Genomic DNA, 72,089 nt, shown 5'->3' with positions numbered 1-72,089 from the left:
TGAGTTCCTCCAGCACTGTTTGTGTGCTGCTCCAGATTTCCAACACCTGCAGCCTCTCTTTTGTCTTCAGGCAGATGCAGAAACTTTACCGACATGTGTGGCATGTGTCTGATCTTCTGAATTGCCAGAAACCCCAGCAGCTGGGGGCCATGAGGCAGATCATGGAGGTGACCGGAGCAGGAAGAGGAAGGATAAAGAAGGCTGTTGTGGAGTATTACCATCTCTCCATGTAATGGAGCTGAGGTGACTGCAGGGGTGTAAAAGGCTCCCTAACATAGATTTAACTTCCATCAGCAGACTAGAAAATAAAGCTCGCTGAGGCTGATTCGTGACCCTTTCCACACTAACCTGTTCATGATGCACAAATAATTATCTGGGAAGGTGCAGGTGAGGTATGATTTTGAGTGGTAAACTACCCCACTTGCTCCCCTGCCCACCCTCCACTTAGTCTGCCCTTCTTCAAAGTACATTTCAGATTCTTGAAGTCCTAACCACTTAACTCAGAAACAAGACAGAAAGCAATAAAGTTCAATAGGCATTTTTCAATCAAACACTTTATTTAGAGATTTTGGATTAAGTCAGTGTCACCATTTGAATGTAATTCCTTTGAAGGTCTGTGCAGTTAACAGAGCCCAAGGGGTGGGACTGTCATGGTCCCAACTGAACAGCAGCAGGATCCAAGTTTCGGGCCTGCTGTTCCCCGGACTATGGTTAGATGCCTCCAGTCTAAGACTCAGACTGCCGATTGTTGCCTGGCACATTCCTTCATGGAAAATCTGTACTTCAAGGCCTCATGCTGAGCACTCAGTGCTCAATCATAGGAGTTCCATTTCTGGTACCACTGTTTGTGATTTCACCTTTGGATTTTGTATGTGTTGTCTTGTTCATTTTGAGTCTGAGTTAATTCTAGACCTTATTCTGCACATGGGCTCACCACCATCCACAGCTCTCTTGTTACAGGGACACTACACAATGAATGGTGGTGTCTTTGCAGGACTGAGGAACACAGAAACCTTGGCATAAAAAACCCCAATGGCAACAAATAAGGCAGACTGAATGTAGGATCAGAGAATACCACAGGACAGAAACAGGAACTCTGGCCAATCTAGTCAATGCCGATCTGATCTTCTGCCTTGTCCCATCAACCTGCACCCGACTATATTCCACCCACACCCCTTCCATCCATGTGTCTATTCAACTTCTCTTAAATGTTACAATTGAATCCACACCATCCACTCAGCTTATTTCCACACTGCTCCACCCTCTGAATGAAGTTTCCACACAGATACACTTTAAATATTTGGGCTTTCACACTAAACCTGTGACCTCTAGTTCTAGTCTCACCCAACCTGAGGGGAAAAAGCCTGCATGCGTTCACCCTATCTGTATCCCTCGGGATTTTGTAGATTTCAGCCAAGTCTCTGTAATGGCCACAACATCACAGTTCCATGCATTAAGTTCATCACTTTTCCCCATAATACTCCCAGCATTAGACTATCCATCCCATTGTATCTATTACTTTGCTCCTGCTTGTTTCTACTGGCCCTGACATTGACCACCTTCTCCATCCCTCTGCTTTCTGACCTGGTGCTCTGGTTTGCACTTTATGGTTGGCATGGACGTGGGGGGCTGAAGTAACATAGCTGAAAAGTGGATGGGTGGATGGTGTGAATTATCAAACATTGTCATATATATATATACACATATATTGCACCAGGCATTACTCTGCAGTATTCCTGTTGTTTGCGATTAAATAATTATGATGCTTAAATATTATTAACTAAGGAATTATGCAAAAAGATATATTTGAAAATTTAATTTTAATATTAAAAGTTATCACTACTTTGCTCTGTAGGGAAAAATAACTGCCAAGCTTAATCATAACTGGCTTTAATTTAATCAGTCCTGCTTAATGGGTTGCCGTGGTAATTAAGAAGGGCTTTGCATACAACCGCCTTGACTTCTGTTCAAGCAGATTTTCACAGGAGCTGGGAATCAGCACATTTAATAGATCACAGGCACACAGTGCCACAGAGAGGGAGGGAGGCAGCCACACAGTTTGAAAAGAGACAACATAATTGATTCAGTAATTCATCAGACAACCTGCTGCACGCTCGGCCCTTATAATCTGCACTTCCACTGTGTGCGGCTGATAGCATACAGGTAAACACCAGCCTCCGACTGTGTCTTCTTTCTTTTCAAATCTTTTTATTGTTATATTATACAAAAGAAATAACATGAGTACATTGAAGTAACAACATTTACAATGAATCAAAAAAGACATTATCTTAAAGATTGGAAAAAAATTTGTGATAACAAAAAAAACCTATCAAGCAGAAAAAGTGAGAAAAAAAACCATTAGGTGTACAACCCCGGAGCCATGCGTCATACAAAAAGCTTCTAAGAATAAACATCAAACCGCCAGCAAGAAAAGAAAATATACCAAAAAAATTTACAATCACATCATGGAAAAAATCTATCAATTAGCTCAAATGATAATAATGAGCAAATGAACCCACCTTTTCTCAAAATCAAATAAAGGTTCAAAGGTTCGACTTCTAATTTTCTCCAAACTAAGACAGAGCATCACTTCGGAGAACCATTGTGACAAAGTGGGAGCTGATGTATCCTTCCACTTCAACAAAATGGCCCTCCTAGCTATCAATGTAACAAATGCAATAACATGTTGGTCAGACACACAGACACCATGAATATTTTGAGGAATTATTCCAAAAAGCACAGTTAATTTATCAGTTTGTAGATTAATTTTAAGTGCTTTAGAAATTGTTGAAAAAACTGACTTCCAGAACTGTTCCAATATAGAACAAGACCAAAACATATGTGTCAGTGTAGCTATCTCAGTTTTACATCTATCACAATAACTATGAACATTAGTAAAGATTTTAGAAAGTCCTTCGTCAAATGATAATGATGTACAATTTTAAATTGAATCAATGAATGGCTAGCACAAATTGAAGAAGAGTTAACCAACTTCAAAATCCACATCCAATCCTCCGTCATAAAAGTCAAATTGAGTTCCTTTTCCCAATCCTGTTTAATCTTAGATAAAGGACGCTTACCCCATTGTAATAATAAATTATAAATTCTTCCAATAGAACTCCTGATCGAAGGATTCATACTTATAATAGTATCTAACAGGTCAGCCTCCAATATGTAAGGAAAATTACTTAAATAGTTTTGTAAAAAAATGTTTAACTTGAAGGTATTGCAGAAAGTGTGAGTATGAAAGAGAATATTTATCAACTAATTGTTCAAAAGACATCAATCTATCTTCTTTAAATAAATCCAAAAAAGAATTAATACCTTTATTTTTCCAAAGTAAAAAAAAATGGATCACTTAAAGAAGGCTTAAAAAAGTAATTTCGATAAATTAAACTACAAAGTTTAAATTTTTTAAGATTAAAAAATTTGCGGAACTGGAGCCAAATTTGTAGGGAATACTTAATCTCAGGATATAGATTTAAATTAGCAACTTTAGCTAATTGTATAGATAAAGCAGCTCCCAATAACGAGGTTAAATAAAACTGTTTTACAACTTTCAGTTCCAGGTCTACTCAAATTGGCCGATCACTCTTTTCAATCCAATATAAACAAAAAGGCATGTATTGCCCACTAACAGCTCAATAATACATTCTTAGATTAGGCAAAGCAAGACCTCCATCCTTTTACAATTTTTGTAAGTGACATTTACTAATTCTTGGTCTTTTATTATTCTAAATAAAAGATAAAATAATAGAATCAATCCGATCAAGAAACTTCCCAGTCAAAAAACAGGGATATTCTGAAATAAATGTAAAAATTTTGGTAAAATCATCATTTTAACTATATGAATACGACCAACAAGTGAAAATGTAAGTGGATTCCACCTACTAAATGAATACTTCATAGAGTCTACTAAAGGAACAAAGTTGGCTTTATAAAGATCCTTATATTTTTCAGTAATTACCTAAATATCTAAAAGAATCCGTGACTTTAAAAGGAGTATTATCATATATGTAGACAGAATCATTTAAAGGAAACAATTCACTTTTACTGACATTTACTTTATATCCTGAAAAATCTCCAAATTCATTAAATAATTTTAGCAAGGCAGGAATAGATTCGTCAGGATTAGATATATAAACCAATAAATCGTCAGCATAAAGAGAGATCTTATGCATGGTCTCATTCACAAAAATCCCATGGATATTTCAGCCTCACAAAGAGCAATAGCAAGGGATTCTAATATTAAATTAAACAACAAAGGACTTAATGGACAATCTTGCCTTGTCCCCCATGAAAGCTGAAAAAAAGGAGACCTACAATTGTTAGAGACAACAGTAGTAATAGGGGCTTTATATATCATTTTAATCCAATTATTAAAATTAGCACCAAAGCCAAATTTCTCTAAAACATTAAATAAGTATTTCCATTCGACTCGATCGAACGCTTTTTCAGCATCCAAAGATACAACACATTGTGGAGTTTTAAAAGAGGACGAATATATAATGTTAAATAGTCTCCGAACATTTGAAAAAGAATAGTGACCCTTTATAACGCCTGTTTGATCTTTAAAAATAATTTTACCCAAAATATTCTCCAACCGATTGGCCATTATCTTTGACAGAATCTTATCGTCGATATTCAGTAATGAAATAGGTCTATATGAAGCACAGTCTTTATCTTTTTTAAGAATTAAAGAAATAGAAGCCTCATAAAAAGTAGAGGGTAAGTCACCTTTCACAAAAGAATCCTTAAACATTTCCAACATATACAGAGAAAACAACTTTCCAAATTTTTTATAAAATTGTACAGGATAACCATCAAGTCCTGGGGGACTTACCAGATTGCATTGAAAAAATAGCTTTATGAATTTCGGCTTCAGTGATTTGAGCATCAAGAGTTTTTTGATCCTCAGCCGAGATTTTAGGAAAAACAATCTTTTGTAAAAACACATTCATTTCAGAGGAATCTAACGGACATTGAAATTTATAAAGTTCAGCATAAAAATCTTACTAATTTCTTCATATTCCTGAGTCAAGGTACCATCTTTCCTACAAATTTTCATTATTTGCCTTTTGGCTGAGCAATTTTTTTATTTTTATCTCCAAACATATAAAATTGGCTCTTTAACTTAAGCAAATAGCCTCCAACGGGATGAGTTAATAACAGGTTATATTGTGATTGAAGTTCCACCCTTTGTTTAAATAAATCAATATTGGGGGAAATTGAATAGGGGAACGTCAACTCAGACCATGAGAAGCCAATGTCGGGCATTTTCATGCCTTACAAGGCGCAGATTGGAAGTCTATGTAGGGCACCACTCCTCGCACACACTAGAGCAATGTGTGATTAAGTGCCTTGCTCAAGGTCACAAACACGCTGCCACAGCTGAGGCTCGAACCAGCGACCTTGAGCTAACTAGATAAATGCCTTAACCACTTGGCCACGTGCCCAACACAAATTGCATATATTGCAATAAATATTATCTAAATCTTTAATTTGTTTTGAAATTCTATCTAATTCTGCTTTAGTCTGTTTTTTAAGTTTAGCTGAATAAGAAATAATCTGACCACGTAAACATGCTTTATATGTATCCCATATAATTAATTTAGACATACTCCCTATATCATTAAAAAGAAAAAATCTTTTATCTGGGTTTCAATGAAACTGACAAAGTCACAGTTTTGCAATAATGTCTGAGGCATCGCCATGGTGGCCGAGCAAGAATGACATCATCAAATTCAAAAGACAAACTCAAAGGCGCATGATCAGATATAGCAATAGCATCATATTCACAATTTTTAACACCAAGCAAGAAGCGGGAATCGATTGTAATATGATCAATCCTCGAATATTTTTTATAAACATATGAGAAGAAAGAATATTCTCTGTTATCCGGATGGAGATACCTCCACAAATCAATCAACCCAAAATCAATCAGAAAGGAATTAATAAATGATGCGGAACGATTTTGAAGTTGCTGATTGGTTGAGCTCTTATCAATCATAGGATTTAAGCAGCAGTTAAAATCCCCACCCATTATCAGCATATATTCATTTAAATTAGGCAGTAAAGCAAATACCTTTTTGAAAAAAGGATCATATAAGTTAGGACCATACAAATTAACCAAAACAACTTTTCTGATACAGATCATTCCTTTAACAATTAAAAATCTACCATTAGAATCTGATTCAATATCCTCAGGAATAAATATATTAGATTTAATAAAAATAGACACACCTTTTGTTTTACTCTGAGAGGTAGAGTGGAATTGCAAACCATTCCACCATCCAAAAAATCTATTTTGATCTCCCAACCTGATATGTGTCTCTTGAGCAAAAATTATATCAGGTTTGAATCGGTTAATAATTTTAAAAGTCTTTTTACATTTAATAGGATGATTCCAACCATGTACATTCCAACTTATTATATTAATCCGTTTAAATACCATACTATAATTTTATTCTACTTTATACATGCGCAGAGCATATACCAATACGGGATGATCAAAAATGGCGGCGATAAAGAATACAACCAGATAGAAAATACACATGCTCCAGAACCACCCAATGGGAAAAAGCCCCTAACTCTAATCCCGCCCCCCTTCCTGAAAACCCAAGAAAAAGGTGAGCAATCTATGATAGAGTTCACTGACTGCTCTGTCTGTATTTTCTTTCCCTCCCCCCAGTTAGTAAAAAGAGTAAAGTGATCTTGTTAAAAAGACAATAAAGTCTCAGCAAAGCATTTATATTCCATCATCTAATAAACAAGAACCAAAATAATGTTATCCCTTAGAGAGAAAAACCAGCGCCATCTTTAAGTTTAACATTAACTCCCTAAAAAAACTTCAAATTCAATTATAAAATGTTATAATAAAACAGAAAAAATTAATAGTATATTAGACCCAGCTGAATTTTAAAAAATACTAATTAATAAGTAATTAAACCCTCCCAAATATATATATAAAGCCCTATTAGTAGGAAAAAACTATCAATTAGCTGATTAAAAAAAAGAAAAAAAACTCAAATCAAGTATTAAATTAAAGGAACAAATCCCCTTATCTTCTTTTCTCAGTCGAATGTTCAGATGATCATTTAGACACTTGAGCCATAAATCTTCTTTCCAAATGAAAACCAACAATATGCAATAATGAACAACTCTCCTTGTCTTCTTTAATTAGTCTCTCAATGAAATATACAAATGACCTTCATAAATCTTCTTTACAAAATGCGAATAATATACAGATAGCCAAACAGCCTTTCAGATAGTTCATTCAGCAGCGGCGTCAGTAACAGCGGCGGGTATAGCCTGAACAAAGTCCAGTGCAGCTTTTGGATCAAAAAAAGTACGAGGAGGAGAATTAGCAGGAAAAACTTTAATTCTTGTCGGATACTGCAGAGAGGGAAACAGTTTTTTATCATGTGCCTGTTTCATTACCTGGGCAAATTTTGATCTTTGTTCCATTACCTCTCTCGGGTAATCTTCGTAAAAGTGGAACTGAGACTCCATAAATCTAAAAACTCTCTGTTTTCTTGCCTGTCACATAATTTGATCTTCAATTTTAAAGTGATGAAAGCAAACCAGAACAGATCTTAGTTTACTAGAATCCTTCAATTTTGAAGTAAACGCCCTGTGTGCCCTTTCTATAGCAGGCAGCTTTAATAAGATGGTAGGAAATAAAGTGTGGAAAAGCTTACCAAAGTAAGCAATTAAATCTCCACCTTCAGCTCCTTCTTGCAGCCAACAATTCGTATATTCTTTCGGCAAGACCCAGTTTCCAGGCCTATAATCTTATTTTGATATTTCCAAACGAGTTGTAGCTTCAGACAACTTTTGTTTCGTTACCTTCAATTCCTCTTCATGTGTATTAACCTGAGTTTCCAGGTCTTTAGGTTTTCTCAGAAATGACTTCATTTCATTACTATTCTTTTCTAGTTGGTCTTTAATTGATCCATTCTAATCCTTAATTGAATTCAGTGTCCGAACGATATCTTCGGCCCACGATCTTTCCTTTTGCACCTTTCCTTTCCCATTACCTATATTACTAGGTTCAGGTAAATTCTTCCCACTTCTTGTAGACAAATTTTAAATTCAAAGTTTAAACTAGGGGGAGAGAAAGAAAACTAAGAGCAGCACAAAATTGCTGCTACTCCATTTGCAGACAGGGCGGTCCTCCCGACTGTGTCTTCAAAGTTGAATACTCTTCTCTCCTCTTGCTGGTATGTTAACTCACGTGATCCCCTCAATCCACTCTGCCTTCTCTTCTCCAACCATCATGCTATCCACACCTTTCTGTGAAGAAAGAAAGAAGGTGTAAATTGCTTGTGTTCCTATGGTCATTGGCTTTCACAGCACCGACTGTTCTGTATTCAATATTTCAGAAATATTTGAGTAAACTTGTATATGTATATTGTTTGATTAAGCATTCTTGTTTATAAATGTAAAAATATGTTATATACAAGTTATACAAGTTAAGTGCACACCTCACTTAAAGCAGGGATAAAGTTACACCCGCATTCTTGCACTCCTGTCTTTCTTTGAATTAATTTAATGTTTTGAAGTTACAAGACGAAACACTGACCATCCCAATGTGCTTTAGAGCCTGTGAAGTACATGCTCACCAATCTGCTGGAGGACCTCAGCACCCTCCCCTGATCTAGCAAAGCCTCTGTCCCTCACCTATCATGCTCTCTCTGTTCCCCTCCCACTAGCTTCTGGTCCCTGGCTCCTCTACAAATGATATTCCCTGGACCAATCACCCTCTCTACATCTTCGGTCCCTCTCTCCAACTCTCCCAGTAACTGATCCCCCGAGTCTCTCAACAGGGTCCACTCTCAGCCCTTTACTCCCACATTAGATGAAAACATGGGCTCAGATACCATGGTCCATTACAACCAGCCACTGGTATAATTCACTACATGGATCAGGGAGACATCTGTGCTATTCCTCCTAACTATACCCAATGCTGTGAGCTCCACATTCGCACCACTTTCTGGGAAATGTTCCCATTGGCCTTATCAGTGACTATTTTCTATTTATAGGCTCTTTCCAGCAAGTGGAAGCAACCCCATCTTCAAACACTTTCAGGATCGGCCCTACCTTCACCATGCTCATGCCTTTCTCACATCCTAGTTACAGGGTTAGAGTGAGACCAGCTGACTCTCCTCTCTCCATTCTCCCTTGGGTCTTCGCTTTCATCTTCTACACCACTCCACATTCTTCTCCTCTCCTGATGCATCTTACTTTCTACCTGGGCCCTGGTGCTCCATTAGCAGGTATCATACTTCCACACGCATGTGACTAAAGTAAATAACGTCTCACTATTGAACTGAGGAGAAGGGGAGACCAGACCTGGTTCCAGTCTGGCACCTCAGTTGGCAGTGGTTTAATCTCCTTGCTATACTGTAGATCGTAACATTCGCAAGGCTGACCTTGTTCCAGCTGAAGTATTCGCCATTCAGCAGTAGTGAGAGGAGTAGAGGAAAAGATTGGCATCAGGGAACTTCAATTGTTCTTAAAGATGAGAGCAGTAAATAGGATCAAGCCTGACTCCTGAGTGAATGTGAAAAACCTCTTCCCAAAAGCCTCTGGCAGAGCGAGAGGCCTGGGCTGCTCTGGAATTGGAATTGGTTTATTGTTATTGTTACATATACAGCGTGAAAAGCTAGTCTTGCAGACAGTTCACCCAGGTCAAATCACAACACAGTGCATTAAGATACAACAAGGTAAAACCACAACAGAATGCAGAATGACGTATTACGGCTAACAGCTGCAGAGAGGAGTAATGTAGTGCCAGTCCCGTGAGAAGGTTTAAAAGGAGATTAGTAATTCTGAGAGACAGGGAATTGAGATTTATAAAAGTAAAATGGTTGTAATAGAAATAATGAGTGAATCTGCAGGCAGCAGCTTGCAATCAGTTGCAACCCTCTAGCGCCATCTTACCTGTAAATCCTCCTCTTGCATATTCCTGGACTCTCCTTTATACTGAGAGAGTGTGGGTAAATTGTGTACACTTTGCTGATAAATGTCCCCGACGGATGGTAGGGAAATCCCCTGGCCCCACGATCCTCTCAGCTGTTCTCTCAGTCCTTTGCAGAGGTTTCCGGTCCGATGCTCGGCTGCGCTCATAGCAGATAGAGATGTAGCTTCTCAGGATGCTCTCAGTGGTGTTCCCATAAAAGGCAGTTAAGATGGGGAGTGTGGAGTCTCCCTCGCCTCAATCTCCTCAGGAAGTGGAGGCGCCGCTGTGCCTTCTTATTCAGAGGGACCAGCTGAGGTCATCTTTGATGTGAATTTCCAGCAACTTAGTGCACTTAACTCTCTCTACGGAGAAGCCCTGTAAGTGCGCGGAGGGATGGTTCGTCTGGACCTTCCTAAAGTCCACAGTCTTCTCCACGTTCAGACTCAGGTTGTTGTTCTCACACCAGTCCGCTGGCCGCTCCACTCCTCTCTGTACTCCGAGTCCTCACCGTTGTTAACGAGGCCAACCACCGTTGTTTCATCAGCAAACTTATGACACGGTTTGAGCTGAATCCTGCGACACCGTCATGTGTCAGCAGGGTGAACCGCACCGTCGGAGCACGCAGCCCCGGGGTGCGCTAGTGCTCCGCCGAATGAAAATTGAAACATTGATGTCCACACGGCCTTTCTGTTAAAAAGCCCCGGATCCCGTTACAGAGGGAGGCGTTGGGACCCAACGAGCTCAGTTTCCCCACCAGTTTCTAGGGTATGATGGTGTTAAACACCGAACCCAAGTCTACAAACAGCAACCTGATATATGAGACCCCATTTTCCAGGTGAACAGGACAGACAAGGTGGAGGACTGCGGGTCGACTCGAGCGATAAGCGAACTGGAAAGGGCCCAATGTAGCCGGACAAAGGCTTTAATACGCTCCATGACCAGCCGCTCAAAGCATTTCTTAATGGTTGATGTTAATGCCACAGGACGATAGTTTACTGTCGACACAGCTAAACTAGTTTACAGGTTACTGTCGGCTTCTTTGGCACTGAGATGAGGGTTGCTGCCGTGAAAGCCAAGGGGACAATGGGCTGTCCCAGGGAGATGCTGGGCCGCACGGTCTTTCAGCACGGTCTTTCAGCCCGGCCCCGCAGCTTTGCGAGAGTTGACCCTGGCCGGGGTCGTCAGCACCTCAGCTTCAGCTTGTAACTTGCGTTGTGTCTGAGCTGTGGGTTCAGTCTGAATGCGGAGAACCAGCTGGAATTCAGCGGCGACAAAGCTGCACTCCCTGCTTCCAAGCTAAGAACACCGAGGCAGGTCCCGCGCTTTCACAGCCGGGGAGCTGCTGAGAATGGTTCGTGCCGGCGGTCCGGCGCTTCTGAAGGAGATTCCAATACTGTATATCGCGTAGGGAGCTGCAGTCTGGGGTTTAACAGCAAGGCTAGGGGGAGAGATCAGACAGCAGTTTCCGCTGTGTGAATACAGCAAATGAAAATGCATCTGCAGCGAAACAAGTGTTCAAGTGGAAGCGGATTAATGACTGGAAGAATATGCGCAGTAAGTAACTCGGACTTACGCAGGCACAAGAACTATCCTTTAATTAACTAACACACAGAAACCACGGACGGTGCGGTACTGTGTGGAGACAAGCTCTTTGACCTACTGAGGCACTTGGACAGCTACACCGCTCCAAAGAATACAACAGTTGGGAAACAAGAGTTGGGAAAGACCGCCGGCCCCGGAGCCTAGTCCGCCAGGTAATAGCCTCATATCCGAATTTCACCTGTTTCACTCTGCCACCTGTTCCCAATATCTCCTTGCTGACCCGAGAGAACCAAAATCTTCCCCAGCCCTGAATATATCCAATGAATTCTCAGCTCCCTGGGGATGAGATTTTTAAAGAATTATGCCGACCAGAGAGAGAAAACTCTGTTCATCGCTGATTTAAACATTTGATTCCTTATTCTGAAATACTTGGAGACTGCCCCGCAAGAGGAATTGTTCCCTCATGCTCCAGCACCAAGTCTGCCCTTTGGGATCTGTGTGCTCAAGTCACACGGACTCCAACACCGAGTTATAAACATACATAGAATATAGAAACGTACAGCACAGTACAGGCTCTTCGGCCCACAATGTTGTGCCGACCCTCAAGCCCTGCCTCCCATATAAGCCCCCACCTTAAATTCCTCCATATACCTGTCCAGTCTCTTAAACTTCACTAGTGTATCTGCCTCCACCACTGACTCAGGCAGCGCATTCCACGCGCCAACCACTCTCTGAGTGAAAAACCTTCCTCTAATATCCCCCTTGAACTTCCCACCCCTTACCTTAAAGCCATGCCCTCTTGTATTGAGCAGTGGTGCCCTGGGGAAGAGGCGCTGGCTATCCACTCTATCTATTCCTCTTAATATGTTGTACACCTCTATCATGTCTCCTCTCATCCTCCTTCTCTCCAAAGAGTAAAGCCCTAGCTCCCTTAATCTCTGATCATAATGCATACTCTCTAAACCAGGCAGCATCCTGGTAAATCTCCTCTGTACCCTTTCCAATGTTCCACATCCTTCCTATAGTGAGGCGACCAGAACTGGACACAGTACTCCAAGTGTGGCCTAACCAGAGTTTTATAGAGCTGCATCATTACATTGCGACTCTTAAACTCTATCCCTTGACTTATGAAAGCTAACACATGAGGCGGTCCTTCTCACATCCATAAAATCTCCTGTTTGCTCCCCTGACTATAGAGTCTCCAATGACGACAGCTCTCCTCTTCTCCGTCCCATGCTTCTGCACCACCGGGTCAGACTCAGTGCTGGAGGCCCTGCCACCGTGGCTCACACCTGGTTGGTTGTCCCCCGCCAACAGTATCCAGGATGGTAAACTTATTATTCAGGGGAATGGCTACAGGGGTGCTCTGCACTACCTGTCTGCTCACCTTCAGAAAGGGGTCACCGAGCCCACCGGCTTGAGGCAGATGAGCACAAGTTACTCTGTGCAATCCCACCCTCCAGCACTCGGTCTGTAGCCCCGTAGGTCATGGCTCTTCAATGCCACTTCAAGTGCTATTTAAACACGATGAGGATCTCTGCCTCCAGTTACTGTCTCTGTACAGCTCTTCCACCCTTTTCCCCCTCAGCAAAGTCAACAGTTTTCCAATCCTCTGGCTCTGCTCCCATAGCCAGATTTAGTTCTGGGCTCAGACACTGAACTCATACCATAAGAGATAGGAGTAGAATTAGGCCATTTTGCCCATTCGAGTCAGCTCCACCATTTCATGAAGGCCCCTCCACCCTATTCTCCTGCCCTCTTCCCATAACCTTTCACACCCAGACTAACCAATAATCTCTCAACCACTACCTTCAATACACCCAATGACTTGGCCTCCACAGCTGCCTGTGGCAAAGAATTCCCCAGATTCACTCCCCTCTGGCTAAAGGAATTCCTCCTTATCTTTGTTCTGTACCACCTATGAATTTGCTGACGATACAAACATTGTTGGTAGAATCTCAGGTGGTGACAAGAGGGCGTACAGGAGTGAGATATGCCAACTAGTGGAGTGGTGTCACAGCAACAACCTGGCACTCAATGTCAGTAAGATGAAAGAGCTGACTGTGAACTTCAGGAAGGGTAAGATGAAGGAACACATAACAATCCTCACAGAGGGATCAAAAGTGGATATAGTGAACAGTTTCAGGTTCCTGGGTGTCAAGATATCTGAGGACCTAACCTGGTCCCAACGTATCAATGCAGTTATAAAGGCGGCAAGACAGCGGCTATACTTCATTAGGAGTTTAAAGAGATTTAGTATGTCAACAAATACACTCAAAAACTTCTATAGTTGTACCGTGGAGAGCATTCTGACAGGCTGCATCACTGTCTGGCATGGGGGGCGGGGGCTACTGCACAAGACCGAAAGAAGCTGCAGAAAGTTGTAAGCTAGTCAGGTCCATCTTGGGCACTAGCCTACAAAGTACCCAGGACATCTTCAAGGAGCGGTGTCTTAGAAAGGCAGCGTCCATTATTAAGGATCCCCAGCACCCAGGGCATGCCCTTTTCTCACCGTTACCATCAGGAAGGAGGTACAGAGGCCTGAAGGCACACACTCAGCGATTCAGGAACAGCTTCTTCCCCTCTGCCAGAGCCAAACACTCCTCATATGATAAGCCATTCATACCCAGAATCATTTTTTGAACCTCCCTTGAACACTCTCCAATGTCAACACATCCTTTCATAGATAAGGAGCCTAAAACTGCTCACAATACGCTTAGTGCCTTATGAAGCCTCAACATTACATCTTTGCTTTTATATTCTAGTCCTCTCGAAATGAATGTTAACATTGTACTTCACCACCAACTCAATCTGCAAGTTAACCTTTAGGGAATCCTGCATGAGGACTCCCAAGTCCCTTTGCACCTCAGGTTTTTGAACTTTATCCCATTTATAAAATGTTCTGTGTTTTTGTTCCTTTTACCAAAGTGCATGTCCATACATGTCCTGACACCATATTCCATCTGCCACTTCTTTGCCCATTCTCCTCATCTGCCTAGGTCCTTCTGCAAATTCCCCTGCTTCCTCAACACTACCTGCCTTCCACCTATCTTAGTAATGGCTGCAGACTTCGCCACAAAGCCATCAATTCTGTCATCCAAACATTGATATATAACATAAAAAGCAGCAGTCTCAACACCAGCCCCTGTGGTATATCACTAGTCACTGGAAGCCAATCTGAAAAGGTGCCATTTATTGCCACTCTTTACGTCCTGCTAATTAGTCATGCTTGTATCTTTCCTGTAATACCATGGGGTCTTATCTTGTTGAACAGCCTCATATGCGACACCTTCTCAAAGGCTTTCTGAAGATCCAAGTAGACAAAATCCACCAATTCTCCTTTGTCTATCCTGCTTGTTATTTCCTCAAAGACTTCCAACAAATTTGTGAGACATGATTTTTCCTTCGGGAAACCACGCTGACTTTGGCCTGTTTTATCATCTGCCTCCAAGTACCCTGAGACCTCATCCTTAGCAATCGACTCCAACATATTACCAACCACTGAGGTCAGATTAACTGGCCTATAATTTTCTTTCTTCTGCCTCCCTCCCTTCTTGAAGAATAGAAGAATGTACCTTCTCCCTAACGATAGCATTTGCACTCTCTTCTGCCCCCTGACACTCTCAAACTTCCAACAGATTGTGAGTGCCTTTCACAGTGAAGACTGATGAAATAACATTCAGTTCATTTGCTATTTTCTTGTCCCTGATTACTACCTCTCCGTATCATTTGCCAATGGTCTGATATCTAACCTCACCTCTCTTTTACTCTTTATTTTTATATATCTTAAAAATCTTTTGATATCCTCTTTGATATTATTGGCTAGCTTACATCTTATTTCATATTTTATCTTTTCTCGCCTTATGGCTTGTTTAGAAATTTCTCAGTCTTCCAACTTCCCAATAATTTTTGCTCTTTCATATGCCCTTCCTTTTGCTTTTATGTTGGTTTTAACTTTCCTTGACAGTTGCATCATCCTGTCTTTAGAATACTTCTTCTCTGGGATGTATCTATCCTGCCACGCCAACCCCTCTGCCTACCTGCCTGTCCTTTCACTACAATGTGTATCCTTGGACATTAAGCTCCCAGCTATAATCTATTTTTCAGCCATGACTCAGTGATACCCACAACGGATATCTGCCAATCTCTAATTGTACTACAAGATCATGTACTGTATACTGCGTTCATTCAAATATAACACTTTCAGCCCAGTATTCTTCACCCTTTTCAATTTGGTCCCTGTTATACTGCAGTTCATTCCACTCTCTGCCATTTTGCCCTATCATCAGCGTGTCCTTCATGACATTCTCACTACACACTGCCTCTGCTTGTAAACCAACTCGTCCATCCTCAGCCCTTTCACTCAGTTTCTGTTTTTACACCACACTTGTCTTTGTGCATGCCTCTGATCTCATGTTATTCTTTGACTATTCTTCCATTTTAGTATTTTCATCATGTCAAGGGTTAAACTAAAAACAATCTTGTACCTTGTCTGCTTATTGTGCCTATTGAGGCTTATCAATACACTGAGTGTAAAGCGTAAAGCTTTAACCTCAGCCTGTGATGGACTGTGCCCGGGTTTGCTACTTGTTGGCTTCCCATATTGGTACACAAGGCTGCCATATGGTCGTGTTGCTCTCTATTCTCTTACCAGTACCTATCTTCATCACATCATTTCACCTTGCCCCGTTTCTCCATCCTATCAATTCTCCACTCTACCATATGATGGCACCCTTCTCTATTCTGCCCTTACATCAATAACTGAAGCCACAGTCAAGTTTATTGTCACGTGTACAAGGACATGTATGCACAGGAGCAATGAAAGGCAGACTTGCAGCAGCTTCACAGGCACAGAGCATCGGGTACACAACATTCACAAGAAAAACAAAATCCATTCCAAATTATACAAGAAAGAACACAATCAGAACAAGTCCATTTTAGTACCAAGTGTTCATACCGTTGTTCTACTAAGTTAGTGATCAGGGTGTGCGGGTTGGTTTAAAAACCAAAAGGTTGAAGGGAAGTAGCTCTTCCTGAAGCTGGTGGTGTGGGACCTCAGGCATCCAGACCTCCTGTCTGATGCCTCAAACCAGCTTTACTGCATCTTTGAATCGGTAACTGGCTCCAACATATGATAGTGCTCCCTACCATTAAGCAGGGTTACCACATGATAGTGCTCATCAGTTCCTGAGGTGATCACATGATGGCACCATATCCCAGGGCTTCTATACATTACTGGACCCAATACGTACCTGGGACCAGCATGATATGGCAGTCCCATTTGGTGACTGGGCACAGCACAAAATGATGCTTCTTCTCAGTATAATGGTTTGCTGCTTAACGATGATCAGGTCAGCATCAAGGCTTGGCCCATGATGAGGTCCCCTACCTGTACCTGGAGTTGCACTGTGATGGCATCCCATGTCAGCTCCCAGGCTCTGCAAGGCTACCACACCGTGACACCCATTAACGGTAGCTGAGGCTCCCCCATGATGGTGGCCCACATCGGTATGATGGGTTGCCACACCTTGTTGTACACAGGGCTAACGTAAGGCCATGACTCATGTTAGCTTTGATGGCCAGCTCCCCATTGTGCCCTGGGTATTGGTAGATGGTGTCATTTTGTAGCAGCACCGGGTACAGTGTTGGTACAGGCTGCCATCTTGTGGTGGTCCCAGGTACTGATGGTAACTCCCAACACCCAACCCCCTCTGTGGACAATTACATGATGATGCTCCTCTCTTCACTGGACTCCCACAGTGTTACCTTTAAGGTTCCGGATTGGCTGCTTCCCACTCTAGTTATCCAGGAGGTTCTTACTTGCAAAGTTTTCAAACCGTCCCAATGATTTGCATTTTTCACCAATGTCAACGTTTGCTGCCCGTTTCATTTGAACGTCCTTTCAATAAGTATAAGAGAAACCCAGAAGAATAAATGCCACACTTAGATGAATATAATTTCTTTACAAGTTAGAAGCTGAGGTTAAGTTTGTTGAACATCATTCACAGGCAGCTGGTTAACAAGTTTCTATCGGATAGCCTCAAGATCACAAAGGATTCAATTCCTTCAGCAAGTGTAGATTGCTATGATTTTTTGTGGAACAAGTTTGAATTTTTAACAAGAGACAGAGCTGGAGCATAATTAATCAGAGGCTTTGACCAGGAGGGACATTTAAAGATCTGGGTTAACTTTGGAAGTTAATTGAAAGAGTTTATTTCAATAGTCATCAAAGTTGCTGGAGAACGCAGCAGGCCAGGCAGCATCTCTAGCAAGAGGTACAGTCAACGTTTCAGGCTGAGACCCTTCGTCAGGACTAACTGAAGGAAGAGCTAGTAAGAGATTTGAAAGTGGGAGGGGGAGGGGGAGAGGGAGATCCAAAATGATAGGAGAAGACAGGAGGGGGAGGGATGGAGCCAAGAGCTGGACAGTTGATTGGCAAAAGGGATATGAGAGGATCATGGGACAGGAGGCCCAGGGAGAAGGAAAGGGGGGAGGGGGGGGAACCCAGAGGATGGGCAAGGGGTACAGTCAGAGGGAGAAAAAGGAGAGAGAGAGGAAGAATGTGTATATATAAATAAATAATGGATGGGGTACGAGGGGGAGGTGGGGCATTAGCAGGGCATTAGTGGGGCATCAGCAAAACGATCTCCCAGTCTGCTTTGCTGAACACCTACGCTCTGTCCGCCACAGAAAGCAAGATCTCCCAGTGGCCACAAATTTTAATTCCACATCCCATTCCCATTCTGACATGTCTATCCACGGCCTCCTCTACTGTAAAGATGAAGCCACACTCAGGTTGGAGGAACAACACCTTATATTCTGTCTGGCTAGCCTCCAACCTGATGGCATGAACATTGACTTCTCTAACTTCCGCTAATGCCCCACCTCCCCCCCCCCCCGTACCCCATCCATTATTTATTTATATACACACATTCTTTCTTTCTCCTTTTTCTCCCTCTGTCCCGCTCACTATACCCCTTGCACATCCTCTGGGCTTTTTCCCCCCTCCCCCCTTTCCTTCTCCCTGGGCATCCTGTCCCATGATCCTCTCATATCCCTTTTGCCAATCACCTGTCCAGCTCTTGGCTCCATCCCTCCCCCTCCTGTCTTCTCCTATCATTTCAGATCTCCCCCTCCCCCTTTCAAATCTCTTACTAGCTCTTCCTTCAGTTAGTCCTGATGAAGGGTCTCGGCCCGAAACGTCGACTGTACCTCTTGCTAGAGATGCTGCCTGGCCTGCTGCGTTCACCAGCAACTTTGTGTGTTGCTTGAATTTTCAGCATCTGCAGAATTCCTCGTGTTTTATTTCAATAGCAATGGTTTTCCTCTGGTCAGTGGTTCCAGCAAACAAACGCTACTGGGACCTGGTATTGAAAAGATATTTATGGAACATTAGATAAAGAGGGTAACAGACCCCATTAAAAGGAGAGAGAGGTGATCAATGCTACAATTCATTTGTTCTATATTGAAACCACTCAAATCTCCCCACGGAGTCTGCTTTAATTGGTAACCTGGAGTTATACAGCCCCTCAGTCCAACTCAATCATGTAATTTGTCCTGATATCTCTAAACTTTTTCTATTACCAGTCCAAATCTCTTTATTTTTGTACCTGCCTCTATCCCATCCTCAAGCAGGTCGTTCTAATAGCCACCATCCCGTGTGGAAAAGCTTCCCCTCAGGTCTCTTGAAAATCGTTACTCTCTTATCTTCAGGGAGAGGTGTCTCAGAAAGGCAGTGTCCATTATTAAGGACCTCCAGCACCCAGGGCATGCTCTTTTTCTCGCTGTTACCATCAGGCAGGAGGTACAGAAGCCTGAAGGCACACACTCAGCGATTCAGGAACAGCTTCTTCCCCTCTGCCATCTGATTCCTAAATGGACGTTGAACCTTTGGACACTACCCTACCTTTTTGAGATATAATATTCCTGTTTTTTGCATGATTTTTAATCTATTCAATATACGTATACTGTAATTGATTTATTTATTATTCTGTTCTTTTTCTTCTACATTATGTATTGCATTGAACTGCTGCTGCTAAGTTAACAAATTTCATGTCACATGCCAGTGATAATAAACCTGACTCTACTTCTTAAATCTATGCCCTTTAGTCTTCCCAGGGGATAAAGACCAACCACCCATCCAGCTTATGTACCACCTCATGAAATGTTAACTCTTTCTTCACTCATTGATGCTCCCTGACTGCTGAGTATTCCCAGCATTCTGCTGTTGGTATTTCAGTTCCAAGCATCGACAATGCTTTATATTTTAATTACTAAATGAACAGCTTACACCAGTCTTTACCAAGGAAGGAGCAGTGGAATCTCAGCAAAGGATGATACAGTTGAGCTTTAGGATGGAGTAAACATTGACGAAGAGGAGAGAGTAGAAAACCCAACTGCTCCTAATGTGGTTAGAGAATGGGAACAACAGTGGCAGAAAGAAACACAGATTCGTATTTCTACAATACCTTCCTCATCCTATGCAGCATGTCCAAAAATACATTTACAAACAGTAAGACATAAGACAGAGGAGCAGAATTAAGCTCTTCAGCCTATCAGGTATGACTGATTTGTTATCCCTCCCAACCCCATTTCCCTGCCTTCTCTCCATAACCTTTGATGCCCTGACTAATCAAGAGCCTATCACCCTTGACTTGACCTCCACAGCCATCCGTGGCATTGAATTCCACAAATTCACCACCCTCTTGTTAAAAAAAATCCTCCTCATCTCCGTTCTAAAAAGACATCCTTCTAATCTGAGGCTGTGCCTTCTGGTCCAAGACTGCCAATGAACAGGCGATTATGAGTAGTAACCTGTCACAAGGGCCAAGTCATCTGCCTGACTCTCCGTTATCTGCCTTACACCTCCAACAGCGATACAACAGAAAAAGGAGCAGGAAAGCAGCCTTCTGTCCTTGTCCAATGATGCCAAGGTTACCAAATCAGGGGTTGGGGGGTAAAAAAGGGCTGTTGACTTTCTCATTCTCTCATTGTTGCAACAGTAATCAGTCCATAATTCAGACTTCAGCTCATCAAATCTGATCTGACATTCTGAGCTGAAGATGTTTAACACTTTAAAGTTCACTTGGCCTTCATCAGCTCCTACATATGTCACTTATTCTGACTTGTTCATCATAATTCATTTAATTAGTAATTAAATTATATGTCTGGCTAATAATTTTAATTATGATTTACAGTATCAATTATACAATTTTGTATAGTACATATTCATACATTAGTACATTTTAGAATTGAATTATAATTTAGTGAATTTCTGAAATGTAGAATAACATAAAAAGACACAGAAGCCAATACTTTCACATCTTCATGTAATGTTCTATTTTGAGTTTTTGCTCCTTGTTTATAAAACTGTTGATAGGGGATTCCTGCTTGTGCTGACATTTCTTATCAATTCATTTTTGATTGTGTTCTTTGGAGTGACAGAGGCTTAGGGGGGACCTGAGAGAAGTATATTAAATTAGGAATGGCATATAATCGGGTAGGTTGACAGAGTCCTTGCCCCACGGTGAAAATGATAAAATACTGGAGGGTGTAGCTCTAAGGAGAGAGGCAGAATTTCAAAGGAGATTTGCAAGTTTTTGCTTGAAAACGCAGACTGGTAGGTGCTGGAATGCAGTGCCAGGGAAGATGGTGGAATCAGATACAACAGCAATGTTTTAGAGACCTTTAGACAGGTACACGAGTGGGCAAGGAATGGAAGGACTGAGACCGTATTCAGGAAGATAGGATTAAGTTGACTTGACTTCATGGTGGCACAGGCATTGTGAGCAAGAGGGCTTGTTCCTGTGTTGTACTGTTCTATGTTGTTCCACATTTAATGCTTGTTATGAATACCCCCTTCCCTCGCCAAGTAATCCTAATACCCTGACAAAGGGTCTCGGCCTGAAATGTTGACTGTACCTCTTCCTAGAGATGCTGCCTGGCCTGCTGCGTTCACCAGCAACTTTGATGTGTGTTGCTACTCTTTAAAATCCATGTTTTATACTTAATAGAATTCAGACATCCAGAATCAGAGATGGTTACAACAAGGAAGGATGCAATTCCCCACTTTTTCACCCTGCAAATTCATTCTTTTCCAACAATTTATCTTACCTGCTTTTGCACGTTACCATGGAATCCGCTGCTCTACGACTGCTGGTGCATCCGAGAACCTTCATACTTGTTGACTGCTGTAGGCCCAATCCCTCCCCACAGTCCAAAGTTCTCCTCCTCCAATAGTGCAACTCTGCACACTCAAATGTACGCACCCTCATCTCCTGGTACTACAAAGCTCACGCAGGGTAGTAACACCGGCGTGGACCACCTTAGGTTATAAGGTCAGCACAACATTCGTGGGCCGAATGGCCTGCACTCTGCTGTGGTGTTCTATGCCCTCTGACGAAGGAGCTGATTATCCAGCAACAGGTCTCCCATTTTGCCGAGAAGTCTAAAACATACTCAAGCATCAGGATCAAATGTTTCCAGGAGACATCCACCTCCGACCACACACAGAGCAATGCTGCCACTGAAAGCTGTGAGCAATGTGTTTAGATTTTATCTCACAGAGCAACTGATCAAATTCTCATATGTTCATCACAGATGGCTTAAAAGCCTTTATGAGGAGGGGAAGAATGGTAGTATTGTGTCCAATGTCCTTACCTACTTGCTCTGAGAAGATCATGCAAATTCATCTTGAAGCAACCATTTTCCACAATAGAATGACGATGTTTCAGATTGAAGTTCCAGTTGCACCATGAAGAGGATCTGGATGTTCATTATTCAGGCCAAAACTTTTCTTTGAACCAACATCACTAACACTTCCAGTATTCTCTGTTTGCATCATCATAAAAGATGATCTGGTCATTACCATATTCCAGTTTGTGGGAGATAACCATGCATATATTGACTACTGCATGTCTTACTATTTGCAAGAAAAAATTTCGCTGTTGTTTTGAACAGTTCTTTGCTGTGTTCTGAGATTGCAAACGACACTACAATTCATTGTCGAGAACTGGTGTAGAGAGCGCAGTAATAAGTCAGTGCTTGGAACCACACATTTACATTACCATCCTCTCTCAGAAGAACGGGCTTTCATGAAATGTTTTTCAGTGACACCCCTTACAGTCAACAGTAAAGGTGATTGCAGCTTCTTCCAGACCACAGGCTTGGATAGAAGCTTCACCTCAGTCTGCCTGCAAAAGGGAGCGGTTAAATTCCAGCTTGAATGACAAGTTCTAGCATGGGTCAACCCTGCTGAACATTAGATAAATTGTAAAGGGACTCCTAGCTGGAGGGACAGGTCTTGTCCCAGCCTGCACTGTGCTGTGGTGTTCTAGGTTCTCTGCTTTTAAAATCACTCACAAGGGCAGATGTTAGTTTATCTTCCAGGGCTACAAAGTGGTTCTTAACATGAGTTACAGGGACATTACCTGCATTCAACACCCAGTTGCATTATCCTCAATCTTGAGTCATAAGATGAAGTATGCTTTATGTTGTTTAACTGAGGAAAACTGTCTCTTATGCTTACTACCATCAAAACACAGAATGTAATAGATTTCCAATCACCTTAGCAGAGCCAACTCTCAAGTTGTGCTGGTGTTCTTCCACTGCAGCTACTGCAGTGCTGGATTTTAAAGCAATGCTGATTAGGTACATTCTCATCACAAATCAATTCACGAAGAAATTAATTCATATATTAACAATGAGTTTGTCAATATTGGTACAATTTTCTATGCACTCCACCAGATAAAAGTTTTTCAAAGTAAACATGCAATGAACTGCACAAGGCCCCATCCAGCAATGAGGTAAGGTCTTTTCGCCAATATGGCACTGCTCTTTACATGAAGAAAAATAGTTTAAAACCATATTTAACAAGTTTATTCATTTGATGTAAATATTCCAACCCCCAGTCCTTACCCTTAATCCCACCCCATCACTATTCCTGTAGTTGAACTGAATTTGCCAGAGCCTTCCAATCGAGTTAACAATTGCCCTAGCACCTTACCTTACACTGACATTGAATCATTGTCATGATACCAGGGATGAGTGTTCCTTCAAAAACCATAGTTATTTTTTGAGCAATTGAATATTTACCCTTAACTCCTCAGCATACCTTCCACTAAAACTGGACAAGACTAGTGAGTTAGGCTGTGGACAATGGACAGTGTTGACTAACTCAAAGTGTCAAAAAGGAATCTGGAGATGAGAGTAACGTAAGAGGGACAATTGTCCTACTGTCCACTAATATATCCCGTAACACCAGTCTCTTTTCCCAATCTTAACATTGGAACAAAACCCTACTGATATATACAGAAAATGATCCCTACCTCTAATGCCAACTCCTATCCCCACCCTAATGCCACAATCCCTATGTTCGTATGGAGTCTTGCCCTCTCTCCCAATGCTGCCATCCAGCGAGCAACTTATGTCACAACACAAACCAATTCCTATTCACAACTTCCAAACTAACTAGGACTAAGTTGGCCAGGCAGGACAATGGTGAAAGTTGTCCACCCTCCAATCATAATGCCCTAGTGGCAAATATTAATATATATTGCCCGTAAACTACATCAGCCAATCAGGCAGCAATTAAACCAATTTCCAATAATGACTGATATGTTCCCTGCCCTCTGATAAATAACCAAGCCCCCCCCCCCCCACCCCGAAGATCTCTGTTCATTAGCATCTATCAAAAAGAAACACGAATGAATGATTAGACTTTGGGATTAATATAGCAACAGGCTGCAGAAAGGAAGACGACCAACTTCTTTCAAAATAAGACCCACATGTGTTTATAAAAATTACATTAACATGCAGTGATACAAGGGGCCCATTTGATGGCAGCATTGTGGGGAAAGACTAATCAAACACACGTAAACATTTAAAGTTCAAATGATCAAAACGTTTATAATATACAACCTTTGATTTGTCTTCTTGCAGGCACCCACAAAACAAAGAAACAACAGAATCCATGAAAATTCACACACAAAGACCAACAAACATCCAAATCATGCAAATAGCAAAAAAAAAGTAATACATGTAAGGTGAGCAGCAAAATCCTGAATGCGAGTCTACAGGCTGCAGAGTCAGTTTAGCGTTGAAATAACTGAAACCGGTCCAGGAGTCCGATGGCTGCAGGCAACAACTGCTCTTGAACCTGGTGGCATGGGACTCAAGACACGAGCAACAAAGTCTCAAATGTGAGCCTCCCACTTACCGAGGGAGACGGGTCAAACACAGGCAGACAGGACAGGCTCAGCTGGGTGATCCTGGTTCGCACAGAGAAGAACACAGGTTCATTTCCCTGGGGAGGGGAGGGGAGCTTCTTCCTCTCCTGCCCTCACCTTCTTATTCTGACTTCTTCCTCCTTCCTTTCCCGTTCTGATGAAGGGTCTCGGCATGAAATGTTGACTGTTTATTCCCGTCCATAGGTGCTGCCTGACTGCTGAGCTCCTCCATCACATTGTGTGCATTGTTCCACTCTGCTTTGATCTGGCTTAACGCTTTCATCAGCGTGGAGTACTGGAGCTGAGCATGGGTACATCTTCCAGTCTCAGGCCTTGATGAAGTGTCCATCCTTAGCAATAGCCTCATCCACATTCTTGAGAGTCAAGTTTACCGCATCTTCAGAAGATTGTAAAAAATCACTAGTTTGGTTGGACAGTTCAAAAGTACTCTTTTTAAAAGGGAAGTGACAGACTGTGGGCTGCAATGACTATAGCTCAGAAGTATACCTAGTGGAGTGTCAAGTAGATTTGCCAGCCACCTGCAGAACATCATCATATGTCACGAGCGGCATTTGGGCCAAACCAGTGAACTATTAACCTTTACACAAAAGCCAGCCACAGTCTCTAAAATGTTACACCTTCCAAGAATATAAACTGGACTTCTCTTCAAAAAAGAGATGGAGGTTTTAGATAAAAAAAATAGTAAAATTTTCATGAGTGGACTGAACCAGATATAATTCATTAGAGTTAAAATCCAAACATTCCAAATTAATTCTGAAAAATGTCATGAAGAATAAAAATCATTGCTGCGAACAAGGTTAAGTAGCTTTATCTCTTGTGTTGGATCGTTTACTCCCTGATGCTGACCTTTTTGCTGTTGCTACATGGCACTTAACCAGTAGCTCTTCTACTAAAGCAGACTACAACAGATCCAATGAGAGTTCTTCGTGTGCTCTTTCTATTCCCAATACATCATTCAGCATGGAAGTGCAGTGTGTTTTATTACAGCTTCAAAATACAAGCTACTGTCAGGTTACAAACACCTCACATGGACATCCCTTGTATATAAATGAGCTCCCATGTTAAATTCAAAAGTCCAACTTGCATACACATTTGTTTCTAGAAACAACAGAACTAGCTTTCTCCCTGTACGTTTAGCAATTGTTCTTTATCAGTCTGATGTGTTTTACTACCATTCATTACAACACTGCAGAGGAACAGTTATCAAACTTATTTTTGTACTGTTTTCTGGACAAAATCCACTTCAAAATGTTTATAAAACTGAACTTGCTTTTACCCAGGGATGGCCTTTAAGATTCTGAGAGGTCCAGTCAGAATGAATGTAGAAAGGATGTTTCTCAATATGGTACAATCTTTTACTAGGTACCATGTTTAAGTTCAAGGGCTCACCTATTTAAGTCAGTCAAGATAATACTTTTTCCTTGAGGATTTAGAACATGGGGCACCATGGTGGTGTAGCGGTGAGTGCAACATTATTGCAGCTCAAGGCACTGGAGTTCAGAGTTCAATTCCTGTGGAATCCATACGTCCTCCCTGTGGAATGTGTGGGGTTTCCTCGAGTACTCCGGTTTCCTCCCACAGTCCAAAGATGTACTGGGTAGGTTAAATTGGTCATTATAACTTGTTCTGTGACTAAGTTAGGATTAAATCGGGGTTGATGGGGGTTTGCTTGGGTGGCGTGTCTTGAAGGGCTGAAGGGCCTACTAGCATTACACCGCGAAATAAATAAATACCATGGAACAATAGAGCACACCACAGGTCCTTCAGACCACCATATTGTGCCGCCCTTTTAACCTACTGTCACATCTAATACCAGAGATTGTGATTTTCAGGTGATTGGAGGAAAGTGTCCGAGGTAGGGTTTTTAAACAGTGGTGTAATGTATTGCCAGGGGTTGTAGTAGAGGCAGTTACATTAGGGGGATTTAAGATGAGAGAAATGGATGAGAGAAAAAAGGCTTTATGGAAGAGAATTGTTAGATTGAGGAGGAAACTGGCTCAGACATGATAAAATGGCAGAGCAGATTCAATGGGCCAAATAGCCTAATTCACACTCTTTATTTAATGGTTTCAGGAGAAAAGCCATAGATTGCATTTCACCACCTTTCCTCGATTGGTCTCTGTCCATTCCTGTTGATTTGAAATCCCAGACTGCCAGCTTCAGGCTGTGTTAATGTGGACCTGCACTCCTGCAACTCTACATTTGTATGGCAAGTGTGGCTGCCGCTACCCAGGTCCAACTCTTGACTACTGGTGCCGTGCGGAGTTCACATCTTCTTGTCACCCTGCAGATATTCCTTGGGTACTCTGGTCTCTTTCCACCATTGAAAGTAATATGGTTCAGAGCTTAACTAGCTATTGCGTGAGTGGTAGAATTTGTGGGAAGCTGATGCTAATTGGTGGAGGATTCCTGTACTAAGTGGGTGCTTGATGGTCAGCACAGATCTGTGCCGTACAACTATGAAGTTAATTACATTCCATGATGAACTGAGAGAGAACGCTGATTAAGGCAGTGCTACCTCGAATTCTGGCTTTCCAGTGACAAACTGCAGGCAGAGAGATGGACATGAGGGACAATGGATCTTGGACTGACATCATTCTGAGGATAGTCAATAGTCTACTGAGGTGTGTTGTAGGTATTCACACTCAACAACGGTGACTGGTTAGGCACAGAGAGAACTTGCATTTACAGTTACCTTTATCGGTTCACGTAAAAACATGCACACCACACAAGACTAATTATCTAGGCCCACACCAACCAGGTTTGTCTGACCCTGCTGGAACAGTCAAATAGGGAAGGTGATGTTCGGGAAAAGAAGCTTACACTGCTTAGGTGTTCCTCTTGATCCTGACAGTCTCCAAGTTCCCAACATGGTGTCATCCACCACTGTGATGGTTTGTTTCCCCAACTTTACACTGCCTCTACTCCCAAAATCAATTTGTTCTGTCTTGATTTTGTTGGCTTATCAGGCACGCCTGTGTACGCTTCTCACTGGACCTGGCCCAAGGTTGCAAGCTGTATTACCTTCGTACCCTACCACCAGGCTTATTCCTCACTTCAATTTCTTTGTTCTTCCTGAATCAGCAGGTTATGGACAACAATTGCGAGAGAGAAATTACATAGAACAACCTTTTCAGTAGCCTTTTAAAGACTCAAGGACCATATGGTCTCCCCAGTAATGCATGTCTTTATATTCCTGATCAGCCAGGATTTCCCACAAACCCACAGTTCTAATTTAGAATTGCCTGAAGCTGAAACCCCCATTTCTCTCTAACAGCCTTAGCTGTTCCTGGAGATATTTATAAGAAAAGTGCCAAGACTTTGAATAGTATCCAAACATCCTATACTTGTCATAACTGTTAGATTGGGGAGGGGGGAAATGCAGAGGGAACGTAGCTCTACATCAAACCCATGCTGTACAAATGTTGGAAAGGAAGGTTAACTCCTTCACCTTGTTCAGACTAAATGCAATGAGAGGAGCAGGTAACATTTGTTTTTTATTTTTCACTAAAATATTTTACAGAAGCCACGTACATGAAAGGCAAAGGGCCCATATGCTACCAGAATTAATTTCTCTCCTCACCTCTCCCTTCCCTGGGTGTAGGAAGTGGACAGATCAGGGGGAGAGCAAAAGGGACAATAGATAAAGGTGGGGGCTAGGACTCAGTACTTGAAAAGGCAGTTGCCCCGAGTCCAGGCAAAGATGAAATGGTGACCCTATGAGGGTGGTCAGTATCAATAGCGAGAGCCACAGCAGCCATCAGAGACTCTGCAGACACCAGTCGTACGCGTTCTGGAACATACGTAGCCATGGTGACGCCGTGAGTGACTGCCGCCACTCAGCGGGCATCCAGGGCCACTGCCACAGTAAGGTACAACGCTCCGGGTGAGGCATCATGGCAAGGTGCCGGCCGTCAGCTGAGCACAGCGCTGCAATTCCAAGTGGAGAACCATTGGGATTCTGAGGATAACGCTCTGTTGGAACACCCAAGTCATCACAGTATCGGATCGGAGCCAGGCCATTCTCTGTTACCATCTGCAGCACTTTTTCTGACTCAAACTGCATGTAACCTGCAAAGTAAGTAGGACAGGATGAGACCACTCCATTTGATCTGGTAGAACCCCCACACCCCCAACAAGACAATGCTGTCTGAACCACCATTAGATATTCACCCCATCACCCCCAACTCCACCAGTCCCATTATTACAACACAGAGACTGTTTGACCCCACTGAGTCTCTATTGCCTCCAAGCAGAGCAATCCCATCAATCCCATTCCCTTGGAAATCTCCAACAAATTCTTATTGAATTCACTCATATTTTCACCACACTTCCAGGCACAGAATTCAAAATCCCACTCTCTGCAATAAAAAAGATGTGCAAATGTTACCACTGAGAAGCAAGGTCTTCTTGTACTTGTGTAGAAAGGAGTTAGAGGGAGATACACAAGGAGACTTCACACTACTGGATGCACCATTGCTACACTGGACCAGAGTTGGAGATACACAGACATTTTATGCTGTTGGACATTCAACCCCTATTTAGGGCAGAAGCAAGAGACCAGATAACTTCTGCACTGTTGGACGTCCTGTCCATACACAGTTCAGGAGTTAAAGAGACACAGGAAGAGACAGGCGCACAGACAACATTCCACTCAAGAGGACAAGGGTCAAAAAGATACAGGCAAATGCAATAGGCCGTCAAAGATACTGGCAGAGTCCGAGAGGTAAGTGGAAGTCTACAGATACAACCTTTTAATCTTTGCATAGATATTTGTATGGCAACTTCCCCAACCCTTTCAGGCAGGGCAGGACCATGTAAGAGTCAATGAAGTTCACGCTAAGTGTAGTTAGTTCCATTTATGGAATAGGCGGAACAATTGGCACATAGTAAGACCAGAGAGCTATTTTATTGAATGATGAAAACTTGTGGCAGGGAAAGTGCTTACTGGCCCACCATGTCCAGGCATTGAAGCGGTCAGCTCCAGAGAAGAGCAAATCCAATCTGAGTGCACAGATCCTGAAGCACCTTTCCAGTCTTAATTAGATGAATCCAAAATCCACAACTGATCATGTAACCAATGCTTTATGTGACCAGCCTGATGTCTCACCACCTCAGTCACAATAAAGGCCAACTCACCCTCTCCATGAGCAACCCAGATGCCAAGGGTTGAACCTGCCATCCCATTCAGCAGAAGTGAGCTGCTCTCCAAGATGGTCACTGTAACAAAGCGTGACTCAAAGCGATGAGAACGGTTGTGTGTCAGCAGAACACCCTGCTTTGATCCATCGCCTGAAACAAATGGGCACGTGTCAATAGATCTCCAAAGACATGGGTTCAAACACATTTGCTCCTGACCCACCTTCCACTCACAGCTGGCATTAAGTCACTGGAAGTGGTAGCAAAGTCTGTAGGGCTCATATAATAAATAAAAGAAACATTAGAATTTATATCTAAAACTTGGATTGAGAAATTATCAATGGTAATGCTTCAGTTGAACTTTTAACAAACAGGAGGGCCCCCGTGATCTTTTGAGTGATGTGGCCTGGACAAATCAAGCCCTGCGAAAGAAACTTCATTAGTCATTAATACTCAATACCACTCCAGCTTTACCAGCCGTCAAGAATTTGTATTCACACACATCTGCATGTCTGTAAGAAATAGGAACACACTATTGAGAATTATTATATATTAGATTACATATAATGGAAAAATAAAAAAATTTAAATCAGACAAAAACTTAAGAGCATCGCAAAATAATTTGGATTATTGGCAATTATTTCTTCTTCCCTACAACTACACAGTCTCCATAAAATCCTCAAGCTTAAGGTCTTGCCCATGCACTGGTTCTGAGAACAGATGTCCCAGCTGATGAAGCACAGGATCAAGTTTTCATGGTGGCTCTAAACAGCTAACAGCAGTCTGGGACTTACGGTTTACTGAAGGAGCGCAGAAGCTTACTGGCACTTACAGGGCAGAATTCCTACAATTCAGTGCAAAATTGCAGGTGATTATTAGTAAAATATGGGGTCTGTGTCAAGGCCTGGGCTCCATTCTTAAGAGTTAAGGGTGATGGGAAACCTGATATAGGTCATAAAATCATCACTGATTTCAAAAGAGTAGACACAGCAACAGCATATCAACTAAGATATAAACAAGATCAACAGCACAATCCTTCTAAAATCATAAAAAGCCTTTCAGCAGCAGAGGGATGAGACCGTACACCTCACCTGAACAAGGAATCCAGTGGATAAGGAGCATTAAAAGGGGAAGCAACACAAGGATAATGGTGACTGAATTTGCTGGGAAGTTTATGGGAAAGGTTCATGCGGTGCACCACAGGAGAAATAAATGGGCTGAATGAATATTAACCGAATGGGGCTTTGTTTTAATATTTAATACAATGCAAGTAAGAGAACCATGATACAAGCTGCCCTCACCTTCTGATAGCTCTGTCTCTGAAGCCACCCAACCGAGCAGTGCCATCAGCTGGCAGCCATTGCACACGCCCAAGCTAAAGGTGTCAGACCGGGAACGGAACCTGGAAAACTCGGCGTGTGCTCTGGGATTGAATTGCACCGTTGCAGCCCAACCTACAGGACAAGAAACAGACTAATAGTACAGCATCAGCAAAATGGGAAATGCACAGGAACATGATGTGCTAACACCCGCACTACCGACTCCTGTTATCTACTCCCAAACAGTAATTCAATAAATATTCCTGTTCCTGTTTTCAATATTCATTGTATATTCTGATGTGGTCATTTCCAATGTTGGCTACAAGTTCCTATTTCCATTGTTCACTAAACATTCATGGAACGATTGTTAATATCTATTAACCCCTATTGTTAGTTTTCATTAACTATTCCTATTCCTGCATTTTCATTCCCCTCTGTTCATGCCCAATAAATATTCTTTTCCATTCCCTTTCATCGTCCATTGTACACAGTTTCCCTCCACCCCCAAGTTCATTCAATGCTGTTCTTTCATTCCATATCATCAAATACTCCTCCATTTCCCATAAGTGCTCATTAAATATTTCTGATCTTCTATTCCTAGTTAACGCCACAAATTCATCCTACTTCCCCATGTCTGGTTAAAAATTCCACTCCATTCTGCTCTAGTTCCTAGTCAGTATTCGTTTAACATTCCTATTTCTCATGCCCATCATTATACATTTCCCAATGTGGAATTTACAATAAACGACCACGTAGGGTAGGTTCTTGTTCTTTGGAGCAAAAGAATTTTTAAAGTCACATATTTTACCTTTTGCTGAACCCAGAACATCAGCGTAACTGAAGCCTCCAACAAACACCACCCCACGGAATGAATCCAGAGTCAGTCCTGAACAGATGTCCATCATGGTCACATCCCAAACCTGCAGAAGTAAAGTGCATCATCTTATCCATAGTGAGGAACTTCCAGGGTGAAAAATATTAATGGATTTGTCTAATAGATACAAAGCTGGAAAACGGAATTTAATCCAAAAGTCCAAGGTAATTTAGAGGTTTTGAGGTACAGAGAGATCTGGGTGTGGATATCCACAAATGCCTAAAGATAGTGGAACTAGTGCTTTATGCTGTTTCATTACCTCTTTCCTATTCATAGAATACACACATAGGGAAGAGATAGTGAAACACCAGAAAACACCAGCTTTGCATAATTTACGTACAATGAGTTTTGCGGTCTGAATCTGTGTGCCTGTGATGCTACAAGTTTTTTCTACCGTACCCATACCTCACTGTACTCATGCACAATAACAATGAACTTGACTTGAGTCACAGCTACTGTGTAGTGTACAGATCTGGTCACACTGCAGGGAAAGTATGATGCACACAAGGGGGTGTAGAGGAAATATACAAGTTACCAGCCAAGTACAAATTAAAATCCTGAGGAGAGACTGTTGAGGGTGGTGTTATTTTCTATAGTTTGACAATGAAAGATCATTGAAATTCTGTTTCAGGTTCTGACTGGGGTGGATGTTAAATCTGGCAAGGAGTCTCAGAATAAGAGGCAGACTACTGAGACGTACACTTCTTCAAACTCAACGCAGTGAAATTTGGTGGAAGTTCAGTCATCGACTCACTCAGAACAGATTCATAGGTTCAAAAGTTCAAAGTAAATTTATCAAACTACATACATGTCACCATATGAAACCCTGAGATTCATTTTCTTGTGGGTATTCACAGTAAAAGAAGAAACTTGATAAAATCAATGAAAGACTGCACCCAATAGGATGGATAAACAACTAATGTGCAAAACACAACTGTGCAAACAAAAAGTAAGAAAAATAATAAAGAACAAGAAAGCAATAGAGAACATGAGATGAAGAGTCCTTGAAAGTGAGGCCACAGGTTGTGGGAACAGTTCAGTGTTGGGGCGAGTGAAGTTGAATGAAGTTATCTCCTCTGGTCAAGAGCCCGATGGTTGAGGGGTAATAACTCTTCCTAAACCTACTGGTGTGTACTCTGAGGCTTTCGTACCTCCTTCCTGATGGCAGTAGTGAGGAGAGAACATGGTTTGGATGGTGGATGCTGCTCTCCTGTGACCGTGCACATTTGTAGATGTGCTCAGTGGTGGGGAGGGCTTTACCTGTGATGAACTGGGCCGTATCCACTACTTTTTGTAGGACGTTCCATTCAAGGGCATTGGTATTTCATACTACAGTGTGAGGCAACCAGTGTGTACACTCTACCGCACAGCTCTTGAAGTCTGTCAAGGTTTTAGATTCAGCATGTCATCTTGGCAAGTTTCTGCGAAAGTAGAGGTGCTGCCGTGCTTTCTTTCTAATGGCACTTACATGCTGGACCCAGGCCAGATCTTCTGAAATGATAACACCAAGGAAGTTGCTGACACCCTCCAACTCTGATCCTTTGCTGAGGATTGACTCGTGGACTAATGGTTTCCTTCTCCTGTAGTCAATAATCAACTCTTTGGTTTTGGTGACATTGAGTGAGAGGCTGACACATGTTTCTGGCTATGAAGGCAATCTTAGCATATGGGGATAATGCAGGCAAATGGCTTTGAAGTAGTAGAGTTTTAATTGAATACAAAAATCATGGCAGTCCAAGACCATACTTGGATCAAGCATACTTTCTTTAGCACTTCAGCAATTAACCAGAGGATAAATTTAAATTAAATAATGAAAGGATCAAATTGGCTGAACAGGAAAAAAAAAATCATTCAACCAGTATGGAGGTCTGGATTGACACCTGAAATGATAGAGATAGAGGCCTGAAGCAGCAATGGGGGAACTGTAAACCGCAGAAATATAGATAAAAAGGGAATTGGGACTGGGCTCAATCTATTCTATCTGGCACAGATACAATGGGCTGAACAGCCTTTATCAGGACTGCAGGTTTTACCTGGAATCCAGCCATGACAAGTGACGCCACCATTTCCCGGTCACCGTTGCTGCCCTCCTCCCGCATCACAGCCACTCGTGGCTTAGACTCAGCTGTCAAAATAGAAGAAGATTTGAGCACAGGAATAAAGCCATTTTACTGTAATTATACAGGGCCATGGCCAGACACACTTGCTGTATTGTACACAATTTTGGTCTTCCTATCTATGAGGGGATACACTTGCTATGGAGGGAGTGCAGTGCAGTTTCACTAGACTGATTCCAAGGATGACAGGTTTGCCATGAGACTGAGTAGACCAAGCCAAAATTTTCTTCTGTTCAGGAGACTGAGGGAAGAGAAGATCTCATTTCAACTCCCAAAATTCTGACATGACTGAACATGTGGCAGGCCTTCGAGAGAAATGACTTCATGCTGAAGGCCGTGAATCATTGTGGAAGTTCAGTCTTCAGTTTATTGAGGGAATATGGGGAGCAACGCTGGAAAATAGCACTGAAATAAATCAGCTATGATATTGACAGATGGTGAAGCCAGAATGAAGGGCAAAATGACCTACTCCTGCTCCTAGTTCTATGTGTTGATGGAGTGCCCAATAGTCCATGGATCTGACAAGTGTGCACTGGCAGTGGTTCAGGAGGATGTTGTCACCTATTTACCTAACCCAGCTGACGGTCTAGGGCTGGTGACTGGTTCAAAGCTCAGAGTGTATTTGGGAGCCATGCGATGATCCAGGCCTCTCTCCTCTTCCTCCACACAAGCCCGGTTGGCCTGCAGTCTCTCCAGCTGGAAACTGGTCTCTTCCCACCAGCAGCGGAGAGTGGCCAGCTGCTCTGAGAGAACCTCCTCTCCATTCACTCGCACTGTAATCTGGGGAAGAAAATCGAGATAAACCACAGAAGCAAATGGAGTGGAATATTTCCCCTTCAACCCACGGCCCCTGATGTGAGGAATTGGTGCTGGGTCTGTGGAGTCTGTGACTCAACCAGGAAACCATTTGTGGGATTGAACTGTAGAGGGGATGACCTGAGAGAATCTGATAATATCCTCATCATGACCAGAGATAGCAGATAAATGACTCGCCCTAATTTTACAGACAAATTCCAACAAGTGGAAATTTAATGCATCCACTGCATTAAACAGAAAGCACAATAGCAACCAAGGAATAGCAATACAAGAGGCTCAATCACTATACTCTGGGTCCTTCATAACTTTGGTCATTTCCCAATCCCAGAATACCGGGCAACCCCATCATTCACTGTAGCCTAGGGAACCCTCATGGTGCAACAGAGACACCCCAGTGTCCCTGATAATCTAATAACTCAGCCATTCCACGCTCACTGGGTTACTCACTGTGCTCTGGGAACCTTGTCCAATGGTGGAACCAATCCGCCAGCACTGAAGTCCCGCTGCTCTGTACCGAGAACTCACTTCCTTGGCAGATGCTTCTGAGACCTCCAACACCAAACCCAGCTCCTCAGAAAATAACAGCTCAAGTACTGGGGAAACAAGAGTAATCTGTGTCAGCTGGGAGAGTTTGGCCACAAAGGGTTTGAGCGATGTGGGGCAGAGAATGGTTGGGAAGAGTGTAGAAAGGTTATAGACACCTTTGAAATGAAGGGAGATGGTTCATACGTGGTCAGGTGGGCTGGCGGAGGCCGAAAGGGGCCAACATAAGCCGTGGATAGGATGTCATGGCTGTTGCTGGAAGGAAGTCTATATAAAGGAGCGGGGAGATTAGACTATCACAAGGAGGTCACTGGGGACAGGGAAGATGTTGAAAATTTGCAGTAACTTACCGCTGGTCTCACTGTGGCAAGTTTTGTTTTCAATGCTGACATCAATGCCACAGTTCCCTCCGATGGCCATCTCGATCAAGCATGTGAGCAATCCCCCATCACTGACATCATGGCCAGCACTCAGCAATCGTTCTGGGGCAAGGAAAGATTAAGAACGTGAAACAATGGAACTGCAAAGGAAGTGGGAAAGTATTCCAGACTCGTAGACTCACCGTCTAGCAGCTGCTGAGTGACAGCGAAGCAGGACTTGAGATTGTGTGGACTGTCCAGGTCTGGGCAGCAGTTGCCGATCTGAGAGTAGCATTGAGCCAAAGCACTTCCTCCCATTCGATACTGACCAGGTGTAACAGGTACATACAGCAGCACCCCTAAACGTGGACAGAGCAGCATTAGGCCACAGCAACCCGACACAGCTGTACGTCAACATGTGACCTGGCACAAAGCCACGGCCCCAAGCATGGACAATGTCAACATTACGTTTTACACCTTCCTGCTGCAGTACTCTCAATTCAACAACCCGCCTGCCAATTGAATCAAACAAGGTAGACACCCTCCCGACCCATGCAATCTCGGTTGTCAACAGTGACCAAAACCATACCTTGCTCCTCTGGGTTTTTCAAGTCAGGAGTCACAGTGGTGGTGATGTCAGGACACATGGCGTAAATGGAGACCACGAGGGAGCCTGAGAATCAGAAGAGGAACGGGCATCAGTTGGTGGGTCTGCTGGTGTTTGGCTGCTTCGGGACTCCACTGGAACAGCAGGATCCTGTGTAGATCGCCCACCTCCCACACGGGGAGATCCATTCATGGAACCCACCCCCAGTTAGGCTGGCACAAAATACTGCAGGCCATGAAACCAGTGGAGGAAAGAATCAAAGGGAGAAAGTTCAGCCTTCTCATTTGCTTTAATTGTGTGTTTTGATTCTTTTCCTGGGATCTGGTTTCCACTGGCAAGGTTAACATCTATTGCCCATCCTCAATTGCCATTAAGGAAATGAACCACTGTGGCGCTTCCAGTGAACCTGTCCTCAATACTGTTGGGCAGGAAGATCCTGAATTTAGAACCAACTGGAATGGAGGATCAGTGAGACTTCCAGTGCAGGACAGCCTGCAGCTTGGAATGGAAATTGCACGTGACACTCCTATCCACCTACTGGTTTTGTCCTACTTGGTGATGGACCTTACAGGTTGGGAGCTGCTGGTACAGTGGCTCTGACCAATAATTGCAACATATTTTTGTAAGTGGCACACAATTTAAAAATATTTTTATATTAAAAAAAGCAACCAAGTGATGTCGAACTCAAACAAATTTAAGCAGCAGTTGTGATAACCACAGGCACTCTGTAGAAGCAGCTCGTCACTTAACAGTAGGAGAAGCCCTGTGCTCTCTTAGGATACAAAGAGGTGGGAGCTGATAAAGGGAACATTAGACTTTGGTCTCTTCAGTCATGGGACACAAGTAAAGGTCAAAGTCAAGGTTCAGGAAAGGCTGCGTGTTCAACAAATGGTTCCAGCTCATCGGTTCTTAACATACACTGGGGTGAAATCGCACGCAAAAGTGAAGAGTGCCACACAGAAAAATGAGTTGGGATATGAGCCAAATGGTATAGCTGTGAAGCAGATAGAACAGTAGAGTGGGGTGCATACACTAACCAGCAAAGGTTCCAGGACAGGTTGTTGGAAATGTTTTCAGGATCCCAAGAGTTAAGAATATTAACACAAAAGGTACAAGTTTAATTGTCATTCAACCATACACATGAATGCAGCCAAATGAAACAACATTCCTTCTGGGCCAAGTTGCAAAACACAGTATCAATAGTCACACACAAAACACAAATAATCATGAAAATATAACCCAAATCCCTGAATGACACGGCCTGTAAACTGATGGCGCAAGGAAGGAAAGTGAGGTCACAGATGAATTATTAAATGTAAATAAGGGTGACACAGAATCTAGTTGATTGGACTAATGATCCAGAGACTGTTCAAATTCTGGAAACAGCAGCTGGAGAATTTAAAATTGTTTGCTTGGGAAAAAATAACTAGACAAAGTGTTAATATTACTGATGTTGACCATACACCTGCCAGTTTACGGTAAAAAAAAATACATTGGGTTGTAATAGGCCTGAACTCACTGCCCAGAGGGGTGGTGGGGGCAGAAACCCTCTCATTACAACAGGATCTCAAGAGCTGAGACCAGCAGGGCAATGGACCCATTGCTTTGGGTAACACTGGGAAGCTCTTTTATAATGAGCAGAAATAAGATGGACCAAATAATCTCAAGTGATAAAAATATTCTGTAGTTCTTGTAAGAACCTCCATTGGATAAAGGGATTGTTCGTTGCAAGGTCAATGGACCAAATAAGTGGCTTTGCTGAGCATGTAGGATAGAAGGGTCTCTGCCACAGCACACCTTTGCTACTTACCTGGGGCTTTGACGGTCTCCTGACCCACACGAGCAGCCATACTCAAGGAATCCTTTCCACCATCCACAGCAATTCCAAGTTCAGCCATCACACAGCACATGGCCTCACAGGCATCGTACAGAGCTGCACCCTCCCCCGGCAACTTCGCTGGCCACATCCAGTTACCACTACACTTAACATCCTACCAAAGAGAGAACACACACTGAAGGACTTTGGAATAAACAGGCTATGGAGGAACAGGCAACAGCTGGTACAGACTGGAGAAAAGGATCGGCAACTGGTGGGGGCAGCTAGTCTGTGAAGGGTGGGACTGAAAGCAGTGAGTGAGGAGGGTACATGATTATGGTGCAGCTGTAAAGGACTTCAGCAAAGCCACATATCGAATAGCGTGTGCATTTCTGGTCATCTCCTTACAAAAAGGACCTGGAGACCTTGGAGAAAGTGCAGAAGAGGTTTACAAGAATGCATTCTAGATTAAAATATATTTGTGATGAGGAGAAGTTGAACAAACTTGTTTTCTTTGGAGTGGAGGCAGAGGGAAAACCTGCCAGAAGTTAATAAGCTCAAAAGACACAAATAGGGTAGACAGAATCTTTCTCCCAGGGTAAATGATCAAATGAGTGGGCATACATTCAAGATAAGAAGAGGAAAATCAAGAGAGATGTGTAGGGCATGGTTTCCTTTTTACTGAAAGTGTTAAGATGCATGGAGCAGGCTGCTGGAGGTGGTGGTGGAAGCAGATTTGATTATGGCATTTAAGATATTTTGGATAGAGAATGGAGGGGGATATACTGTAGATCATGTTCAGACAGAAGAGATTTAGTATAATTTGGTATCATGTTCAGCACAAATTTGTCAGCTGAAGGGCCCGCTCCAAAGCGGTACTTTGGAACAAAGCAGTGTCCATTATTAAGGACCCCATCACCCAGGACATGCTCTCCTGTGTACATCCATTAGGAAGGAGATACAGAAGCCTGAAGGCATACTCATGATTCAAGAACAGCTTCTTCCCCTCTGCCATCTGATTCCTAAATGGACAGTGAACGACCTCACTTTTTAAAATTATTTATTATTTTTAATTTAACATACATATATACATACTGTAATTAACCAATGTTTTTCTATATTTATCATGTATTGCATTGTATAGCCAAATTAACAAATCTCATGACATGCCGGTGATATTAAACCTGATTCTGTTTCATGTTCTAGTAACAAAGAGCACCTGTGAGCCGTAGGCGAGGGAGGGGAGGTTGGAGAAGGGGAGAAGTCCGCAAGCTGTGGACAAACCCACTGTCATCACTTACTTTGAGGTCGGTCACACGGGCAAACACCAGGTTTGTCAGAGCCTCCCCGACAGCCATTCGGGCTCCAGCCCCAGGGTCAACCAGACCTTTGATGGGCTGCTCTCCGATTGCCGTGGCAGCTCCCACAGTATCAAAGTAAGACAGGGCAATGACGGCCATATCAGCGAGAGGAGTGTGGAGCGGTCCTACACACTGTTGCTGGGCTACCAGACCTGTCACCGAACGGTCCACCTGTCGAAGAGTAGACTGTACTTAACCAATGGTAGCCGTTTCAAACACTTCACATGCTCCTGTCCCACATTACCTCGGCATCCGACCTTGTTATGGTTTAGTTCTCTTTTCCTGTATCTTCCCCATCTCACCTTATTAGTCAGGTATCGTTTGCTGGCCACTGCCGGCAGTCGCAGTACACGGCTCAGGGCTTCCCTCACATTCAGGCTGGCTGGTAGGGTCAGAGGCTGAAGACTGGGCTTCTTCCGATTTAAAATGAACTCCTGTAAAACATTGAATTAAAGATGATGCATGAAATTTGTAACCAATTAACACCTGAGTCAGCAAGAGTTGCAGCGATGGATGTGGAATCCATCAAATGTTCAGTGGAGGTGAGGCTTCTTTCAGCAGTTACTGGAAGAGTGCATACATTTGAGTGTTATAGTAAGGTATTACCGTACAACTGGCCTTTCCTGTGTGGAACCGGCACATTCTTTTCTGATTCTGTGAGCGTACTGCGATTGCTGCAGTCTCCTCCCACATCTCATATACAGTATGCTCTGGTAGGGTAACTGGCCACTGCAAACTATCCCTAGTGTAGGAGGGTGGCACAGGAATTGGCTGGGAGGGGGGCGGGTGGGCGCAGATCGGTGAGGAATGTGCAGTTGATAGTCACTTGAGAGAGAACAGGAATTCATGGGGGAGATAGGACCAATGGGAAGCCTCAGGGCTGGTGCAGAGTTGCTGGGCCAAACATCACCCTACTATGCTGCAGGTAGACTGTCAAGTGTCTGATTGTGAGGGGTGGATAACATTAAGGGTTAGTGAGATATGCAGAGTATTCGGCATTGAGGTGCAAAGTATACATCAGTATTACAGTGATCTGTACAGGATACATTAAAGGTTGAGATATTCACGTGGCTATCAGTGAGGTAATAGGGCACATTAAAGTGAAGTATGTGGGGGATATTATAAAGGTATAGGAGCAGACTTAGGCCATTCAGCCCATCGAGTCTGCTCTGCCATTTCATCATCCATTTCCTTCAACTCCATTCTCTTGCCTTCTCTCCTTAACCTTTCCTGTTCTGATTAATCAAGAATCTATCAATCTCTGCCTTAAATGTACCTAGTGACATGGCCTCCACAGTTGCCTGTGGTAATGAATTCCACAGATTTAGCACGTTCTGAATTCTTCATCTCTGTTCTAAATGGCCATCCCTCTATTTTGAGAGAGATTTCCCCCACCAAAGGAAACATTTTCTTCACATCTACTCTATCTAGACCTTTCAACTTTTGATAGGTTTCAATCAGATCCACCTCTCCACCAAATCTCCATCTTAAAGCAAGCCCAGAGCCTTCAATCACTGCTATAGGATAACCCTTTAATTCCCAGATCATCCTCATGAACCTCCTCTGAACCCTCTCCAACGTCAGTGAAATACTGTATGTGCTATATCAGTGTACTAGTGAGGAGCATTTGGTGTGCAGCCTTTAAACAGCATGTCATAGTGAGAGTTGGACCATTTTCAGGATACCCATTTCTATCAACTGGTTAAGATTCAAGATTGCTTAATGTCATTTAAAGTATACAGATGTAAAGGGGAATGAAGTAATTGGCACTCCAGATCCGACGTAGTGAGGAGTGCTGACTGCTTGAGTTTTTGTGAATATGCTTGATATATTAGTGCATTGGAGTGAAGAATGCCGGGTGTTTTAGCATTACACAGATGTGCACGGCGTATCAACTAGAGAATGAGTTATGTGTTGTTGACTCATGGCGACCCTATGCATCGTGTAGGTTTTCACGGCGAGATGTGGAAGTAGATTGCCAGGCCTTTCTTCTGCGCAGATACTGCTGCTGCCCAGGTTGGGATCTGGCCGGATTCAAACTCAGGATCATCCGCCTGGAAGTTCAGTGCTGATGCCACTACACTACTGGCCAGCCCAAAGAATGAGTACCATTCCACAAATGTGTTTGGGGAGGATTGAAAGTAAATTGACAGGTCAATGACAGACAGTAAATGAAAAGGGGAATGGGGCACACAAAGCAGCGGACGTTATTCCTGTTGCAATTGTAATGTGGGAGATTAGACGAAGTTAAAGAGAAGTATATTGGGGGATTGTTGAGTATTTAATATTTTAGTATTATTATGAGTATACTGTTTAAGCATTCTTTGTTGTTTATATAATTGATTATGGGTTACAAGTACATGAATGCCGTACATCATCACGCCACATCACACCCTCACTTAAGGTAAAAACGAAACGAAGGCGCGCGTTCCCGGATCAATGTTTCCTTTCAATTAGTTTTGTTTTGGAGTTACTATTATGTAAGTAGGTAAATTATTGTCATATGTAGCAGGTACAGAGGAAAAACTGCTTTGAGTGCCATCCCTACAAATCATTTCATACAACAGTGCTTTGAAGTAGCACATGGGAAAATAATAACAAAATGAAGAATCAAGTGTTACAGAGTGCAGTGTAGACAGATGGTGCAAGGTCATAGTGAGGTAGATTTGAAGGTGAAGAGTCTATCTTATTGTACCAGGGAACCATTCAATAGTCTTCTAACAATGGGATAGAAGCTGTCCTTGATCCAGGTTGCACGGGCTTTCAGGATCTTGTATCCTCTGCACAATTGGAGTAGAGAAAATGTGTGGTGTGGGTCAGGTTTAATGTTGGCTGCTTTACCAAAGTATTCAGAAGTGTAGACAGAGTCCAGAGAGGGGAGGCTGGTTTCCGTGATGTGCTGAGTTGTGCCCGTAACTCTGAGGCTTTTTACAGTCTCAGGAAGAGGAGTTCCCACACGAAGCCATGACGCATCTGGATAGGATGCTTTCGATATGTCTTACATCGATGGGTGCAGAGTATGTTACAGTTAATGACGCTTGTACTAAATATGTATCAGCATGGTTCAGTAATGGATTAGAGAGAAATGTGCAGCCTTTATCACAGTTGCAAGCAGAATAATCAATATCCATCTGTGAGCACTGTGCTGACTCAGGTATACCTTTCTAATAACCTCAGGTACTAAGGTAATTAGAAAGGTATACAAAACAAGGGTTGGAATTTGAAAATCAAGACGTGGTCAGAATTGCAAGTCATTGAATATAGAGTAGAGTGTGAAGGGGATAGGAAGATACAGGAACAGATTTGGATACTCATGTTTATAGAGAGTATAAACTAGAGGGATGAAAGCAGATAATGCTGGACAAACTCACATCAAGAGGCATCTGTGAAAGAGAGGCAATTATATTTCATGACTGAGACCCTTCATCACAACTGAAAGAAAACAAGAGTGCAGGAGCTGAGGGGGAGCAGTTGAACAATATTCCCACATTGGAAGTAGTTGATCCTGGTGATGGTGTGGATACAGTCAGCTTTGCTCAGGAAAAACATGACAATAAAATCGATAATATTTCATATCATGCAAAATGATCAACTAGCGTGCTTTGAAATTGTCTCACACAAAACAAGATCCATATCACCTCTGCTGCGTATGTTTACTTTTGCCTTTATATTTTTCTCCCTGTTGCTACTCAATATTTAATTAGATTTTGTTAAGGTCAAAAAAAAACACTAAAAAAAAAAAACAAGATCTATAGAAGGGAATAGTGAGAGTTGATGTGCCTCTCCTTTCAAAGCTTCAATTGGATGTGAACATTTGCTCTCAGTTCAAGGGCTGCCACTTACTGCAAAAACCGTATTCCTCACCTTCTGAGGCATTTTCCCCAGGACCCACTCTAGCTTCAGATCCACAGGGCAAGCAGTAGACAGCTCACCATTGGAGAACTCCGATTTCTTTGAAATATCTCGATCATCAACCAACACTATCTGGAAAATAAAAGATATTACTTGTACAAGTGTTGAGTTCTGTTCATTTGGACTGTGCAAGTATTTAGAATGCACGTGTACTCTCCCTGTTATGTGTGCAAGGTGGCGGAGGTGGGGGGGGGGGGAAGATTGCGGAATGTAAAGGTGGCAGCCCTCAGGTATTGAAGGGAGACGTTGAAAGAAAAATTGTTTAAACAAAAGAAAAACCCGTCCTTGCTGTTTAGGTGTTCACAGTGGCAGCAGAAGATGGCTTCCAACTATAGAATCCCACCAGTATTTGATGAGAGGAAGTCTTCCAAAGCTGGAAAAGTGAAATTGGAATATGGACTCGTGTTATGGAGCTGGAGAAGACGAAGCAAGCCTTGGCTGTTGTTTCGTCGCTTTCGGGAAGAGTGAGAGAGATCACAATGGGAATTTTGGTGGAAGACTTGAACAAAGATGACAGTATGAAATACACTTGGCTGTGTTTTTTTGAAGGAAGAAAAGGATCGGATTTATGAGGCATATTCAGACTTTGACAATTTACAGACACAATTCTAAAAAACATGGCTGATTATATTACTGATTTTGAACAAAGGTACACTTGCATGTGTAAGTAGAAAATGGAACCTCCTTACACTGTATTAATTTTTATACGGTTGGATACTGCATGTCTAGACATAGGACAGACAGCTAGCATTAACTACAGCACTGAAGAGGGTGTTTGAAGAAAAGGTCACCAAGACAACAGTCAGAATTAGTTTGGGTCAGGAAACAGCATACTTCGCTGAGCAGAAACAAGAGTTTAGCAAGCTCAGGTCCCAGAGGGACCAGACAAGGGTACCATTACCCGACACAAATCCAATAAACAAGTACGTTAGGAGATCAAAATGTGCGGTACGTCAAAGTATTTACCACTGAGCAAAATACTGTTCACATAGAACAGTGTCTAACAAGCCTGATAGAGTTCTTTGAGGAGGTGACCAGGCATATAGATGAGGGTAGTGCAGTGGATGTGATCTATATGGATTTTTGTAAGGCATTTGACAAGGTTCCACACGGTAGGCTTATTCAGAAAGTTAGAAGGCATGGGATCCAGGCAAGTTTGGCCAGGTGGATTCAGAATTGGTTTGCCTGCAGAAGGCAGAGGGTGGTGTTGGAGGGAGTACATTCAGATTGGAGGATTGTGACTAGTGGTGTCCCACAAGGATCTGTTCTGGGACCTCTACTTTTCATGATTTTTATTAATGACGTGGATGTGGGGGTAGAAGGGTGGGTTGGCAAGTTTGCAGACGACACAAAGGTTGGTGGTGTTGTAGATAGTGTAGAGGATTGTCAAAGATTGCAGAGAGACATTGATAGGATGCAGAAGTGGGCTGAGAAGTGGTAGATGGAGTTCAAACCGGAGAAGTGTGAGGTGGTACACTTTGGAAGGATGAACTCCAAGGCAGGGTACAAAGTAAATGGCAGGATACTTGGTAGTGTGGAGGAGCAGAGGGATCTTGGGGTACATGTCCACAGATCCCTGAAAGTTGCCTCACAGGTGGATAGGGTAGTTAAGAAAGCTTATGGGGTGTTAGCTTTCATAAGTCAAGGGATAGAGTTTAAGAGTCGTGATGTAATGATGCAGCTCTATAAAACTCTGGTTAGGCCACACTTGGAGTAGTGTGTCCAGTTCTGGTCACCTCACTATAGGAAGGATGTGGAAGCATTGGAAAGGGTACAGAGGAGATTTACCAGGATGCTGCCTGGTTTAGAAAGTATGCATTATGATCAGAGATTAAGGGAGTTAGGGCTTTACTCTTTGGAGAGAAGGAAGATGAGAGCAGACATGATAGAGGTGTACAAGATAATAAGAGGATAGATAGAGTGGATAGCCAGCGCCTCTTCCCCGGGGCACCACTGCTCAATACAAGAGGACATGGCTTTAAGGTAAGGGGTGGGAAGTTCAAGGGGGATATTAGAGGAAGGTTTTTTACTCAGAGAGTGGTTGGTGCGTGGAATGCACTGCCTGAGTCAGTGGTGGAGGCAGATACAGTGGTGAAGTTTAAGAGACTACTAGACAGGTATATGGAGGAATCTAAGGTGGGGGCTTACATGGGAGGCAGGATTTGAGGGTCAGCACAACATTGTGGGCCGAAGGGCCTGTACTGTGCTGTACTATTCTATGTTCTATGGAACCAAGTTAGGCTAACTGAAGAAAATAACAAATCTGAAGATGTAGAAGAGTGCCAAATCACATTGTTTGTGAAGAAATCTCTTACTGATGCAGAGATATCTGAGACAGAGATTTTGACGATAGAATCTCTAGGATCCGCTGTTATTGATACAGCATGCACAAGCACAGTGTGTGGAGAAAAATGGCTTGAAAGCTGTGTAAGTGAACTAAACCAGAATGAGGTGCAGAAACTGGTGAACACAGATACACCTCGTAACAAAGCATTCAAATTTGGAGATGGAAAGATTGTACATTCCACCAAAAGAATGAACATTCCCGCGAAAATAGGGCAGACAAAATTTTACATTCAAACGGAGGCGGGACCAGTGAACATTCCATTACATTTGAGTAAATCTTCCCTTAAAAAAGCACTAGCAGTACGGGATATGGAGTATGACCAAGTAATGATGTTTCAACAGCCTGTGTCTCTTGAGCTCACCAACACTGGGCATTACTGTGTGAACATTCTAGTTAAAGACATTACTAAGAACCAATGTGAGAATGAAGCACCAACGGTCACACAAAACATGTCTATAGATGAGAAACGCAACGTGTTGCTCAAACTTCACAAGCAGTTTGGACACACTTCAATTGATTGACTTCAGAAACTGCTGAGGAGTTCAGGAAACAAAGATGCAAATTATTTTTCCATTCTGAAGCAGATGATTGACAGTTGTGAGACATACCAAAAGTTTGGAAATCACAAGCCCAGGGTTGGTCTGCCACTAGCATGTGAATACAATGAAACAGAAGCCGTAGACCTACATGAACTGAAGCAAGGAGTGTGGTATCTCCACATCATTGATGAGTTCACACGCTTCAGTGCTGGTAGCATTGTAAACACAAAGAAACCCTCAGAGATAGGGGGGGAAAAAAACTCATCCATTCCTGGGTAAGTGTATATGGCCCTCCTCGGAACGTATTCAGTGACAATAGTGGCAAATTTAATAATGATGAATTGAGAAATATGGCAGAGAACTTTAACATTGACAACAGTAGCATATAGTCCTTGGAGTAATGGACTTTGAGAGTGACACAATCAAATGTTTACTGAAATAGTGCTGAAGGTAAAGAAAAGCAATGGCTGTGATTGGAACACAGCCCTGGGCCGGCCACTTATGGCAAAGAATACCATGCACAAGGTACATGGCTAAAGGCCGTATCAATTGGTGCTGGGCCAGAATTCTCACCTTCCCTCTGTACGGGTTGACAGGCCACCTGCTCTAGAGGGCACTACAAGGAGTGAATGGTTTGGGAAAGATATTTCAGCACTGCATGCATCAAGGAAGGCTTCGACCGAAGCAGAGTGTTGAGAGAGAATTCAAAGAGCACTGAGGGTAGAGGTCTGTCCTAGAAATGACAAATAGGAGAGAGGGAACAAAATGTATTAGAAAAGAGCAGACTGTAGAGAATGGAAAGGTCCTGGAGTTGTGATTGGCCAGGATGGAGTTGTGGTATTGGTGAGCCATGGAGATACATATGTGAGAGTGTATCATTCCAGACTACGTAAAGCACAAACTAAGCACCATCAGAACTCCGTGGAGAATGACATTAAAAAAAAAAGCACTTACCTGGCACACGGTCTCATAGCACAGACAGGGATGAAGAAAGTGCAGCTAAGGACCTAACAAAGTTGCTCGACAGTGGCACAGATGAGACAGTGCTGAAGAGAGTGCAGTTGGGGACTGAACAGAAAATATCACAAGTGCAAAGATAACATGGAAGTTTCAGTCTTAAAACAGGACAAACTGAGAAATTTGTAGACCAAGACACTGGTATCTCATAAAAAGCTGAGGTCTTAGGACAAGCAGGCAAAGCCACTGAGAGAAACAAAAGTTGGTACAACTCGAATTACCTAGAACCAGTCACGGTCACTGGTGCTGCAGGGTCAGTTGACATGTCATGTGTTAACAGACTTCATATTGAACCAAGTATAGGTCAGGCTGGCAGGCTGGACCATCTGAGAAATGTCAAAATTAAGATGTCCTAGTAACTAAAGAGGTGTCATTTGAATCTGCAAAACAGGATGAAATCATAAGGTGGAGAAATACTGGAGTGTTGAAGAAGCCAGAGACATTGGTCAAAAGACAGTGTCTACAAGATGGTGTGTACCCTGAAAGAACCCCCTACAGAAATTATACAAAAAGCACGTCTGGTGGCTAGAGGTTTTGAGGAACTGAACATAGAAGAACTCCGAAAAGACTCGCCAACACATGCATCAGAGTCTCTCCGACTACCTCTCTCAGCGATATGTCAAAAGCATTGGCAACCCCACTGCATGGACATAAAATCTGCACTCTCACAGGGAATGGGCCTCCTGAAGCCAGAAGTGAAGGAACACTATGGAAACTCAAATAGTGTGTCTATGGGTCCAGCAGATGCATCACTCTACTAGTATAAAAAGGAGAAGAAAATAACGTTGAAAACAGGTGGAAAGAAATCACAAGTGGATCCAGCAGTTTTTTACTGATAAAATTCAGGATATCATGTGATTGGAATACTTACCTGTTATGTTGATGACTTCATATGGGGAGACTCACAAAAACTTTGCCACAACAGTAATCCATCAGCTAAAGTCAGCCTTTCAGGTTGGACGAGAGGAACATGACAGATTCTACTATGTAGGGATAGACATCCTTGCTATTGATGGAACAGTACAACTGCACCAAGAAAGCTACATCAAGAATCCTCAGACAATCCCCACGAAATCCTGACGCGTCGCACAACAGGGTGCACTCCTCAGTGAAGCTGAAGTGGAGCAACTTAGGTCAAAGATCGGTCAGATTCTATGGGAGGCAAGGCAGAGCAGACCTGACATCATATTTGATGCCTGCAACTTGGCATCCAGCACGATCTTCCTGATTGAGGTATTCCAGGGGGATATTTTATTGTACTGATGGGAGAAGAGGGAAGATTTTCACCTCTCTATTGGCAATCTATGCCAGAGAGGTGAAAATGGTGTTGTACGGAGTACACTGGCAGGAGAAGTTCTTGCAATGTCTAAAAGTATTGACAACGCTGTTTTTCTGTCTACTCTCTAGTCTGAGCTTTTCCATGGTGACCCAAAGGAGGACAGTCTACAAATAACTTGTGTCACAGACAGCTAACTCTTTGGTTGATGCGGTCAAATCCACCAAGCCAGCTGCAGAAAAGAGGCTTTGTCTGGAGGTAAGCAGCAAAGAAATTGTACAAGCACAGAAAATTCATCACGTGCTATGATCAACTACAAAGGAACAACTAGCTCCAGCTCTTGTGCTGTTAAAGGCACTTAGTGAAGGCATTTGGTACCTTAAGAACTGTATTAACTTCAGGGGTTAGAACTAATTTCCATATCCTAATGGACATTTGAATTGTCTTTAAATTTTTAAACATGTTTTTAATATATACACAAAAAGGATTGTTGAGTTCTGTTCATTTCGACTATGTAAGTATTGAGTATGCATGCACACTCTCTTTGTTCTGTGCGTGTCGGGGGGGCATGCGGTGGGGGTGGGAGATTGTGGTATATAAAGGTGGTGGCCCTCAGGTATTGAAGGGAGACGTTGAAAGTAAAGTTGTTTAAACAAAAGAAAAACGTGTCCTTGTTGTTTGGGTGTTCACACAAGATTCTTTTCAATAGGCAGTGAGCCAGTGCTTAGACTCCAGAATATGCCAGGAATGTGGTCACAGACCAGAGGGTTCAGTGCACTGAACAGAAGTTAACCCACCCTCAGTCAGCTAAGAGATGAGCTAATTTACTCACCATTCCATCTCCAGTTATTTTACCAACAAAATCAACAGGACATTTCTCTCTATTGCAGACATCACGCAGGAACTCAGAGTCCTTCGAACGCAAGAGGAGAGCATTGGATTCCTGATACTCTGCTCCCCACAACTCCAGCACACTCAGAGTTGGATCACCCACCTGAAACAGCAATGGAAAGGTATGCAGAATAATTGTCAACACACTCACTCAGCACCGTATTAAACAAACAGCATGGTTTGGACCCACAAACACATCAACCCTCGTCAAGGGTAGAATGACTGGGAATGAATCTATAAACATACTGAGATACGTCACATGCCCTCTGCCAAAATCAGCAAACATGGTTTTGGGGATAAATGCGAAACATACTAAAATCGTGTCACATCTCCAAAATCACAAATCAGTGTTGGTAATTTTGCCAAATGCACCCCGCCCCCCCAAAGCCAGATGAAATATAGTCCAGAATGTCAAAGGCAGCAGGAAGCTAACACTGCACTTTCCTAATTTTTCAGCTATCCCAGTTACAATAGTAATGTGAGAATTAAAACATGATGGCGTGGAAGTAGCTTTGGTCTAAACAACTGTAGGTAAGTTGGTGAAACTTGTTCTAAGGGACTCGATAAATCTTCAGAATTGGGTTTAATATCAACAGCATACGTCTTGAAATTTGTTGAATTTGCTGCAAAAGTACAGTGCAATACATAATAGAAAAAATGAATTACAGTATTTAGTTAAGTAAGTAGTGCAAAAATAGAAATAAAAAGTATGAGGTGATGTTAATGGGTTCAACGTCCATTCAGAAATTGGATGGCAGAGGGGAAGATGATGTTCCTGAGTCACTGACTATGGTAGCAATGAGACCAAGGCATGATCTGGAAAGGCTCTGGTTAATCAATGCCAGCCAAAGTGATTTATTCAGGGAGAGTCCTGACAGACTAGAATGATTATACTTGAGATAGAAACAAGTAAGTTTGATGAAAGGAGTGTGTCTGATATGATAAGACCTGTAACACAAGGTTCAGTACTTGTTCCCTATAGTGACTTAGACTTAAACACAAGGGCCACAATAAGGATGTCTCCAGATGATAAAAATTGCCTGCATGGTCAACAACAGGAAAATATTAGTACTGTCAGTTAGAGAATCAAGAAATGGAATGGTGTAAAGTATGCACTGGGATAGTACAAAAACAAGAGTAATAAAACAAAGAAACATAGAAAAATAATGGGCCATTTAGCCCTTCACCTGCTAAATCATTCAATACCATCATGGCTGATCATCCTAATTGCCCTTTAACTTCTTGAGCATCTCGAAGTCTATTCATATCATTCTTAAAGGTACAGCAACCTGGCCCCCTAAGCCTACTCTGGTAGAGAATGCCACAGGTTCACCACTCTCCAAGTGAAGCAGTTGCTTATCTCAGTCACTAAAGTGTTTAGCCCTTATTTAGAGACTCCAATCCTTGTCTGCATTCAGCTTGCGAGTAGCTCAGTATCTTGTATGCTTTTTTTGTAAATCTCTGCAAGCATGGAAAGTGCTACAACTGCCCATCTCTTCCCACACCATCATTCAGGGCCCCAAACAGTCCTTTCAGGTGAGGCAACACTTTGCCCACAAGTCTGTCGGGGGCACAGTATCTGGTGCTCCGAGTGCAGTCTCCTCGACATTGGTGATATCCAACGTAGATTGGGGGGTTGCTCCATTGAGTGACTTCGCTCACCAGCTGGGATTTCCCGGTAGCCACCATTTTAATTCTACTTCACATTTAGACATGTCTGTCCATGGCTGCCTCTACTGCCGTGATCAGGCCATTCTCAGGTTGGAGGAGCAGCACCTCACTTCTTCTGGGTAGCCGACAATCTGATGGCATGAACATCAATTTCTCCAACTTCCAGTAATTTCTCCCCTCTACCCCTTCTCTTTTTCAGTTTTCCATCCTGGCTCCCCTCTCACCTGCTCATCTCCCTCTGGTGCCCTTTCTCCTTCCTCCCCCCACCCCAATGGTCCCCTCTCCTATTAGATTCCTCCTCCTTCAGTCCTCACCTTCCCCAACTATCAACTCCCAGCTTCTCACTTTATTCCTCTTCACCCACCCAAATTCCCCCCAACCATCACCTGCCAGCTTGTACTCCTTCCCCTCTCCCACTTTCTTATTCTAGCTTCTTCACCCTTTTCCAGTCCTGATGAAGTCCAAGCTTGAAATGTTTATTCTCACTATTGATACTGCCTGACCTACTGATTTCTTCCAGCATTTTGTGTGTTGCTTTTGCAGGTTTCTAGTTCTTCCAAAACAGGTCTATGTTTATCAGGAGCAACATGGCATTTGGGGCAAAAACAAAAAAGTGGGTCCCCTTAGAGACCGAAGGAGTAATCAATGTGTGGAGCAGAGGGGATATGGGTGAGGTTCTGAGTGAATGTTTCTCTGTATTCACCAAGGAGAAGGATGTGGAAGATAGAGTTTTGATTGGGGTTTCTTTTGTGCATATAATTAAGATTGATGAAGGGATGGTGGTGGACATTGGCTGTATGGGTTTTAGCAAGGCATTTGACAAGGTTCCACATAATCAGCTGGTCCTGATGGTTAATGCAAGTGGGATCCCAGGTGAACTGGCCAGATGGATCCAAAGTTGGCTTGGTAATAGCAGGCAAAGGGTCGTAGTGAAAGGAAGACTTTCCATTGGAAGCCGATTATAAGTAGGGTTGATGCAGATAGTTGCTATTTGTGATTCTTATAAACATCTTGAACGTGAATGTGAGTATCATTAGTAAGTTTGCAAATGACATGAAAATTGGTGTTGTTTATGATGAGTAAGGCTGTCCAAAGATAGAGGATATTGATCAGATGGATATTAGAGTGGAGTATTTGCAGAATCTAATCTCGACAAGTGCAAGGTGATGTATTTGAAATGTCAAGGTAGGGGATATCTACTGAATGGTAGGATACAAGGAATATTGATGAAAAGAGGGAAAGTGGCAACACAGGTAGAGTGGTGAAGAACATTATAGCATGCTTGCCTTGCATGAACGAAGTTGTGGTATTATGTCCCACCTTTACGAAACACTGGTTAGACCTCTTTAGTGCAGTTTTAGTTATGCACTGAAGGAGAAAGTTGCAGAGGAAATTCAAAAGGATATTGCCCATTTTGGAGGGCTTTTTTTATGGAGAGGTGATTTTATAGGCTGAGTTTGCTTTCCCTGGAGCGTTGGAGGCCAAGTGTAACTTTACAGAGGCACAGACGTATTTTTTTAGAAAAGTATCTGTCTGCCCCAAGGTAGAGTACTAAAAGTAGCAGAGCATAGGTTTAAGGTGCTTATAGAGGTGGCAATTGATTAAGTTGCGATAATAGTTAAGAAATATTTAGGCAGGCATTCAATAGGCCAGGCACTAAAGCAATGTAATGTGGGCAAATGAGATTAGTGCAGATGGGAAGGCGGCTGGCATGGATGTGGTGGGTGAAAGGGCCCATTTCTGTAGCATCTGACTCTTATGGCGAACTTTTGTCTGTCTTTTCCTGGGCAAGGAGAACAAAACTGTACTCAGACCCTGTGTAACTACAGCAAGATATCCATGCTCCTGTGCTCAAAACTTCATGCAAAGACAGCCAATACAACATTTGAATCTGAACTGATTGCACTATTTGCATATTTGCTTTTAGTGACTGCATACAAGGACATCCAGAGCTGTCTGTACATCAGCATTTTGCAATCACTATGTAAATATACTCTACATACTCATGACTATGGCCAAATTCCACTTCAACTCCATCTATAAGTCTGCAGACAACACCTCTGCAGTAGGACAGATATCAAACAATGACAAGGTGGGGAACAGGGGTATTGGAGACTCTAGACCAGGGGTTCCCATGGACCAATACCATTAAGCAATGGGACTGCGGATCCCGGACCCCAGGTTGGGAACCCCTGTTCCGGTGGTTTGGTATCAACACAACATTTTCCTCAATAGCAGCTAATAGAAGCTAGTCATTGACTTGAGAAAGAAGGATGGAGTATATTTGTGTCAATGGTGTTGAGGTTGAGATCGTTAAGACCTTTAAGTTTCCAGATGTAAATATCACCAATTTGTCTCAGTCAATCCACATGGACACTATGGCCAAAAAAAGCTGACAACTTCCTCAGAAGGCTATGGAAATTCAGTATGCCAAGAACTCCTACCAATCTTTATTGATGCACATTAGAAAGCATCCTATCTGGATGTATCGAAGTTTGGTAGGACAACTGTGCTGCCCAAGACTGCAAGAAATAGCAGAGTGGGAACAGAGTCCAGTTGATCACACAAACCAACCTCCCTTATCAATGACTACATCTACACTTCCCACTGCCACAGGAAGGCAACCAACACGATCAAGGACACTCCCACCCTGACTGTGCTCCATTCTCCTCTCCCATCAGACAGAAGATACAAGAGCCTAAAGGCGTAAACCACCAGACAAGGACAGCTTCTATCCCACTGTTATCAGGCTTTTGAACAGATCTTTCAAACATTAAAAGATGAACTCCTGAACTCTTGATCTTCTAATCTAACTTACTGTGACCCGTGTACTTTGTCTCCCTGCATTTTGATGTAACTACAACACTATTCAGCTTTGTCTTAATTTCACTACCTCCAAGCAATGATATTTTGTAGGCATGATCTGTCTCATGCATAACAAAACCTTCCTGTATCTCAGTGCACGTGACATTAATAAACCAATACATCACATGCACAATTTCTGTATATTTTTTAAAAAAATCTTTGGTTGAGTCTTTGGTATGGATATTGCACAATAATGATGCTCTTCTCTCAAATAATTTCCCCCTTACCTTGAACTTGCTGGTGTATATCCTGGCACCTGCTGGTTCACTCAGCTCTTTCAAAACATTACCTAATGGGGTATTAAGGCGAGTACATCACATTCTGTAAATATCAGCATGGTAACTGCATGCACTGACAATAACCAAATGTGTTCCCTTTTCACCTCCATTAACTACTCTCACAACTATTCGCTCCCAATGGCCATATTCCTAATGGACCCAAACCCCTTGTCATTCACTCCTACTGCCTTTATTCCCAATGGATCTAAATCCATATTTGGGGATTTGCTCATAAGACACAGGAGCAGAATTAGGCCATTTGGCCCATTGAGTCTGCTCTATTCGATCATGGCTGATTTATTATTGCCCTCAACCCCACTTTCCTGCCTTCTCACCACAACCTTTGACACCCTTATTAATCGAGAACCTATCAGACTCCCTTTTAAGTATTCTGGTATAAATATTTATTATCGTGACAATAAGTCTCTTCCTCTACTCTCAAGTTCTGCTTTTCCTAATGCCTCCATCTATGGCACTGTGACATTCCTCCAGAGACTCCTGTTTGGCACTACCTGATAGCAACTCCATTCATTTCCCTCCCCCACCCCCATTCATGTCTGACAGGTCCTCTCACTGCTGTCAATCAACCCACACTCAGCAGCACCACTAGTTAGTACACTCACCATTGCCTCCAGCTCCCTGGTCATGAATGCTACAGATTGGGTTGCTCTGCTGTCTTTCCACACAGGCCCGGAGAACTCGGTTCATCTTCTGCTCCATCTCAGCATCACCTCGCTGCACTGCCCCAAAATCAAGTTCTGCTGTGTTGTCTCCCTGCACCTGAGGAGAGAATCCAGAAATGCTAATCATGAATAACCAAAATCTTCACAGGCCAATGCAGCTCATCTTGTATCAACACATACATCAGTTCAGTGTTGCTAGAGCATTCTCACATCCTGCTCATCATTACAAATACTGCTGCACCAGTGGTGATACACTCTCCCTGGCTGCACCCTACCCCAAACTATAACCCAATTCCATCCACTGTTCCTTTCATGCAGCCAAATTTACAGCCCACTCTCCCAACACCTAGAGTGCTTTATCCCCCCACTCCAGCCATTTGCTCCACCACAGTGACTTCCCACTCACGTTTGTTTACAATCTGTCAACAGTCCTATCCCCGTAATAACAACCAGCTACTCCATTCCTAGCCATGAAAATGGCCACAAGGCATCTAGGAATGACAGTACATTGTTCCTGGTTAATGAGGGCTGTCAGATGAAGTGGAGAGATAAAATTATGTAAAATAATTATATGCTAAAAACACTTAGACTGACAACCAGTCAAAATGTGATAAAAAGCAGAAATGTGATTTTTTTTTGAAAAGTAAAGCTAACATTGCAGTAATTTCAGGGGATTTCAAACATCAGATTATTTGGTACAGTAACAGAATCCTTCAAACAGAATGCAGTACAGCACAGAAACAGACCCTCCAGCCCACTATGTCTTCACAAATCATGATGCTGGTTTAACTACTTCAAGGGTCTGTCCAAATGACTCTTAAACATTGTATCATATGTGCTTCTACAACTCTCCCTGGTAGTGCATACCAGGCATCCGTCGCATTGTTTAAAGTAATTTACTCCCCCTCATCTTAAAGCTGTGCCCTTTAGTATTTAGCATTTCAACCCCAGGGGGAAACATTAGCTACCCTAAAAGAGGTTCAAGATAAATGTCTGAAATGAGAGAGATGCAGTTCTAGACAGTTTCAGGGAATGCAAAGAGCGGCATTCGAACAGTATCCTGGCAGTTGAGTATAACTCAGTTACAGTTGGGCTAGCTCTGCACAGAGGCGAGGAAAAACTGGGACTTGAAGCCAAGGGAGGAAAGGCTGAATTATGAAGCTTTGTTCACTTGAAGCAGTGTCGGAACACAGCATGGCATTCAAGTTAGGAGTAATTCACGGTAAAGATATTGAAATAATAAGAGTCGGACAAGCCAAAATAGGAGGAATTTTAAGAACACTCAACACTGCAGAAAACCTAGTGGTTGTACCCTTGGTATGCGAAAAGTTTTCAACTCTGTCCAACCGTAAGGGTAGAGAGACCCCTACACTCAACTGCCCAACAGCGTCAGGATAGAACAACTTCTTCCACTGACAAAGACACAATGGTCCAAGTGGCAGTTTCCTTTTATTCTCTGATGAAGCTTTGACAGCCTCAGAAGGGAATGTGCACCCTCATTCAGCAGATCCTGGCTGGCTCTGCCCTCACAGCCTGTACTTCACCTGCAGCCCTCACAGCCAAATTCCTTCACACTGGTACCCACTCCCTCACTGATTAACTTCACATACAAGAATAAATTGACTTCATATCTTGCCTGAATGGAAGATGCGGCCCCTCCACCCACACCGATTCGATACACAGGGCCTCCGATCTTCACCACCTCCATCTCTGAAAATAGACACAAACCAGGAGTTAGATAACATAACTGGAGGCTATTAACTGAGTCCAGTCACATAGGCACTGAACTTGGGCTGTGGATAGGCTCAACGCACAGGTCATGCTCATATGGAGAACAAATTGACAACTCCCACCTCCAACCCAAAGCCATCACAACCCACACACACATATCCAAACCCAACGATATTCCCAAACCACAATTAGACCACGTGCCCAACCTACCTGAACCTATAAGGGCAACACACCCATCGCCACCTGCATCTCCAAGATACACCCTCACCTGATGTCTTGTTTAACTATATCCATGACCATTCGAACTCCTGATGCCTGCCCTCCAATCACACATCCTAAAAGAAGCCAGGGGAACACCCGCATCCACCCAGTGGGTGCCTTCTTGATTAGTCAGGGCATGAGCAGTTATGGGAAGAAAGCAGGAGATTGGGGCTGAGAGGGAAATGGATCAGCCTTGATGAAATGGCGGAGCAGACTCTATGGGCCTATATCTTACGGTCTTATCCATATATTGCACACAAATCCTAACTGCAATCCTGCATACCCACCCCAGAAGAAAGTCAATGGGTACAATCCACCTGGCTACCCTGGCAAAGAGCATTGCCCTAGTTCAAATGCTCCCATGGCTTGACTACATCCTTAGGCATATGTGCCCTCCTACGATCCCACCCAATGGCCAATGCTAAACAATACCAGACACTCAGTTAGGCATGGACCCAACAACCCACATGTCCACTCACAGATAATTAATCGCCCTCTTGCCCAGCCACACTCCTACCAAAAGTCACCTTGCCAATCATCAGACCACCCCTTATTCTACATCACCTACACTCTGGCCCAATTTACTCTCAACCAAATCCACAATCGCCAGCAAAGCACAGAAGCACATGGACATTACTACCACTTGCCAGCATTAGCCAAACAAGACACACCTGGTTCGGGCTGTTCTTTCCGGACATGTTGATCTTCAATGGTTCCAATACCAGCACTGAACATAATGGGTTTAATCCACTCCCTTCTCTCCCCACTGGGGAGTATCATTCCAAATGAGCGGGCAAATCCTGGAATAAAAAGTAAATCAAACACACTGGAAGAGAAACATGATGCAGCAGCTGACTGGGGGCCAAGAGGCAGAGGCTCAGACAGATACAAGGCTCTATCTGCTACTAACCAGATACAGTTAAATGGATTCCAAACAGATCCAGATCAATTGCCAGGCCCCCAAGCAAATCCAATGCACCCAGCTCCTTACTGCTGCTAGGAACCAGGTCCTACCTGCCAAGACTGGCTCTCCAAATTTATTGCCGTAATCTGAAGCTCCATTACTGGCTTCAATCACCACTTCCAGTGGTCGTGCAAAGTTTCCAGGATAGGTGAAAGTTTGGTCTTCCCAGGGTAGCTCATAACCTGTAACAACAACCGAAGCATCAAATTAAAGTGTACCTACTTTACAATCTTATGTGGATGTGCAGGAAGGACAAAAGTTGAAAGCTCAAGGGAAGATGGCCTGAGCTTTAAACAGTTATTATGTGTACGGCAAGATGATCAGATTGCAAGTGCAGCACAGGAGAAAGTGACAGAGAAGACTGAAGTATGTAATGCTTTATGAATAACCAATCAGAATCAGGCTGAATATAGTTATGGGCGGGGGAAAGAGAGAAATGCAAAGAAACCAAAGTGAATAAATAGCGTGATAAAAACCATGGGAAGATGCCCAAAAGACTTTTTATAAGAATGTAGAAGGCAGACAGGATTTAAGGGTGATTATGGCGCTGAGGAACAAGGCAAAAATGAGTACACTCCATACTCATAGGTGTATGGCAAGAGGATGCTGCCAAAATCTCAGTCAAAGGAGCAGGTGAAAATTGATTAGGTGGTACTGGATCTGCTCCTCTCAAAGCAACTTAAATTTGTCAACAAAGTTACAGAAAGGAATGCAAAAGATGTTTGTTATGTCGACTTTTTTTTGGAAAAGACAGCCAAAAAAGTCGCACATAAGAGCAAAACCAAGGCCTGTAAATTGTAGGGTCATTTGTAACATGGTATGAAATTTGCTTAAAGGCAGAAATGGGACTATTGCCAAATGATGGAAATAGGTACATGGCTGACACAAAGTTTTAACAGTGAGGAACAGATTTCAAGAGGCCAAAATAGGATGGCTGAATGACCAAACAAGAGGCAAATACAAGACAGAAAAGATATGTTTTGCAGAAAGATCAGACAGTACAATGAAAAGTCAATGACATACTTCAAGGAACACAGGAACGTGGACATTAATTTAACTCCTAAAAATGGCAAGGAATGCTGAGAGACTGAGTTGGAAAACATATCGGAACCTAGGTTTACATAATACAAAGCAGGAGGGTTGAACCAACATAACCCACCATAGGCCACAAGTGAATGACTGTCTAATTTTGATCATACATTAGGAAAGATGTGAAAGTCCCAGATCGAGCCCAGAATAAATTTAGGAGCATGTAGCTGCTTTAAATATGATAGCTAGAGGGAAGTTGTTACCATTGAATGATGGTTCAAAGATCAGTGGGGGGGGGGTGGAAATTAACATTCTGGTCAAATGACAAAAGAGGCCAGGAAGAAAATCTTGCTTTATGTAGTTCAGCCCTGCTGAAGGGTCTTGGCCCAAAACACCGACTGTACTCTTTTCCATAGATGCTGCCTGGTCTGCTGAGCTCCTCCAGCATTTTGTGCATGTTGCTTTTATGTAGTTGTTAGGATCAGGAGATCACCACTTGTAAGCAGGGCTGCACACAAGTTTCACCGCCTTCAAAAAGGGAGTTGTTATGTATTTGAGAGGGAATGGATTTGTGGTACAATTCAAAAAGAACAGCTCAATGGGATAATTCTACTGGGAAACTGCAAAGATTCAATGGACTGAGTGATTTGTTGTCCAATTATTCTACAAACCTATTCTATGACAGCCACACTAATAAAACAGAAGCTGGCCAAGTCCCAAGGCTACCACTGTTTTAGTCAGTGATGTAAGTAGATCCAACGTAATCTGCTTTGGTAGTTATGGACAATAAACAGATACCAAAACAGTTTAAACTTGATGCGGGTATCAGATATTCTGCTGGTGTTTTCTTTAGTGACAGATAAAGGCACCAGATACTAACACCACTGAGAAAAGTGCATAGGATCTTAACAGGTTTAAAATTAGAAGCGTAAAAAAAATAAGTCATGATGAACTGGTTCAGCCACACCAGGAGATGTTTCTGGGTGTCATACTTCAGGAAAGTTGTTTAGCTTTAAAGAGGATGCAGAAGAGATTTATTAAAACTATTTTGGGTATGTTGATTATATGTACAGATCAGAGAATCTGCGGTTGTTCTCCTTGAAACAGAGAATCTGGTAAACAAATTTACTGAAGGTAGAGGGGAACTGTTCCTGCTGGAAGAAGGGTCAAGAATCAGGGACACAGAGTGATGGCAATCTACAATAAACCAAAAATAAGGAAAACCTTTTCCTTCTAAAAATAATGAGAAGTTGGGACCTGAAACAAACTGCTGTGACGAAAGAGGGTTACAAAGAGTACACACAGATTAAGATGTTAACTGTCCTGTGCTGGCACCAGTGGGATCAACAGTTGATCTGCCACCTGCCTTCAGGAGAAAGAGAGATAAGGAAGACAATGGAGCAGCATTTGGAAATGTTAATGAAGAGACAGAAGAGTTTAACAGAAGGAGACACGGTCTGAGAGCTGTCAAGATCGGCTCCTTTTTGAACCTTGAACTGTTTGAAGTGTGATGGACAGGCGATACCCCAGCAAGGGGATAAAAAGGGACAGGTCCGCTAAGGCAGGACACACATGACACCCCGAGGTAAGGAGACCCTGGAAGCGGTGCGTCTCCCACAAGTTGGTGGGGGTTTTTGGAGGGCTGGTCGCAGGACCAAGCCATAGACGCACAGGGTGGAAAGGAACGATCGGCGGGAACCTAGTGTGTGTCCGCCCTTGCCTGGGTGCCAGGTTCACTGCAGAGGAACGATCGTATCTGAAACGGAGGGGTCACAGTCGGTGACCTCAGAAGACATTACAAAGGGCTCGCCCGAAAGCTGACTGCGAGGAATATCGAAGGTCTGTGTGGAATCTGTTTTTGAATATTCATTCGCTTTCTCTCTCTCTCTCCCCCACGGCAGTGATTACTGTGAACTGAACTGAACTCAATTGAACTGAACTTTGCGTCACTTTGAAACTGGTCATTTACCCCTAGACGACGATAGAGCTTGATTGATCTTATTATCCTAGTTTCTGTGGAGATGTGTGTTTATCATTGCTGAACTGTTGTATTTATTATCCTTTCGATTAGAGTACTGTGTTGCTTATTTCTTTAATAAAACTTTCTTAGTTCCAGTAATCCAGACTCCAACTGAGTGATCCATTTCTGCTGGTTTGGCAACCCAGTTACGGGGTACGTAACACTGCCAAGAGTGTAGCAGGTGCAGATTCAATTGCAGTATCCAGAAAGGAGATAGATAAAGTATCCAATACTGAAAATATTCCCTGGAATATCGGGAGAGTGGTGGTTGGGGAGGGGAAGAGAGGTGGGACCAACTGGATCTTTCTTACCATAGAGCTAGCATGGGCACAGGCTGAATAGACTTCTGCACTCCAACCATTACAACTCAATTCTGTTAGTTAGTGACAGGTACTATACATACAGCAAATACTGAGACACTGATAAGACATCCATGATTTTCTCTCTCAGTATAATTGATGATGATTTTGATAAAGCCTCATGTGATGCAAAAGCTAGTGGGGAAGTTGTGCCCAAAAAAACACAACGTGAATAGCAAAGAACAACAATGGATTTAAAAATTTTAAAAATTTTAAGTGACGACAAAGCTGTTTATATTGGGATTCCACAACAGGACTGTTGAATTCTTTGCTTCATTTATTTATTAATGATTTAGATGTAATTGCAGCAGCCACCATTGAAAAATTTGCAGACGGGAACTATAGTTAAGAGCATGAAAAAAAAAGCCGTAGATTTTCCAAGCAGAATGGATAATATGGAATTACATGGGAGGTCAGGCAGCAGCTGAGAGAAGAGAAATAGCATACGAGGTTTCAGGAAGGTGGTCATTTCTGAAGATTGTGAGGTCATGCTCTGGGTGAGGCCAGAGATCTCATGATAAACGGATCCATGGGAACACACGTCCATAGGACCTCAGAAGGAAGCCCCAAGTGATCGAAAGGGAAAAGGAAAAAATTAGTGTTCGCTGAGGCACAGAATACAAGAGATGCCATGCTAGAAATGTATAAAATACCAGTTAGGCTGCATAATAGGAAGCAGATTAAGGCACCAGAGGGGATTTCATCACATTTTCAAAAACTAACACATACAAAGGACACAGGCAGACCTTAAGAATTTCAGTGATATCCCTGTTCCCCTACCTTGTAATCTTAAATAACTTTTTAACCAAGAGTATTGAATGCAGCCCTAATAGGCAACAATAGGAACAATGTGTTTAAGCTACAGGATGCAGAAAAGATTCACAAGGACGTTGCCTGGATTGGAGGCCATGAATAACGGGAGATGAGATCGGTTGGGTCTATTTTCCCTAAAGTGAAGGAGGGCGACAGGTGACATGATGAGAGCCACAGGTAGGGTAAATAGCCAGCATTCATTTCCCATGGTAGACATGTCTAAAATCAGAGTAGGAGAGAAAGAGAAGGCTTTAAAGGAAAAAGAGAGATTTTTCATACATAGTATCTGGAATGTACTGCTAGAGTAGATGGGGGAGGCAGGAACCCTAACAATTGCTTAAAGAGGAACCTGGACAGGCACTTGAATGAGCAGGCCAGAGAGATATGGAATTAATGCAGGTAAGTGGAATTAGTGTAGATAGGTACAGTGGCCAGCATAGATGAGATGGGCCGAAGGGCTGTTACCATGCTGTAAAACTTTATCATACCACCAGTCAAGACACAGGGTCTGAAAAACAGGTGAAGACACAAACTCATATTACTTTGGACGGTGCAATAGCCTACAGGGCAGCTAACCATGAGCTAGAAATGGCATTTTTTGGCTGGTGGGGCAAATGGCTTCCACTTTCTTCTCTTCCCCCTCCTCCCCCCCCCCAAATGATTCAGTGCTCACTAATACCATTCAGAGATAAACTGTAGCTAGACTACAAACCACACCTGGATAGAGCAGATTCCCAAAGCAGTAACCAGCTGTCCCTGCAATCACATGTGCCCCTCGACCCGTGCACTGGACATCTCGTATCCGACCTCCTGTTCCTGTAGTTGCACCGCTGAATGGAGCCACCCCTGAAACAATGGAAGACATCAACCCAATGAGATAGAGCTGTGGGTGCAAGAATGCTCGATCAGGAGAATCCAGCCTCTTTAGCTGTGGTGCTCCTTCACATCAACACTGACCGGTGGGAAAGTTGTGTGTTTCAGCAGTGAAGATTATATGCCTCTTGGTTTTATGAATCTCTATGTTGCTGGCTTGAGATCCGTTGCTGGGGTAGAGAGATTCAACACTTTTGCCTTCAATAGCACTGTGGAGAAAGACAAAATAAACTTTATGCTCATGAAATCTCTAATCACGCAGTTCTCTCCCACTTTTAACTGACTGTCCAACATTCCTAATTCCTGCCTCACATACCCCCTTATCCTCACCCTCAATACCATCTCCCCATTCTTTCCACATTTCCATCCTTGTAACCATTCCAAAAGTGACACTCTCCTCCTACCATCCTTTCTCCACCCAGAATCCTCAGATTGTCTCCTAAACCACATCCTTGTACCCTTTTCCTCCAATTGCTTAACTTGCTGAACCCCCATCCTATTACCCCACCAATGATCTCCCTTCTGTCACTCCCAATTCTCTCCTCAATGTCCTCAAACCTCCCTTCTAACCACCACCTTTCTCTAAACAGGCTTCACCCCTTAACCTTACCTCCCACTTACCCTCAGCCACTCACTAGCATATTCCTTCCAAATCCCACATCCCTCAACTCTAAATCCTTCTTGTATCTCTCAAATGTTTCTCCTTCAACTTATCTCCGAGCACCTCCTCCGACATCTTCATGTAGACCCTCTTTTCTCTGCTCTCCCCTTCCCTTTGTTCCACTCTGCTGCTCCTTTGACTTGACTCACCTGCTATTGTCACAGAATTTGATAATGTTGTTCTTGTTGCTGTAATCCTGCGTCTTCATGATCAGATCAAAGAGACTTTTCTCCTTGGCATCTCCATCAATCACCAAGCGCCCTTTAAAGAACCAATGGCGGCTGTGTTCACTGCAGAAACAAACCAGCTTTATAGCAAGAACAACTTGTGAAACTCCACCTTTGGGAACTGTCAAGGGATGGTAACCATTAAGGAGAGTGGGGGCGGGGGGAAGAAATGAGGAAATATAGATGGAAAAATATAGTGATGAAGCATCACTGGGAAAGTGTTAAAAATAATAGTTTGCCCTTTCTGCCACAAGAGGAAATGTCCTTTCCATATTCACCTTGTGAAGACTGACCGCACCCCCCCCCCCCCCCCGGCCGCCCCACTTTCAGGATCTTACGCTTTAATCAAATGTCCTTTCACTCTCCCAAACTCCAATCCACACAAGTCTAAGGTTCTAACCTTCATAAACCAACCTGTATATTCTATTTATCTCTTAAACCTTCTCTCAATTGCTTCCAGTCCTTCTTAAAATAAAGAGATCAAAGCACCCCAGATACAATCTGACCTACAGTATGTCCTACATAACTCAAGCATAACTTGGCTCACACTTGTCCAAAGTCACCCCCTTTGAATTGACCAGTTCTGCAGTACAGGTCAGTGGGTGTAACTGCCTCCTGGAACAAACTGGCTAGGTGATTCTCTCCACTCCCTAATGCTTTACTCATATGGTCACCATGAATTTCCACCATTCAAATAGAGGTATAACACGTTGGTGTTGTAGCTCTAACAAAATCGTTGGAAATGACATCCAATTCTCTTTCCACTGATGCTGCCCAACCTGCTGACTGTTTCCAGCATTTTGTTTTTGCTTCAGATTCCCAATGACTATAGTTTTTATTCCTTTTCACAATACATTCATTGCCAGGCTGATTCTAACTTCGTTTATTATAATCTTTTATTTGATAATGCTAATTTTTCTGGTCTTTGATCTTGTTCCAAAATTTAAATGCATTCAGAACATAATTTAGCCTAAACCCCCTCATAAGATTGAGAAGATAAATTTACAATCGAATTTGCCAGATTACTGCAGATTCCCATTATACTGTGAACCTCAGGAAGGTGCAGGCTGACCACTCCCTACTGCACATCAACAGCTCCTCTATGGAGAGAGTCTGGAGCACCAAGTTTCTCGGGATGCATATCACGGATGATCTCACCTGGTACCTCAACATCTCTTTAGAAAAAAAAGCACGGGAGCACCTCCACTTCCTCAGAAGATTGAGATAAGCAATGCTCCCCACCCCAATTCTATCCACATTTGTCCCATAATCTCTTTGATCTCTGACCATCAGGCAAAAGGTACCGCAGCTGAAGAACAAGGACCTGTTAGGCTGGGTAACAGCTTCTTCCCCCAGGCGGTGAGACTTTTGAACATCCTGCTACCATCCAGTACACATTATTTATGACAGTAATACTGTTGTATTTTTAACTGCATGTCACATATGCATTTTATGTCCACTTGTACATCTGCAGAACATTTTTAACCTATTACTTTATGTGCTGTATGTGATACATGTGTCTTTCATCTTGGTTCCAGAGGAACATCGTTTAGCTTTTGACATGTGTGAGGTTGAACGACAATGAACTTTATACACAGAACAAACAATATATAGGGTATTTTCAATCCTAAGGCTTTTTCATTAAATAGAAAGCTGCAACTTTGTTTAAAGTCCCAGACTTGAAGACAACACTTCACAGATATTGAGCCACATTGCGTAATACAGGCTAAAGGAAAAGAACTGGACAATGGGGTTAATCTGTAATTGATACAGAGCATCAAAGATAACGTTAATGCAGTGAAACTAGTTTACTGGCTTGATACAAAGCAAGAAGATGGAGTGGTTCACTGGGATTAGTTTGGGATTCACAAAGGACTGAGTAGAGGAGGACATTGATAGTTAACAGTGACTAGGGTTTCACCTGTTGGACTGCGCCAGGTCAAAACACTCCACGCTAGTGGGATTCCGGCCCACCTTTTGAAACAATCCTGTGTAAAAATCCAGATCCCATGAGTCAAAAGCTAGACCTGTAGAGAACAGACAGTGATGTTTAGCTCCAAAAGGTAGATCAATACTGGGTTTCTCAGCAATAGTGATAACACCTCCCCACTGTCCCTCAGTCCAGACAACAGTATTCTTACCCTCCAAGTATACTCTAATGTTCCTGCAAGCTCTGAACAATACTTAAAGCATGAGATGATGCCACTCAATTCATTGAATCCCCTTCCCTCCCCCAGACCAGCCCCTGCACTCACCCAGTTCACGGTTTGCTTTCTCCAGTGCATCCTTCCCCCCGTTCAACACGTCCACTTCATTCACCTGTGATGGCTGGATTGACACTTGGAAAGTCTCAATGGGTCGCTGATACACACACTCTGTCATCCGATCGTAAAAGTCAGCAACCAGCTCACCCAAGGCAGCTGCATCCAGTCCTTTGAAATTATGTACCTACAAATATTTAGCAATACCAGCAACATTAACAACATACACCCAAGAGCAGGCACACTCAGAGCACAGCACCTACACGAATGAGTGATATGGTTTGCTACAGACTGCCAAGGAACAATGGAAGGGAGGGGAGGAATTTAAGACCCACTCGAATCCCAGTGAAGGAGACTGTGCCAGGTGCCCAGTGGTGGGTCTTTGGTACTTGATTGCACACCTGTACTGGGAAACTGGCATCCAGTTCCTGGGAACACACAACTGCATCTGCTGCTGACCTTCTGCATGACTTACCTTCAGCAGATACCGACGTGAGCACTCAATGCGATCCACTTCTGTTAACCCAATAGAGTGACAGATGGACACGGCATTTGTCGACCACGCTGTGGAGAAGTTCAATCTGAGATGGGGAAAAAAAGTTTATTGAGAGTGCAATGAGCAAACAATAACCAGGCCACAAATCTGAAGAACTAGCACCAGAATAAGTTGTTCCCAATAAACCTACAGGTGTCTTCATATATACAGACTCTCACAGCAGCCTCTCCTGCATATGTGCAAGCACACAGAACCACTATTAACAAACACATACACTCACTAGATCAACACAGAAAATGCTGGAGGAACTCAGCAAGTCCGGCATCATCTATGGGGGATGTGAGGGGAGGAATGGACAATTTCAGGCTGAGACCCATCATCAGAACTGTCACTGGATCACTGCTTTATATACAAAAATGAACAAAGAAATGTAGTCACTTCTGTTCACAATAAGGAATTAAATTCGTACCTGTGCACATATGCACAACACAAAATGTTCCAACTCCACTTGTTGACTCACCTAGGCCCAATCTCCACCAGCAAATCTCCATCCTGCTCCTTGAGGAAGGGCTCTGTGGAAATGTTCCCAGAATTGAAGGGATATTGGAAAATCCATGCAAGCTTCTGTCTGTCCTGTGGAGCTGGGGAGACTGGAGCTGAAGGAAGATGGAGCAACATGTAGATTAGAGGGGGAGGGTGGTCAGGCAGAGGAGGACTGGAACAAGATGGTAGACAAGTAAACCAGGAGGGCCCTTTCTCCAATACGTCGCAATCTTCACCCTGACATCTTAATAACATTTCTCAACTACCCAACATCTTATCTGCTATACAGAAACAATGCTTGTCACCTTTCTCCCCTATACATCGCATGGTACCTCAAAACCTGTACCCTGAACATTCTCTCCTATGTAGCTCCACTCAGTGTACCCCTCTGCCCAGTCAGCCCCCCTCCCAGAAACATTTTACCTCCCTCTCTTCAACACCACCTACATCTACTTCGCTGCCTTCTGTACAATCTCTTGATGCACTGGCCTTAGTTCCCCCAAGGCTGCAGTTCCTTCCCTGACAACATATGCTTGGTATGATGCACCTCTTCCTCACACACCTTATCTCTTACACACTCCCCTGGAGCTGATTGCGCAACCCCTTCTCTTTCCCCCACCCCCCAAGTTAACAGTTAAAAGGAATACTACATTGTTATCCTGTGTCTCCCCCACCACCCAAATCTCATTATGAACAGAATGAGGCTATTCAACCTATTAAACACACTCTATTTTTTTAATATATATTAAAGTAGTACAATAGTCCTCCCTCTATCATCTACAAACGTTTTCCTTTAGGATTAATATCCACCTCCCTTATGAACACCACAACTGACTTGACATTGGCAGTGCTTTCTACACACTAACCACTTACTGTGTATAAGTTTCTCTTTTATCATTTTTGGTCCATCTTCCCAAAGTTTATACACTGCCTCTGGAGACTGTTTCTCTCCATCTACTCTGTCCACACCCGTCCTATTCTTAAATTATCTTAATTATTTCTTACAAATTCTTCCATTATAAGGAGAGCAACCCCAGCTTCTCCAAGACAACATCTCCTCTCTTGGTCTACAACATTTCTTTAACCAATGCCTCACCCTTCAATTCAGCGCGGCCCTCTTACTGATGCACAGACACTGCACTGCTCTGACTGGGCCCTCAGATCCAGACAAATTCAATAATCCCTCAGCATGAATTGCAACCCTCCCAACAAACTCTCACTGAGACATTGTAGACCCCCCCCCCCCGATATATTACTTTCAATGCACTGCACCTACCTCCCAGACAAGTCATCTCAAAGATATGGCATGCATATCCCAGAAATCCTACCAGACTGGATTAGAGAAACATTAAAACAGAATGGGCCTAAATTTTTAAATGTAAAGAACGGGTGATAATTTCATTGAAATGTAAAAAATATTCTGAAGTGTATCTGAGACTTCTTACAATATGGGAGATAACAGATGCTAATGGAATTAAGAGAAATGGAGCTAGTTCTGGAAAGTAAAGTACTACCGAGGTAAAATAAAGGACATCAGCTGTGATCTCATGGAATGGTGGAATGGGCGAAACAGGCCAAATACCCCACAGATGCTTCTACAGCCATGAGCTGGTATGTCTAGAATCAGGGTCACCATCTCAAGTCAAGAGTTTGGCCATTCAGGACGGGATAAGGAGAAATTTCTTTGGAATTTTCTACCTAAAAGGGATGTAGAGGCTTAGAAGGCAAGTATTTAATAACACTTATCAATACTTAGAAATTAAGGGAATCAAAGGAATATGAAAATATAAGGACATTACATTAAGGGAAAATCAGCCACAACCTCATTGAATGGTACAGGCAGAGGGGCTGAATGACCTACTGCTATTTCTTACATTGCTGCTCCCTGACATTTTATCTCCAAAACATTGCATCGGCATGGCACTCCAATTCATCCTCAGCTACCCCCAATATATTTTAGCTCCAACACTCTATACTCTCTCCTCCCAACATTTTATTTGCAATATAGTGCAACCTTCCCCTTGTATCTGAAATGCTGCTTGCCTCTTATATCTTTCTCTTACACCCTATATTCCTGTTCTTGACACTTTAGTGACAGTGTAACTACCCTGAACCAATCACTTCAAATATTTTGGAGCCCAATCCAAAACCATTTACCCTCTCTGGATGAGCAGCATCACTCTCTTCAAGACATGCCAAGCCCACCACCCAAATCCAAAAGACATTATGTACATCTTTCATCAACACCATCTCTGCCATGTTGCAGTCTTTCCTCATCACCACACCCCAAAATGACCAATACAACACCCTATTCCCCTGAATATCCCTCACTAAAATGTACCAAATCCTCAGAACCAGACATACTGCTTTGCCCTCCCTGACTCCTCACCCTTAGACACAATACATATCCCAATCTCTCTCTCCAAAATCATTCATTCCCAGGCAACACTCCCCCAACATAAACACACCTGTCCAATTCACATTGAAGCAGAGTTCTTGAGTTACATGTTCAATCTTCTTCACATGATGGTCCCCATACCGGAACAGGCTCTTCCCCACTTCCAATGGTGGGATCTCCTTAGGGCTCGTGTAGAAGTGTAGAACAACCATTGCGGACTGAAACACAAAAGGTCCATGACTCACCAAGACAAGAGACCCATACAACACCTAATACAGGGTCGAGAAGGGGAGGGAAGTCAGAGGGCAAGGTGGGTAGTGGGAAGGCCAGAGAAAGAGTGAAAGGAGAGCCAAGAGCAAACAAATTGTTGAGAAAGGTTAGGTATTTTGGGGCTCAGTCAGCCGGTAGGGTACATAAAAAGAGGTTGAAGGGAGGATTACAGGCAAAATCACAAATCTGTACACACACAATGATGTACCCTCAATACAGCAGAAGTTAACACTGAACCCAACCATGCTTGAATAAGCAACACGAGTTCCTCATTATTAAGTCATAAGTTACTCATTAGATGCCCAGAGCTAACAGCTTCGATTAACTGAACTGCAGGCAGTGAATTAACCCTGTGTTTAACGGACACAGTAGAGCAAGGTTCAGGGTATGAGCGACACTCACATTTTCTGCCTAACGCACAACAAAGCCCAAATATCAGCAGGATGTTCGCTGAGCTCAGTTGCAGCCCTGTTTCAACGCCAGATGTTACCCTCACATGCAAAACTATTCTCCCCACTTCGTAGACTCCCGTATCTACTAATCTTCAATACAGTCCTAATCTTATGGTGGGCGTGCGGCTTAACAGAAATCGATTGTTTCTACAGAACTGAGCATGTCAGATATTTTGCCGAGGTAGAACACTGCAGAATCTGAGGGTGCACTGCAAGAGCGAGAAGTGAACGAGGCAGAAAAAGTTACTCCTAAATTTGTTATTCGCTTCCTCTACTGCATACGTCCCAAGACTCTCTTAGCATTTAGCTTCCCTCAAGCCCTAACTCTACAGCAAAATTCGACTTTATCTATAATCCGCTTCCTTCGTGTATTTTCTCCTTCCCATGTTTTTCCGCCCCATCTCTCCCGCACACTTCCTTCCCCCACTTTCACTCTCTCTGTTCATCCTGCGCAGACTTCATCATCTGATTCACCTTTCGCTTTTTAAAATAATTTGTAGAATGAATTTTACACACTCGTATGCGAGTTCATATTTTACCTCGTTATCACCACGTGGGGGGAAAAAAAACTTCCAGCTCATGTCCGGGAACGCATCTCCCCATTGGTCACAATGCCAGGCGGCGCCATGTTAGTGAGGTCAGGGAAAAGGGGCACCTTATCTATGCGGAGCAGTTGTTGATGTCCCGGATACTTGCCTTCCGCCATATTAGTGAGGTACTTCTCACTTTCCTTCCCGATTCTGGAAAATCGGTAATACCGCCACCTAGAGACCAGCTGTGTATAATTTCTGTGCAAATGTATCTTCACCACCTAGAATAAAACATTGCAAATGCTGTAAAATATGAAATAAAATTAAAAAAAGCAGCAACTACTTGGCATATCATGCAGCGATTAGAGATAAAGATACAACACAATCATTACGAAATCTGCGGATGCTGGAAAACCAAAGCAACATTCACAAAACGCAGGAGGAATGCAGCAGGTCAGACTGCATCTATGGAAAAGAGTAAACAGTCGATGTTTCGGGCCGAGACCCTTCTTCAGGACCCCTCACAGATCGAAGGTGGTCAAAGATTCTCTTTTCACAAGTGCACTCTAACCTGTCAATTTGTAACTATTTCTGCTTTTTTTCCTCTAACGCTTTAATTTGGTAAACACCTCAGGGCACATCACAGTGCAAGTATTTGGCACAAAAAAAAACACAAGATTTCACAAACAAGGGAAAATCTGCAGATGCTGGAAATCCAAACAACGCACACAAAGTGCGCAGGAATTCAGCAGGCCAGGCAGCATCTATGGAAAAAAAAAGTAGAGTCAACGTTTAGGGTCGAGACCCTTCAGCAGGATTCATGGAGCAGGTTAACAAAAGATTGGTCAAGATAGTGACAACGAAGTATTGAGAAGGGGGCAGATAAGAGAAGGGAAATTGGGTGAGTGAAGATATAGGATGAAAGGGAGGGATTGGAGAGCAGAGAGAAGAGTGGGGAAAGGTAGGAAGGAGAGGAATGGTAAGGTTATAGTTTAGAGAGAAAGTGCGTGGATTAGAG

General features: G+C 42.9%; 1 protein-coding gene across 5 annotated transcripts; it reads right to left on the bottom strand.

The window, feature by feature from the left end:
- Positions 1–28,482: 28,482 nt before the first annotated feature.
- pfas (phosphoribosylformylglycinamidine synthase) lies at positions 28,483–71,324 on the bottom strand. 5 transcript variants are annotated; one of them, XM_072268444.1, is made up of 29 exons: positions 71,238–71,324; positions 69,890–70,037; positions 67,399–67,534; positions 66,858–66,963; positions 66,377–66,569; positions 66,043–66,148; positions 64,044–64,184; positions 63,318–63,442; positions 63,078–63,206; positions 58,190–58,321; positions 57,847–57,975; positions 56,820–56,893; positions 55,124–55,280; positions 54,450–54,511; positions 49,628–49,789; positions 43,569–43,688; positions 40,007–40,138; positions 39,645–39,875; positions 38,338–38,518; positions 36,510–36,593; positions 36,124–36,279; positions 35,912–36,043; positions 35,466–35,611; positions 34,772–34,982; positions 34,119–34,210; positions 32,020–32,131; positions 31,194–31,346; positions 29,893–30,045; positions 28,483–28,824 (listed from the first exon to the last, which is right to left on the bottom strand). In XM_072268444.1, exons 2-29 carry the CDS (start codon positions 70,029–70,031, stop codon positions 28,514–28,516), a joined length of 4,008 nt encoding a protein of 1,335 aa, XP_072124545.1. In that variant the 5' UTR covers positions 70,032–70,037; positions 71,238–71,324; the 3' UTR covers positions 28,483–28,513. The 5 variants fall into 5 exon arrangements, with proteins under 5 accessions (XP_072124545.1, XP_072124541.1, XP_072124544.1 ...); XM_072268440.1 differs by lacking the exon at positions 71,238–71,324 and adding an exon at positions 71,081–71,190; XM_072268443.1 differs by lacking the exon at positions 71,238–71,324 and adding an exon at positions 71,058–71,076.
- Positions 71,325–72,089: the final 765 nt, after the last annotated feature.

This window comes from Mobula birostris, chromosome 9 (genome assembly GCF_030028105.1).
Source record: "Mobula birostris isolate sMobBir1 chromosome 9, sMobBir1.hap1, whole genome shotgun sequence".
NCBI lineage: Eukaryota > Metazoa > Chordata > Chondrichthyes > Myliobatiformes > Myliobatidae > Mobula > Mobula birostris.
The sequence above is the reverse complement of the archived record's forward strand: the minus strand, read 5'-3'. Positions and strand labels throughout refer to the sequence as shown.

Bases quoted from the DNA above. Each gene is read 5' to 3' on its own strand.
- pfas (XM_072268440.1), bottom strand. From the start codon at position 71,122: ATGAGCTGGAAGTTTTTTTTCCCCCCACGTGGTGATAACGAG. The intron at 64,185-66,042 runs GTGAAACCCTAG...TTGTTTCTGCAG, and splicing joins GACCTGGCGCAGTCCAACAG to TGAACACAGCCGCCATTGGT. The intron at 58,322-63,077 runs GTGTGGTTTGTA...TTGTTGTTACAG, and splicing joins TGGGAATCTGCTCTATCCAG to GTTATGAGCTACCCTGGGAA.